The sequence below is a fragment of the Oryctolagus cuniculus genome, chromosome 3, assembly GCF_964237555.1.
Source record: "Oryctolagus cuniculus chromosome 3, mOryCun1.1, whole genome shotgun sequence".
NCBI lineage: Eukaryota > Metazoa > Chordata > Mammalia > Lagomorpha > Leporidae > Oryctolagus > Oryctolagus cuniculus.
In genome coordinates, this window is record NC_091434.1 from 50,881,919 (window position 1) to 50,954,007 (window position 72,089).

The 72,089-nt window shown below is 39.6% G+C and overlaps 1 protein-coding gene across 2 annotated transcripts; it reads right to left on the bottom strand.

Moving 5' to 3' along the window:
- Window positions 1–13,001: 13,001 nt before the first annotated feature.
- WDR75 (WD repeat domain 75) lies at window positions 13,002–48,719 on the bottom strand. 2 transcript variants are annotated; one of them, XM_002712248.5, is made up of 22 exons: window positions 48,522–48,719; window positions 48,019–48,275; window positions 41,419–41,548; window positions 40,290–40,355; window positions 39,353–39,443; window positions 34,363–34,487; window positions 32,948–33,018; window positions 31,028–31,147; window positions 29,893–29,981; window positions 27,257–27,415; window positions 26,017–26,076; window positions 25,811–25,926; window positions 24,456–24,631; window positions 22,863–23,020; window positions 22,221–22,401; window positions 21,338–21,432; window positions 20,116–20,211; window positions 19,502–19,671; window positions 18,894–18,953; window positions 14,215–14,361; window positions 13,735–13,826; window positions 13,002–13,345 (listed from the first exon to the last, which is right to left on the bottom strand). In XM_002712248.5, the coding sequence occupies exons 2-22, from the start codon at window positions 48,102–48,104 to the stop codon at window positions 13,141–13,143; spliced, it is 2,493 nt and encodes an 830-aa protein (XP_002712294.2). In that variant the 5' UTR covers window positions 48,105–48,275; window positions 48,522–48,719; the 3' UTR covers window positions 13,002–13,140. The 2 variants fall into 2 exon arrangements, with proteins under 2 accessions (XP_002712294.2, XP_051704324.2); XM_051848364.2 differs by lacking the exon at window positions 48,522–48,719 and having other exon boundaries at window positions 48,019–48,427.
- Window positions 48,720–72,089: the final 23,370 nt, after the last annotated feature.

Genomic DNA, 72,089 nt, shown 5'->3' on the forward strand with positions numbered 1-72,089 from the left:
AAATTTGTTGGCAGTAGTTTATTGTGGTGAACTGGTACTAGGCATCCACTGAAGTTCCTTCCACTTTTCCTCCCTATAGTACACAGACAGGAAAGCTGAAAATTGTATATCCTGAACTTTCTTGCAGGAATATTCTATATGTAAATTAGCTTTGGCCAAGCAGCTGCTTAAGATGTGAAATTTGGAACATGAAACAAGAGAGAGGTCATCATCCTGTTGCTTCAACTATTGCTGCTTGCCAACATGCTTATTGACCAGGAATTGTTTTTTCAATTACATTAGTCTCTCAATGTTCAGATGCAGTTTTACCAATGAGTTATTTTATGAGACTTGGTAAGGAAAAGATTGGCAGTGTGGCAGTATTATTTACTGAAATAAAAACTAAGCAAAATAAGAGAGCAAGCAGAATGATCATACCACTAAAAGTTAGGGTCCAGAGAGAGCTAGAAACAGGGGCTTTTGTACTGGACATATAGCTATATCCTAAACGAAACATTAAAGAACTCTGGGGGCCAGTGCTGTGATGTACTGGGTAAAGACGCCGTCTGCAGTGCCTGCATCCCATATGGGCACTGGTTCGAGACCCGGCTGCTCTACTTCCAATCCAGCTCTCTGCTATGGCCTGGGAAAGCAGTAGAAGATGGCCCAAGTTCTTGGGCCCCTGTACCCACATAGGAGACCTGGAAGAAGCTCCTGGCTCCTGGCTTCGGATTGGCGCAGCTCCGGCCATTGTGGCCAACTGGGGAGTGAACCAGCAGATGGAAGATATCTCTCTCTCTCTCTCTGCCTCTCCTTCTCTCTCTGTGTAACTCACTTTCAAATAAATAAATAAAATCTTTAAAAAAGAAAAAAGAAGTGACCTGCTGTCACTTATTCCGTTTGTTATTAGTCATACAGACTAACTCCGACACAATATGAGAGGGGATTATGTAATGATGTGAATACCAGGAAGAAAAGATCATTGTTGGTTATTTTGGAGGCTGGATATCACCATTACTAACACTGTTTTTCCACATTTAAATTATGTTCCAATTCTAGAGGGATTTACATTTGTATTATTTACCTCTTAGGTTGATATTTCTTATCTCTAAGGTACTGACTCTGATTAATTTTTTAAAGTGAGATGGGAGAATTAGAAACTGTGAAGTTCGGATTTTAAAAATTTTATGGAAATGTTTACAGAATTCAATAAATCGATGAAAATATTATGTTTGAGGCTTATGTTTTTTACGCTTTAGGTTCAACACAAAGAGCATACAATAGAAGATACAGGGCCTCTGAATGCTCGGATTCTGAGGTAGACCCAGCGTTAGCTGCCCTGCTGAAATCAGCATCGATGCTTGCTGAGTTAGGCTATGTTTGAGCGTCCCCCAAGTGTCCACGTGTTAGACGTTTGGTGCCCAGGGTGGTGGTATTGGGAAATGCTTTGATTTGGATATCAGTTTTGATGTCCTAAAGGACCATGTTCTAAAGGCTTTGTCCTCAAAGTCTTATGTTAGTGTTACTAACAGAGTAGAATCTTAGTCCAGTTATGATGTCTGAAGATGAGACCATTGGGAAGTGACTGGATTGGATTGGGTCACTACAGTGGAGTCCCCATAATTAGATCCTACTGGCTTTATAAGAGACACCACATAGACATCCTCAGAAACAAGTGTGAAACTCTAGAACTGTGAGCCAAATTAAACCTCTTTCCTTCATAATATTATTTATTATAACAATGCAAAGATGATTAATACAGGAGGTAGTTGAACCTTTATGAGGTCTGTGGTCATTGGGGGCACTTCCTCAGGAGGGATTAAGGTAACTCCTGTTAGAGGGATGTTACAAAAGGAGCAAGACTGACCCTCATGCTCTTCCTGGGCTGAGATGCGATTGCTTGCTCTTACCAACTGTCATTTTCCACAAGGCACTCACCATAGCCTGTATTATGCTAGTTGGACTTTCAGCCTCCAAAATCATGGGCTCAATAAACATGTTTTTTAAAATAAAGTTAGCCTGAGTCAGTTACTTGATAAAGGTGAGAAAAATCTGACTATTACAATGTTAGCCCAGGAAAGACATTTGCAACTCTACAATTTGTTATGTAATGCTCTTCTTCCTTTTGTCAATTAAATTTGAAAGAGAAGTTTTTAATGCTTCTCTCAGCTCAACGGATGTGGAAGATAGTATTATGGCTACCCAACAATCATTCCTTTCTATCTTGTTGTCGGCCCCTCAGTTTTATCTGCTTTGGGATAATAGATTAAATTTTATTCCACATTTTCAATTCCTTTCTGTAATTGAATGATAAGTAAATACCTTTGGGCATATTACTTGGCAGTACTTTCCACTGGAGAAGGCAGAGTACATATCCCTGTCCCATTTGTGTTGGACTGGGCAGGTGATTTGTTTGGCAAATGGTATGTTACTAAACCTGACTTGAAAAGAGACTCTAACTGGATTTGTATGATTTTATCAGGCTTCTTGCCCATCGCCTCTTTGCCATGAAAAGAGCATGCCATGCATAACCTGTAGTTCCAGAATAAGTATATACGTGGGGTAGACACAAAAACATACACAGCCTTGATCCAAGCCCAGCTGATCATGACCAAATCCAACACAGTTACAAATGATTTACAAACCCATAGGTAAGGAACAACTACTTGCTCACACAAACCACTAGGATTTGAGGATTGCCGGTTATGGAGCACAGTAATACAGACAGCAATCTGCCCATCACCAGAGGATGAATCAGAATCAGGCTAAGCAAGTCTGTTGTTCCTTTACAAACACTTATTACCTGATTCTCTTGAGGCTAGCAGTGGCCAAATTACTTAGTCTTGGCCAATGGATCCATATGAATATATCTACTGGGGATTTGTGGAAATGCTTTTGCTTCCCTGATAAAAAATATTGTAGGGACTCTTTTTCCTTGCTTGAAAATTCATTGTCCATCTTGAGACTATAAGTTAAAGGGCATGATGATTAAAATCTATTAAAGATGATGGAGCAAACACAGTTTGAGTTCCTGATAATAGTTTAGTGGTTGACCAACATCAACAACCACCTATATCTAGACTTCTTAGTCAAGTTTTCTGTTTTGTGTTTCTGAGGCATTCCTAACCTAATAAACTTAATATAATACAATGTCAGTTTAGTCATCCTGGTCACTGCTTCTCTGAAGTGCAAATGATACAAGAGAAAAGGAGGCCATGTGATTGTATCTCTTCCAATAGTCCCTTTGACTATTCTTTGACTATCTTCTTTTTTTTTTAAAGAATTATTTATTTACTTGAAAGTCAGAGTTACACAAAGAGAGGAGATATAGGGAGAGAGAGAAATAGAGAGAGAGAGAGAGAGAGAGAGAGCGAGAGAGTCTTCCATCCGCTGGTTCACTCCCCAGTTGGCCGCAATGGCTGGAGCTGTGCCAATCCAAAGCCAGGAACCAGGAGCTTCTTCCAGGTCTTCCATGTGGGTTCAGGGGCCCAAGGACTTGGGCCATCTTCTACTGCTTTCCCAGGCCATAACAGAAGCTGGATTGGAAGTGGAGCAGCTGGGACTTGAACCTGAGTCCATATGGGATGCCGGTGCTGCATGTGCAGCTTTACCCATTACACCACAGTGCTGGCCCCGACTCATATCTTCTTATTTATTATGTTGTAAAAGCCTGATAGTTTTTTGGGATACTGTTTATTTGTCAAAATAAGTGTAAAAACAATTAGCAGTTGACTTACGGTTGCCTTCAAAATTAAAAATATGGTGGAGACTGATTTGGATACAGCCTGGCAAGCATTAGAGGCTATTCTATTAAAGGATAATTTCTGTAAAAGAAATTGTGTCCACTGTGAAGTCATATGGTAAGAACACTTCTTTGAGCATTGCTATGGAGCGGGCAAAGGTGTTCAAGAATCATGTGATGTGTAATGTTACCATCTTCACCTTGCACTAGTGATATTCTCAGCATGAACTTGCAGTGTGTGGATTGCTATCAGACAAAGGGGAAAAATAACAACAGGGTATTGCCCAAAGGACTTTTATTGGAGATGCATGAAAAGTTGGGTGCATGAACCAAAGAACTTGATGCCTACACAGAATATTTCTGGAAAAAGTTTCTATGTTTTTGGAGACTATTCATTTAAGAACTAAGTGTGGAATGAAGGCAAACAGGCAATTCAAATATTCTCAATGCCAGCCATAAAGGAAAACAGAAGACAGTCTTCCTTATTTGGAGAAAAATCTATTCTTGGTACTAGGCTCTGGCAGACTCCCCAGTGCTGCCGACAGCAGCCACGGGCGGGAGTGCAGTCTACAAAGCAGCCAGCAGCATGCTATCTGCCTGTTCTGATAGCACATCTCCACTGAACTGGCTGACAGACCTACCAGCAGGAATGTCAACAAGGAAAACAAAGAAAACATCCTAAATCCTTGATGTCATCTTTGTGTTTTTGGTCGAAAATAAGATGACTTGTGATTTATCTCAGAAGGCTCAAGGACTAATGACAAGTCCAGCATTCTGAAACTCCTCACATCTGGCTGTGTGATAATCACTTGCTATGCTTGCAAGATCTCAACAACAGGAGCAACTGGAATGTGTTTAGAGGGGGCTGGAAACAAGGGCAGTCAGTGTTGGAACTCTGGTAGCCTGACTCCTTTAGCAAAGTGTTTTATTGGAAGACCAATGAAACGATAATAGAAACCTCAGTAGGAAACTTCTGGAATGAACTTAAAAGTTGTTCCAAATTACTTGAAAATGAACACACACATAAAAACATTAATGATGTTGAAGCTTAAGCACTAGCCGCCAAGAGAAGACTTTAGATATAATGCCTTCTAGGTTTGATGAGCTGATGGCAACATTCCATTGCCTGAGTGCACCAAGAAGGCAAAATGAGTTTGGTTTCTAGACTGCTCAACTGCGTGGTGTAGCTTGATCTGGGCTTCCCCCACCCTCCGCACCCCCCAAAATCCATCATACTTATGGGTTAATCACTTCAGAAAGTTTGGAACTACAGAGTGAATTCTTTATTTAGATGTGTCTGGTTCAGCTAGTATTATGGTCTATGTTGAAAAATTTTAAAGGACAGTTTGACCAAAAGAAGATGACTTTAAAACTCTCCCAAATGAATATACAATAAAGCAATTAATTGAGGAAAAAGAAAAGCCAGGAATCTTTTGGCATATGTGTGTGACTAAATATTCAAAAAAGAATTCATTGAAAAGATAGCAGAAGAGTGAGCTCAAGAAAATCCAGTAGACCATGATCATGTTTGTAGTAAGAAGCGGTATTTAGACTGAGCTCTAAAAAAGCACCTTCCTCAAGAATATGCAGTTCATTTTACCCCAGCAGGAACTCCACACAGACTCACAAGGGCTGAACATTTTGTTTTCGTAGAGTATTTTAAATAATACTTCTTTATTTAATTATTCCTTACAGGAATTCTGTTATCTGCCATAGATTCATTGCAATCGTGAAGATGTAAGGATAGGTAAAGAATGTTATCTAACAGTGGTGAAAGATGCTGATGCACTATTGAAATCCAGTGGATCCAGTTTTGTCAAACCCTAAGGGTCTCAGAGATGACTTAATACCTGCCTAATGGAAGCGACTTAATAGCTGTTGTTCAAACTTCTGCAGGCAGGATTCCTGTGGAGTTTGAGAATCACATTACTCATCTCTTAACAAGAACAACAAAACAGTGCTTTCCTTGTGTGGGTACTCTAATGTATATTCCTAATGTTTTTACACACTAAATGTGTATATGCGGTAACTATTTACAGAATATGTGTCCTTAAATGGCCAACAGACACATGCAAAAGTACTTAGGATCATTGGCCATCAGGAAAATGCAAATAAAAACACAATGAGGTTTCACCTCTGTGGGGAGCAACTGAGACTAGGCTAAGTTACTGGAATTAAGACTTATTCTATGCATCTGCTCTCCCACAATATGGCGCTGGGGAGGAGTAACTTCTACGCAGCTGCCTCTCGCCAATTTGACTGATAAGCTGCAGGAGCTGATCCTGCTCCTGATTGGAGGAGAGCAGCGTGCTTGGCATGTGGGTAGCAGAGTTGGGATTGGTGGAAGAGGACTATAAAGGAGGAGAGAGACAACATGCACCGGGAACATCTGAAGGAACCCCTGAGCAGCCCCCGAGAGAGCCGGCCGGCGGTGTGCCGCTTCTCCGCGGAAGCGGGGAAAGTGGCAGGGGGAGCCGCCCCTCCATGGAGGTGGAGGGGTCGGCAGCCAACCCGGGAAGGACCAGCAGCAAACCCGGGAAGGGCTGAGCAGACGAAAGAACAGCGCAGGGTCCTGTGTCGTTCCTCCGCGAATGGGGGAGCGACAACCTCAAATAAGTGAGAATGGCCACCATCCAAAAAACAAAAAATAACAAATGTTGGAGAGGATGTAGGGAAAAAGTGCCCTAATCCACTGTTGGTGCTAATGTCAACTAGTACAATCATTATGGAAGACAATATGGTGATTGCTCAGAAATCTGAAAACAGATCTACCATATTGTCCAGCCATCTCACTCCTGAGAATTTACCCAAAGGAAATGAAATCAGCATATGAAAGAGTTATTTATACCCTTGTGTTTATTGCAAATCAAGTCACAATAGTTAAGATATGGAATCAACCCATATGTCCATCAGTTGATGACTGGGTAAAGAAAATGTTCTACATATACACCATGGAATACTATTCAGCTATACAAAAGAATGAAATCCTGTTGTTTGCAACAAAATGAATGAAATTTGAAATGATTATGCTTAGTGAAATAAGCCAGTCCCAAAAGGACAGATATGTTTTCTCTGATACATTGTATTTAATATAGAAATACACAAAAATGTATAGGGATGAAATATACATCTAGTGATCTGGTAGTTGTTTTTGGCCCTTGTTTGTACTCTTGTGAAAATGTGGTGCTTCTACTTTTTACTTGTTGAATATTATGGTTAGTGGTGCATTATTTAAACCTGTGATTATGGAGTGAATTAAAATAAATTTTTGTAAAAATTGAGGAATAAAAGGAAGGAAGGAGGGGTACTGAAGAAAAGAGAATGGGAGGAAGGGGACTGTGATTATCTTCTTAGAATTGTACCTATAAAATATATGAAGTTGTCCTCTTAATATTAATAAAAAAAGACAGCTGGCCCTTCTTATCCATGGGTTTCACAACCATGGATTCAAGTATCTATAACTCTGGAAAAAATTACTGCATACATACTGAACATGTACAGCCTTTTTCCCTCACTACTATTTTCTGAAAAATATAACATCTCTATATATGTAATCTAAACCATATTATGTATTGTAAATAATTTAAAGGTGATTACAATATAATAAGGAACGTGCTTGGTTTATGTTTATACAACATCATTTCATATAAGGAACATGAACATTTCAGATGCAGTATCCACCCATTGGGAGGCCTTGAACCAAACCCTAGGGAAACTGAGGGCTGATTGTATTTCTCAAATTTTTAAATTTCTTTGACAAAAATGCAATTTCATTTCTTTTTAAAACCTTATTTATTAATAGAGAACAGATTTCATAGATATGAATCCAAGAATATGGTGGTACTTTCTTCCCTCCTTCCTCCTTCTTTACAAAAAAAAAAAAAAAAAAACAAAAAAAAAACACCTTTTGATAACATACTTTCAATTTACTTCTCTAAACAAAATGCTCTACAAGATAGACCACTGTTCTACAGGGGTATAGAAAAGGGTTATAGACACATGGAGAGACTCAGGAATTTCCCGGCTCCTGGTTTTGGCCTTGCTTAGCTCTCGTCATTTTGGCCACCTTGTGAGAGGATTAGTGGATGGAAGATCTCTCTCTCTGGAACTCTGATTTTAGAATAAATAAATATTTAAAACAAAAGGGTTATAGACAACAATCAAATCATGTCAGTTTTTAATAGCAAAAAAAATCAGAGAAAACATATTTGTCTTTTTGGGTCTGGCTTATTTCCTAAGCATAATGGTCTCCAGTTGCATCCATTTTGTTGCAAAAGACAGGATTTCATTGTTAATGACTGAGTAGTAATCCATTGTGTATACATAACCCATTTTTTCATTGATTCATCAGTTGATGGACATCTGGGTTGATTCCATATCTTAGCTATTGTGAACTGAACTGTTAGCAACATGGGGGTATAGGTAATTCTTTCAAATGGTGATTTCATTTCTTTGGGGTATATTTCCAAGAGTGGAATGGCTGGACCATATGTGGGTCTTTTTTCATATTTCTGAGGATTCTCTATAGTCTTCCACAATGACTGTACTAGTTTAAATTCCTACCAACAGCACATTAAGGTACATTTTTATCCACATCCTCACCAGAGGTTGTTATTTTTTTGATTTTCGGTGATAGCCATTCTAACTCATTTGAGGTGAAACTTCATTGTGGTTTTTATTTGCATTTTCCTTATGGCTACTGAGGATTTTTTTTTCCAAGTGTTTATTGGCCATTTGAATTTCCATACGTTGAAAGATGCATGTCCATTGCCCATTTCTGACTGGTCAAAGATTAGTAGGTTGTTGATACATGGATTAATTTCTGAGGTTTCTATTACATTTCATTGGTCCACGTCTATTTTTTTGTGTCAATATTGGGCTGTTTTAACTGCTTTGTAATATGTTGTGAAATCTAGTACTGTGATGCCTCCAGCTTTATTGTTTAAGTATCCTTTAGCTATTTGGGGCCTCTTGTGTTTCCATGCGAATTTTTGGATCATTTTTTTTTTTCCTAAATCTGAGAACATCCTTGGTTTTTGGACTGGCATCACATTGAATTTGTACATTGCTTTAGGTAGTATGCATATTTTGATACTAATTTTTCCAATCCACAAATATAGAAGATTTTTCCTATGTGTGTGTGGGGGGGTGTCTGCCTGTGTCTTCTTCTCTTTCTTTCCTTAATGTTTTATAATTTTCATTGCAGAGAAATTCATATATTTGGTTACATTTATCTCAGGGTATTTAAATTCTTTTAGGTATTGTGAATGGGGCTAATCTGCAAATTCTTTCTCAGCAATGACTTGTCTGTGTATACAAAGGCTATTGAATTTTGTGTTGACATTATATTTTTTACACTTCACCAAATTCTTAGGAATTCCAATAGTTTCTTAGTGGAGTCTTTTGGTTTCCCTATATAAAGGATCATGTCATCTTCAAATAAAGATAATATGATTTCCTAATTTGCAATTTGTTGTCCCCCCCCATCCCATTTTCTTCCCCTTGCATAATGGCTGTAGGTAATACTTTCAGAATTAGATTAAAAAGTAACGGTGAAAGTTTGCATCCTTGTCTGCTTCAAGATTTTCATGGAAACACTACCATTTTTTGCAATTCAATGTGATACTGGTTGTGGATTTGACATATATTGCCTTGATTGTGTTGAGGAATGTTTCTTCGACACCCAATTGCTTAAAAATTTTTTTAATCATGAAAAGATGTAGTATTTTCTCAAATGTATTCTCTGCCATCTACTGAGATAATCGATATTATGGTTTCATTTTTCAGTGTGTTAATGCAATTTATGTTTATTGATTTGCATATATTGACCCATACCAGAACCTCTCGGATAAATCCCACTTGGTTTGGGTTGACAATCTTTTTGATGTTTGATTCAATTAGCTAGAATTATGTGAGGATTTTTCTATTTTCATCAAAGATATTGGTCTATAGTTCTCCTTGCTCTTTCTCTGCTTTTGGAATTAAGGTGATGTTGGTCTCATAGAGGGCTCTGAATAGTTGGGAGGATTGGGATTAGTTCTTTAAGTTTGGTGGAATTCAGAAAAGTCATCTATTCTTTGGGTTTTTTGTTGGGTGGGTCTGTGTTACTCTCTCAATCTCCATTTGGGTTATTGATCTACTTAGGTTTTATCTTTGTGCCTCAATTTTGGAAAATTATGTTTCCAGAAATCTATCCATTTCTAGATTTGTAAATTTGTTGGCATATGCCTGTTTGTAATTCATGATTATCATTTTAATTTCTGTGTTATCAGCTTTGACATCTTTTTCACCCCTGATTTTATTTATTTACTTATTTTTTTGGACAGGCAGAGTTAGACAGTGAGAGAGAGAGAAAGGTCTTCCGTTGGTTCACCCCCAAAGTGGCTGCCACGGCCGGCATGCTGCGCCGATCCGAAGCCAGGAGCCAGGTGCTTCCTCCTGGTCTCCCATGTGGGTGCAGGGCCCAAGGACTTGGGCCATCCTCCACTGCCTTCCCGGGCCACAGAAGAGAGCTGGACTGGAAGAGGAGCAACTGGGACAGAATGCAGCACCCCAACCGGGACTAGAACCCAGGGTGCCAGCACTGCAGGCAGAGGAATAGACTAGTAAGCTGTGGTGCTGGCCTAACCCCGATTTTATTAAATGGGGTCTTTTTGTTTTCTTTTGGTTAGTTGGGCCAATGGTGTTATCAATTTTGTTTTTTCAAAAAACCAGCTCTTCATTCCACTGATCTTCGATGTTTTTATTTCACTTTTATTTCTTTCCTTCTATTAATTTTAGGCTTGTTCTTGTTTTTCTAGGTCCTTGAGATCCACTGTTAGATCATTTGACACCTTTCCAATTTGTTGATGTATGCACTAATTGCTGTAAATTTTACTGTAACACCACTTTTGCTGTATTCCTTGGGTTTTGGTATGTTGTATTTTCATTTTGTTTCAAGGGATTTTTTGATTTCTCTTTTGTTTTCTTCTATGACTCACTGTTTATGCAGGAGTCTGTTCAGTTTCCATGGGTTTGTATAGTTTTTAGAGCTTCTTATGTTTTTAATTTTTAGCTTCATTCCATTTTGGTTAGAAAAGATACAAGGTAAGTTTTCATTTTTTTTTTTAATTTGTTGATCCCTGTTTTATGCTCTAGCATATAGTCTTCCATAGAGAATGTTCTGTGCATTGATGAAAACATGTACTCTGAGGCTATGGGATGAAATGTTCCTTAGATATTGATTAGAGCCATTTGCTCAATAGTGTAGGTTAGCTCTTGTTTCTTTGTTGATTTTTTTATGTAGTTGACCTGTTCATTGATACAAAGTGAAACACTGAATTCTGCCATTATTATAGTATTGGAACATATGTTTTGCTTTAGAATCATTAATATTTGTTTTAAATAGATGGGCGTTGGTGCTGGCATTGTGGAGCAATAGGTGAAGTTGCTGCCTGCAATGCCAGTTTCCCACATGGGCACCAGCTCATGTCTGCCCACTTCTCTTCTGAGACAGCACCCTGCTAATAGCCTGGGAAAAGCAGCAGAATATGGCCCAATTGTGTGGAACCCTGCAACCTTATGGGAGACCCAGAAGAAGCTCCTGGCTCCTGGCTTCCGCCTAGCTCATCTCTGGCCATTGTAGTCACTTGGGGATTTAACCTGTGGATGAATGACCCCTCTCTCTGTCTTTCCCTTTCTCTGTTAACTCTTGACTTCCTTAAAGAAATAGATGGATGTCCCAGCACTGGGTACATACACATTTACTACAGTCATATATTCCTGTTGATTTATCCATTAATCACTACATAATGACCTTTTTTGTCTCTTTTAACAGTTTTTGTCTTAAAGCCCATTTGTGATTCTATGTACTTCCTGTACTGGGAAGCATAAATAGACATGATCATAGATCTTCACCATGACACCTTATATTCACACTTTCAAAAGTAAAACAGAAAGACCCTAAGATGTTCAAGAGAGAAATGCCAGAAAGGTCATCAATCAGACTGACAGCAGATTTCACATCAGAAATCCTATAGGTTAGAAAAAAATGGAGCTATAGTCTAAGTTCTTAAAGAAAAAAACTGTCAACCCAGGATATTAGCAAAGCTCTCATTTATAAATGAAGGTGAAACAAAGACCTTCGAAGAGAAATAAAAACTGAAAGCAATTTGGCATCACCCAGCCAGCCTTCAAATAATACTTGAAGATTCACTACACATAGAAACAGAGAAAGATAATCAGCATTGCAAAAGAATAGAAAGGCACAAAACCTCCTCCTAGTAAATTACAAAGGAGATACAAAACAAACAAAAAGATATTTATGGAAAAATGGCAGGGTCAAGTAATTACTTATTAATAATATCCTTGAATGTAAATGGGCTAAATTCTCCAATTAAAAGATACAGACTACCTAAATGGATCAAAATACAAGACCCATTTATATGCTGCCAAGAAACACATTTTACCAACAAAGACAAAGACTGAAAGTAAAAGGATGAAAAGACAGTCTATGCAAATGAAAATAAAAAATGAGTAGGAGTAGCTATCTTAATATCAGACATAATACTTTAAGACAAAAGGTTTTTTAAAAAAATATTTATTTGAAAAGCAGAGTGACACAGAGAAAAGGAGACAGGGATCTTTGTATTTACTAGTTCACTCTCTAAAAGGATGTTATAGCCAGGGTAAAGTCAGGAGCCAGGAACTCCATATGGTTCACACCCATGGGTAACAGGGGCCCAGACACTTAGGACACCTTCTGCTGCAGCTTAATAGGAAGCTGGACTGGAAGTGGAGTAGTGGTATTGAACTGACACTGAAACCTGGATGCCAGTGTCTTAAGTGGCAGTTTAATCCCTGCTGGGCCATGATGCTGACTCCTACTTTCCTGTTTTTGTGTTCTTTCTAATGCAATTTTTAAAGAAGTATTATCAAGGAACTAGAAAATTCAAAATGCTAACTGTTTGGATGTAGAAATTTCAATACTTTAACGTAAAACAGAGGGTATTTGTTTTCTACTAGCAATGGGTCTTTGGGCCAGATGATTTGAATTTAAAATCTTTCAAATTTTAGGCATCTCATGTTATTATGCAACATCCTCAGTAGGGTCTGTAGAATACAGTATAATCAATTCATCTCTAAATTCCATCAAGAGAAGTAAGTTCAAATTTCAGCTCTGCTGTATCACCAATGAAGAAAATACCTATTTCATAGGGTCAGCGTGTGATTCAAAATAAAGTGATTGTATGACCTATGAATATCCCTGCAACAGCGAAACTCAATGCAAATGTGGTTTCACATGATCAGTTTTTAAAAGTCTGTTAAGTATTAACATTTTATTTTAGGAACAGAAATAACTTTAAAATAAATGTTTTTTTGAATGTCAGTATACATTAAAAAAACCACAAAGTTTAAGAACTCTCCTCCATCTCCAGGAACTAAAAGGTAGCAATCCAGCTATAGTCTACCTTCCTGAGTTTTCTCAGTTCTTTTTCTTCAGATTTTGACAACTGATGGAAAATGTCTTCTCCCAAATCTGTGTGCTTTGCGTCTTGGACCTTTTCAGTAAAAGCATTTTCTTCATCAGAGTTGTCACTTTCTTTTTCTTCTTGCATATCTACATCATCTGGAATTTCTTCAGCACTTTAACAAACAGAATAAATATCAAATCACTATTAATAATTATTTCTAAATAACTTTCTAATTTAAGACATCTATATTAAAATATGACCTTTAAATCTTGCTATCAGTGTCCTTTAAAAATTACAAATTCTCATAAAAAGTTACAAGTTAATTTAATTAAAAAACTACAAGTTATTATAAAGTATAATTTTTAATTAGATACCAAATCTTTAAAACACACACATAAGTTCTCTTTTCTGAAACTGACTTTTAATGCATTTGACTTAATACTCATATTTTTTCACTACAATTAGAACCTTGGATAAAGAGAACTAATCTAATCAAAAGTATCATGAAGTATTCTGTTACCTTGAATAGAATATCTAAACGCACTTAAAGATCTGCTTTACCTCTTTGTCTCTTTAGACAGCAACAAGGAATTTATGAACAGGGAGCACAGGAAAGAAGCAGATGGCAACACATGGGCTGGCGTGTGAAGAAGCTGGAGTGAAAACAGAAACACAGGGTTTCATTTATGAAGTTTATCTTTGGGCATACTCGGTTCCTTCAACATCCTAAGTACTTATTATTGTAAATACCATGAGTCAAACACAAAAGTCTTCCACTACTCCCAGAAAAAAGAAGCCAAAGAAAAAGGACTTTCATCCTCTTATATTTATGCAAACCATCCCATTCGCTTCCCACAAATTAATTCCAAATTAATCCTAAATCATAGCAAATTAATGCCAAATTATCAAGTCATGTTAACTTTGGCTTAGGTATTCATGTGATACAGCAAAATGGTATTCAAAAACAATCTTACAGATTGAATGTATAAAACCCCCCAACTTAGCAATCTGTTTTACATGAGTTATTTTAATACTACTTACCTCGTTAACTGCGGGTATGTTTTCTGTTAAGGGTAGTTGCACCAGTTCATTCTCTGAATTTTCATGGAATTTTTCATCCTGTTGTTGCCTGTGCTTTCCCAGTATGAAATAAAATGGGGTTGTTGGAAGACTTTCTTCTGCTAGCAGCTATAAAGATTTGAGACCAAAGGAAAATCATTTCAGTGAAAAGGAGGAATTGTCTCTGATGTAAAACAAGTATTGTAAAATAATAAAATATCTGGAATGGAAGGAACTTTAAAGCCCAGTATTGCACTTCTGTAGGAGAAGCTAACAGTGGACACTTCCATGAAAGAAAACAATATGCATTTACCAGTTTTTTCACCAAATCCTATACATCTGTCAGCAAAGGGTTTTATGCAAAAGGTCATAAATCCACATGTTGAAAAGCTGGGGAGATGGCCACAGTATCAACATGCTGGAAACTGTAAAGCAGCTTGCAGGATGTGAACTGACAGGAGATCTGAAAAAGCAGAATTCTAAGCTGGCTGTTCATATTTGAGAATCCCACAAAGATCAGGAGTCAGTAATTACAGGACCTCAGCAAGTGTGGAAGGGGGCTAAGAAATACAGATGGGCTGGTTGAAGGTCTGCTTAGAAAGCACTCAGATTCCTGCATCTCCTCCTCAGTGCTAGCAGGGGGCTCTCAGCCTATTCCTGGAGTACAGAATCAAAGTTTTAGACTTGGGGTGGTGGTGTCCTTTTCATGACTAAAGGTAGTTACATTTCATATAGGGGGTTAATCAGCATCCAAATCCTTGAGGCAAGAACTTTGAAATATTTCATCTGGGCAGTTTGAGCAGATTGACAGTGGACCTAAACATAATGACAATGAAGATTTTTGTAATAAAACAGAGCCCAATTGTGGAAGCCAAAAGATAGGCTCCACTTTTAAATAAGAGCAGAGAATCAAAAGTCACTGGACTGATGAAAACTTACACAACGAAAGAGAATGACCAGAGCAGACTGAAAATAAACACAAACTTGGGGCTGGTATCATGGCACGGTGGGTTAAGCCTCTGCCTAAGGTGCTAACATCCCATATGAGCACTGGTTCGAGTCCTGGCTGCTCTACCTCCAATCCAGTTGCCTACTCATGCATCAGAGAAAGAAGCAATCATTTGGGGAGTGAACCAGCAGATGGGGAGACCTCTCTGTCTCTACCTTTTAAAAAACTAGTCAAAATAAAGTAAAAAAAAAAAAAAAAAAAAAGTGAAAATGAACAACAGACCATGCAAGAGGGAGGGGGTAAAAAAAGAGCTGATAATAAAAATCTCATAGAAAACAGAAAAGGGAAACAGACACACAGTCACACAGACAAACACACACAGTATCAGAGCAGTACTCTGGAAGGTCTACCACAAAACAGAAGTTCCAGAAACACAATGGAGAAAAGTAATTTTATTGTTATTCAGCACATTCCAGTGGGCTCTATAATTCAAAGGGAAAAAAAAAAATCAAAGTCTTCAGCAAGGCCTACCTTGACTTTGCTATTTAAAACTGCAAGCTGCACCCCACTGACCAACTCCCACCCCTTCCTTTATTTTTCCTTCCCACCAATAAATCTTGTCATCTTCTGACATTTTATTTACTTAATGATTCTTGTTCACTCCATCTTCTGGTAGACTGTGAATACTACAGATTTAGAGACTTCACTATTTTCCTTGCCTCCCAAGTGCCTACACTAGTCACTAGCATTTAACATAATCAATAAAAATTGGTGAGTAAATTTAGTGAGTGTTTTTTAGGAAAAAAGAAAAAAGCCAATTTATAGAAAAAGGATGGGCTTGGGGTGGGGAGTGTTGTGGTGTACCAGGTTAAGCAATTACTTGGAATACCCAATTCCCCTAGACTGGTTCAAGTCCTGGCTGCTTCAGTTTGGATTTAGCCACCTGCTAATGTACCTAGGAAGGTAACAGATGATGACCTCCATGGCTGGGTTCCAGCAACCTACACAGGAAGCCAGGGTACAGCTCCTGGATTCTGGTTTGGCCTGACCTATCTCCAGCTGTTGCTGCTGTTTGGGGAGTGGCCAGAAGATCTCTCTCTGTGTCACTCTGCCTTTCAAACAAATAAACAAACAGAAAAATCTTAAAAAGAAAATAAAGAATGGGCTTAGATATTAGCAACACTGAAAGCTATAAAAAAGACACCATCTGAGAAAATGAGGTTCAATTTACAACTTTATAACCAACCAGGCAACCAAGAAGGAGAGAATAAAAACATTTCCAAACATGCATCAGAATGCACATCACCAAAGGAAGAGAATGACAAAAAAAAAAAAAAAAAAAAAAAAAAAAAAAGGCAGCTGTGGATCTAACAAAAGAAAGAAACAATTTCCCAGACTGATGGTGGATGTGGATCCTAAGATGACTACTGCATGATAGATACAGGTACAGGAGCAGCTGTTCCAGAATGAAGCAAGTCAGAAGGGTTCTTGGGAACATTTCTTTACAACCTGAATAAATAGCTAATATGTCTGAAAATACTTTCAGAACGCTTACATAATACGGGTAAGGGGTGGGTATTTAGCACAATGGTTAAGATGCCAATGTGGGAGATCTGGATTTAGTTCTCTGCTCCCAGCTTTGGCCTGGCCTAGCCCTGCCTGCTGCAGGCATTTGTGAATGAGCAAGGGGAGGTCTCTCTCTCTCTGTCCTTAAAAAAAAGAAAGAAAAAAAAAAAAAAAGACAAGACAGACAACTTGGTAGAGGTTGAATTGAGTGAGAAGTAAACAGAAAACTAAGCAAATGGAAAAATGCAGGGGGCTGGCGCTTTGGCATAGTGTGTAAGGCTGCTGCCTGCAGCACAGGCATCCCATACGGGCACTGGTTTGAGCCCCAGTTGATCCACTTCCTATCCAGCTCCCTGCTAATGTGCCTGGGCAATCAACAGAAAATGTCCCAAGTCCTAGGGCTCCCACACCCACATGGGAGACCTGAAAGAAGCTCCTGGCTTCAGATCGGCCTCGCTCAGGCTATTGTGGTCAATTGGGGAGTGAACTAGCAGATGGAAGCTCTCTTTCTTTCTGCTTCTGCCTCTCTGCAACTCTGCCTTTCAAATAAATAAATCTTAAAAAAAAAAAAAAATAAAATAAAGAAAGAAACAAGCAGCAACCGTTAATTCTAGAGAAAACAAGATAGGTCAAAATAGAAAAACAATCTGTTTATGACTACATGGCTGGGGTATGAACAGTGTTTACATGGTCTGGTAAGCACTGATTGATAAATTTATGATTTATTTTTATTGAGAAAACTAGGAGAAACATGAGACAGTGTGTGTTAAATAAAAATTCCAGCTGAAAGAATTGAGAGTATCTGTCTTTGTGGGTAGTGGCAGTGGTGTTAGGTAAGTTTTTCCTCAATAGCTTTGTAGTATCAGTTGTCCTTCACTGGGAACTGCTTACAGAACCAACAGTACCCACCTCACACTACCAATGTGTCCTCTGCACACACCAAAATACATAGATACTTATGTGTGAAATGGTGTGCCATTTGCATACAGCCAATGTACATACTCTTGATCTCTAGCTTACTTACAATGCTTAATATAGTGTACATGTCATGTGAGTAGTTGTCATGCTGGGGCGGATGCTGTGGCCCAGGGGGTTAAAGCCCTGGCATGAAGCACCAGCATCCCATATGGGTGCTGGTTCTAGTCCCTGCTGCTCTACTTCTGCTCCAGCTCTCTGCTATTGCCTGGGAAAGTACTAGAGGATGGTCCAAGTCTTTGGGCCCCTGCACCCACGTGGGAGACCCAGAAGAAGCTCCTGGCTCCTGGCTTCGGATCGGCACAGCTCCGGTTGTTGCAGCCAATTGGGGAGTGAACCAGCGGATGGAAGATCTCTCTGTCTCTGTCTCTCTCTCTGCCTCTCTTCTCTCTGTGTAACTCTAGCTTTCAAGATTTATTTAAAGATTTATTTATTTTACTTGAAAGTCAGAATTACATAGAGAGAAGGAGAGGCAGAGAGAGAGAGCGCGAGAAAAAAAGAGAAAGAGAGAGAGTGATCTTCCATCCGCTGGTTCACTCCCCAACTGGCTGCAATGGCCTGAGCTGCACTGATCCGAAGCCTGGAGCTAGGAGTTTCTTCCGGGTCTCCCACAAGGGTGCAGGGGCCCAAAGACTTGGGCTATCTTCTGCTGCTTTCCCAGGCCATAGCAGAGAGCTGGATCAGAAGTAGCACAGCTGGGACTTGAACTGGCGTCCATATGGGATGCCAGCACTACAGATGGCTTTACCTGCTATGCCACAGTGCTGGCCCCATAAATAAAACTTTAAAAAAAAAAAAAAAAAAAAAAAAAAAGGTAGTAGTTGTCATGGTATATTATTTAGGAAAGAATGAAAAGTAGTCTTTAAATGTTTAGTACAGACACATTCCCCACCCCCCCAGAATATTTTCTATCCGTGGCTGGTTAAACTGCAGAGTGGACTCCTTGGAAACAGAGTACCAACTGCATTAGACTCTTGAAATAATAAGCTTATGTTATTGATAGAAATTTTTAAAAAATTCCAAAGAGCTCTCTACCTTCACAAGGGATACATTGGTTTAAAAAAATCTATGTTTCAAAATGTCATTTAGGGCCAGCTGAAATATCTTTCTCACAGTTGCGTTCTAAAAAATAAGCTCTTTTTAGGCAGCCCTATGAATGGCTGAAACATACCTGTTTGCTTGTTGGTGTGAGTTTCTCTTCTGGAGACTTTGTACTAAATGTCAATAAACTCTGAAAAGAGAGATCAGTTGATAATGCAAAAGATGAACTGAAGAGTGCAAAAGCTAAATAAGGTGAAACAAAGAGTTAAACAAAATGGGAAAGTGAGTTGCTTGTGTGGATACCTATAGCTGTCCACTGAAAAGTAATAAAAGATCAAAAATTACATAAAAACTATTGTGAGAGTTAAGTGATTATGTTCTGAGATACATTTAAGAACTGGTAATGAAATTAAATTTGGCTGATAGATCAAATTCAAGCCACTATTTTTTTTTAATAGCAAATTGAATGCTAAAAGTTGAAAGAACCCTGCTAATAAAAGAAGTATTTAAAGTACTTTAGTTGTTCTGCATTTTTGCTGTCAGGAAGTTAATACAGGCAACACTTACACAGCTTTAAAGCTAAAGTGGTTCTAACAAACTCACACTAGTAATACTGCTGTAGTGAGGCCATAAGACTATTTCTGTTGGGAAATAATCCTCTAATAAAACTATTCCACCCAGAAATAAACACTAAAACTACAAGTACTCAGTGATTGTCTCTTGAGAGGGGGCAGTTACCTGTGATTTTGTCAGGAAATAGAACTGGGATCTGTTGAGCCACTGGTAAGCTTCCGAGGTGAACGACTCAGGGATATCTCGTGGAACAAACACCCCCCACTGGACTTCCTCTCTGGAGATATCCTTTTGAATATACAATGGCCTTGGCTCACTAGGTTTAAATACAAACACTAGAGGAAAAAAACAGACAATGAGATGTTGACTGCAAAACTTATTGCAGGACTTACTCCATTTAGCAAATGGCCTACCTCCTGAATGTTTTAGGCTGTACCTCAACAAGTATCTATTTGGTGCCTACTATGTGCCGAAACATTTAGCAATGAGGGCTATGATAATGAAAAAACAGAAAAGGGATCCTGGCTTCAGAGACCAGAATTTACCACAGTAGACAGACACCAAAATATTGCAGCAGAATCTTAGGTGCTAAAACAGAGAAATGTATGACTATTTACCTAACAAGGTACTGGAGCAAGAAAGGAAGGGCAGTGCCTGAGCACAATGTTTTCAAAAGGATGTCTGGTTTGAAGGAAAGTTGGACTGAAATTGTATTAAAGGCATCAGACTGAAAAAATTAGGCAATAAATCTTTACTATCAAAGCATGGTTTGTACTTACAATCTGAACCCACTGAAGACTGAGAGACTGCAGCAATATTCTCTGACTCAGGATCAGGTTCCATAATGCTAACATTTAATTTTGCACTCCACTCCACTGGGGAAAACCAAAAGTGATTCAATTCTAAGAATAAATTGACCAAAAGCTTCATGAAGCTTATTTAACAGTTTATTTTCATCTACTTGAAATGCAGACACACACACACACACATACACAGACACACACAGATACACACACACAGCCTTCCATCTGCTCGTTCACTCTCCAAATGGATACAATAGCCAGCGTTGGGTAAAGTTGAAGCCAGGAGCCTGGAACTCCACCCTGGTCTTCTACATGGCAGGGGTCCAAACACTTGGCCATCATCTGACGTTTCCCTGGATGTAGTAGGAAGTTGGGTCTGAAGTGGAGCAGAGCAGCTAGAACTGGAAGTGGCACTCCAATATGGGATGAGGGCATCTGAGGTGGCAGCTTAATCCACCCCTTCAAAGCTTATTTATAGTGGCCAATCTTCATATTTTTAGGAAGAATTTTATTTTTCCAAATGACACATATAGACATGTTAAAATTATCAGTGCAAGGCTGACAAACAAAGTGGAAATGAAAGAAAAAAAGCAAGAAGCAGAAAAACAAAGTGGAAATTCAGTGTTCCTTTCATTCATTATGAAAAAATTATTTCATTGAATCTTATGTCTGATGCTTTTCTGCTGCTTGTAAATGGGGGCAAAACTATTGACCAGAGTCACTACGAAAAATAAAACAAAGTTACCACACACAGTCCTCATGAAGCAACCCCCACGCCTTTCAAACATACTCCATGAGCAAAATGCCACTGGTTTACACTTGTTAGGACCCTTGTGGTAGACTACATTCAAAGGTTAAGCTGCCAGGGACACTGCAGGTTAGGATTCATTACAGAAATGTTCCTCTGACTGTCACAAGGACGGAGGGTGGGGAGGGCAGCAGAGTCAGACAAACTGAATGTAGTGCAAAAGCCGAGGATGACGGAAGCTGTTCTACCAGCGATGGGGCTATCTGTAAGGAATCTACTTCAGGTCTAGCACTCTCCAAGTTTTGGAGGTATAATGTGTCCTGTGGAAAATTACACAATCTCCAGATACAGCTATGAAGACAGGATCACCAAGTCCTAAAATGCCAAAGTTGGATGGCAACTTCCCATGTGCATTACCAAGTTACACTTTAAAGTAAAAAAAAGTCTCACATGCACAACTGAGCAGATTCCAACAGCAAAGAACGCCACTTTCAGTGGTACCGAGAAGGTACTTGGAACATGTCAGTCTCCCAAAGCAAAGGTGCCTAGGACAAAACCACAGAGAAGTTAGTGATGCTCGGTTCCGGCTTGTTTAGGTACAAAGAACTGCAGACTTCCAGACACTGAACCCAGTGCAGATTTTTAGATAGACAAGCGTTGTTTGTTTACAATTATCCTGATGAAAAAGGGGCTAAGGTATACAAAAGGGAAAGCTTATCTATTCTGTTTTTATATTTGGTTTGATGACTAACTCTGTAATATGAAGAAGCAATGTATTCTCTAATACACAGCAATGAATATACAACAGAGAAAAGACATAAAATGTGCAAAGTCACTTAAGAAAAACTATTTTATGCTCTTTGCCTACTAGAAGAAAACTTGCAATTTTACAAAGTAAACTCAGAGTCACATGTAGGGAATTAGAACAATCTCATCAGTATGCCATTCTGTCCTTTCCCAGTTATCAGAAGTAAAAATGGGAGATACACTGTTATTTTCCCCTGTCCTTCTCACAAACAGTGGGGTTTGAACATAATGTAGTTGTTACAGAAAAACGCAGAAGATAAGTACAGTTTGGATCCATTGAGGCTTATGTACAGCCTCTATTATTACACGCCACACATATAAAGTATTTATTACAAAGGAAAACCTGTCGGCCAAGAATTAATGTTAATCCCAACAATGGAAATGTTGGCAGTTTGTGTCATCATCATTTTTAGTTTCTTGCTCCACTGACCTACAGGCTACCTTTGGAGAAAAGCGTAAACTCTTACCAAAGTTTAAACAGATAAAATTTAAAACATACTACATATTCCCCAATACTTTTACATACCTTATCTTTCCAGCTCGTTGGCAAAACGTACATTTAAGTTCCCATGTTTCTGAATCCCATATTGTGACAATTTCTTCAAAACTAACTGCTAGTAAAGAACCATCTTCACAGAAACAACAGTTAGTTGCCTGATATTTGTGATAACTACCCACAAAGTCACAGGTCCAGCCAACAGCTTTCTCTGCGGAAACAGAAGCCATGTTTAGAAATAGTATCAATGTGGAAACTTGACAGAGATGTATTAAGCAGTAAGGATAAAGAAACAAAGGCACACACACACACAAACAACCCTGCTCTCACAACCGTAAGCTCAAGTGGTATGAAATATGGACTAATCTGAAATTTACGCCCCTTTTCAAAGACTTTGACCTCCCTACAATGGAGCAGTCAAAGAGCTAGCAGCAAAAGTCCTTTCTGTAGTACCCTTACAAGCTAGAATAATCACAAGATTCATCAGGAAGACCATTTAAAAACATTGGGGGAAAAGACATGTAAAATGTTATCTCCCAAATCTACTAATATCAAGCAATATCCTACAGAATTCAACAAGTTAGAAATGTCCTAACAGAATGGATACAAGTTTGAGGTAAGTACATCAATTCTTTGTTTGCTTTTAAAATATACCGCATTTAATTAACTTACTGTATATGTCAGAATCATCTGTTAATATCCATACTTTGAAGTGACCATCCTTACTAGCTGTAACCAAAGTGGGGTTGTCTGACTTCTCTGTATTACAGAAACAGAGAGCTGTGATGTGGTCTTCATGCGGCATATTAATCTTTGTGTTAAGGACAAACCTAGTGGGAAGGAAATCACAAAATTTACTCTTACATCAGAAGAATATGGTAATCTGTTACCTAAGAGTTTCTTACACATTGGACATTCTAAAATAATATCTATCAGAATAGGCTATGGTTAGATTATCACTCAGAATGACAAACAACTAAGTACTCTAATATCACAATATGCAGAGTTGTATGACTTGTGTCCTTATGCCACTTACACTGTTCACAGATCACTATGTATAGTGGTCAGCTAACTGGCATAAAATGAGTATAAGTCAGCAGGCCACAATCCTTGAAGGCTTACAGGAAAACTGTATCCAATATCATTCACTGTCTACTTCTAAAAATGAAAACTGGATGTTCCCATGTGCAAGGAAATGTGGAAAGAAAATGTTTTCAAATTGCCTTGATCATTGTTTACTATCTTCAGTCACCCAACTATCTCTCAAAGCTTGTCTTCCAGCTTACGAGAGGAGTGCTGTGAATGACCTACATTGACATTGGGTCTTAAAAGAACACCAGGGCAGCACGGTCTTTTGATTTTTAAAACGTTCAGGTAACAAGGGGAGTGCCTAAAGACAGCTGCTAAATCTGTCTGGGACTGTTTCCCCAAACGTAAAATGTTGACAACAGGCTTACTTATAGTATTCTTCTGAAAATTACTAACACAAAGGGTATGAGAGCACTAAGCCCAGTTTGTGCCACATAGCAGGGACTTGATAAAGGCTTATTATAACTACTGGTCAAGAAATCAGTGAGCATCTTGTCTAATCACAACACACATACTACCACACTACACTATACCTTCACCTACACTATTGAATCACACTAATGAAGAGCAAGGGAACATCTTGATTCTAATTCTGGATTTGTTTAGAAGAATAAGATACTGTCTTTGGGGTGTCATTTCTGTTTTTTCATTTATGCAATGAGGTGACAACACATCACAACCTACAGGACACTAATGCCTTCTCAGAGCAGAAAGTTTAAGTAACGGCTTTATTAGAATAATTCCCTCTTATCTCTAAGTCTAAAACCTACTAAAGTGAAACACCTTGAAGACTGACAACTGAACCCAGAAACAGAAGTCAAGTATTTTATACTCTGAAATTAAGAAATGACTTTAGGGGCTGACACTGTGTGGTACAGAGAGTTATGCTGCCACTTGAAGTGCCAGCATCTCACATGGGCACCAGTTAAAGTCCCAGCTACTCTTCTTTTGATCTAGCTCCCTCTAATGGCCCAAGAAAGCAACAGAAGATGGCTGAAGTGCTTGGGCCCCTGTACCCACATGGGAGACCCAGAGAAAGCTCTTGACTCTGGCCTGGCCCAGCTCCAGCAGTTGCAGCCATTTGGGGAGTGAAACAGCAGATGGAAGACCACCCTCTCTGTAACTCTGACTTTCAAATACATAATCTTAAAAAAGCCACTGTATAGGTAGCATTACCCTTGTGTTTTCTTATTATATGTCCACAGTTTCATTTGTAATTCAAGTTCTGCTTCCTTTTCTTGCCGTTGTTCCACAGTTGCAAGCCAGTTACCAGAGTAGTCAAATGCAGCTTTTGTTAGTTCGATTTGGATCAGACCATAATCATTGATATATTCTTGTTGTATAATATCTAACTGACAGATTAAAAAAATACAAAGTGCTTATTAATGTAAATGCTTAAATGTTAAAACATTCAAGGAATGAATAATTAACTATATCCAAGATAACTTCTAGAATCTACAGTAATAGTGTATTAGATAAAGGTGAAAAGTGAACTGTTACTACGGACATCAAAACTGCCATTAAGAAAGGCAGCGCATTATACAGCATCAATTTGGTGGTTATTATTTTTCAATGACCTCAAATATTAGTGTTGACTAAGACCTATTACACGATACAACAGAACCTTTCACTTATAAGCAGTACTCTTCCCTTGTTTCTAAGGTCAGGCAAGATAGCTTTACGTAACATGGAAGGTTAAATCCTACATCACTAGATAGTGTGGAGAGCAGAAATTACCCTATTGTTTTTAAGAAAGTCAAGAGAGATAAGCAATGTTCTGGGTAGGATTTTTCAAAATCCCATTTCAGGCATTGTGGTGCAGAAAGTTAAGCCCTTCTTGGGATGCCCACATGCCACATCTGAGTGCCTGGGATCAAGTCCTGCCTCCACTTCTGATCCAAGATTCTGCTAATGATATGCCTGGGAGGCAGCAGATGATGTCTCAAGTACTTGGGCCCTGCCACCTACAGGGGAGACTAGGATGGAGTTCTTGGTTACTGGCTGCCACTGGTCATGTGAGGAGTGAACTGGCAGGTGGATGATATCTAATAAACTGTTCAGCTGCTATGACAGAAATCTGGCAAATGTGCTATGGAGCACAAGAAAAAAATAATGATTCTATTTATCAGGATTATAAGAAACATTCCTCTCTAATCTAAACTGGAAATTCTCTCTTCAGTATGTGAATGTGACACTGTTTCACAAGAAGATAGATTTATATGTCAATTCATATATTCTCATTTCCTCATCTTTGTGGCTCAAAGGCACAGATGTGTGGTACAGCTAAGTGGAGTGCATTCTGAAACAAGATAAAATAGAAAAAGACAATTAAGTGTAAGAACGTCGATTGACTTATATGTAATCTGCAACTGTGGCCTCTAAATAATTAAACTAAGCATCCACAGATATGATAGATTAAGTCCAAGTAAACACAAGCACAGTTCATTTTAGAAGACACCAAATGAATTATTTGATTCTAGTTGTAAAGAGTTCTTTTAATTTTAAGGCTAGTTAATAGATAAAAGTCTTACATTGTATAACTGCTTATCACTCTGGAGAGAATAAAACTGCAGGTGGCCAGGTTTTCCATTCAAAACCAAGGCTTTAGTCCTTGGATCAATCATCAAACCAGTAAAGATATTCCTATCTGCAAAAGAAGTGACAAATAATAGTCAAAACCTGAGAAATATTCCTCTTAAAATGTACCAAACTCCAAAAACAATGGGCTCTACAATACCTTTCACGAGGCCTTGAATTACTGCAGATACCTCAAGGTTTCGGTGAATAATCATCATCTCTGTGAGTTAACAACAAAAAAAAGTTTTAAAACAAATAAATCAAAACTTGAAGGTGAAAAAGGCACCTGAGTTTGTATCATTCTGAAATATGCCAGAATTTAAAACCTAGGAAGCTGAAATAACTCAAGAGTTTTACTAAAAAAAAATCAGGAAAATATTTTGTGATTTAGTTGAAAAATTAGTAGTAGGGGTTTTTCTGAAGAGTCTTTAAGTTGTATCAATTGGGCTTAGGAATACATTTTAAGTGTTAATTCAGAAATTACATACAAATGATAGCTTAACTTTGAAACAAGTCATGACATGAATGGATTGTACAGTGATGTTCATTTTGAAAGGAAAGGATGCAATGGGCTCTGGGATTTGCAATGAGGCCTGTCTAGGCTGAATAGTCAAAGGATGAGCAAATCCTGGGGGAAGACCAAGACTGCCTCCATTTCTATCAGAATCCAGAGGACTCCCACACTGAGAAAAGAGCTGTGTCAAAGGAGAATCTTACAGCAACCTTTTGAAAATGCATTATCAAAACATCAAATGTCACTTTAAAATCCTCCCTTTCATTGGAAACATTAAGTGGCACAACAAAAGCAAATACACTTAGTCCCTCCATTTTCATACAAAGAATTCTAAAAATGTTGGATTCTGATGGTATCCAAAAGAACACAGATGTAAGGAAAGAGGAATGAAGAAAAAATGCTCATTAAGTCTTACACAACTCTTTTTTTTTTTTTTTTTTTTTTGACAGGCAGAGTGGACAGTGAGAGAGAGAGACAGAGAGAAAGGTCTTCCTTTTGCCGTTGGTTCACCCTCCAATGGCCACCGCGGCTGGTGCGCTGCGGCTGGCGCACCACGCTGATCCGATGGCAGGAGCCAGGTACTTATCCTGGTCTCCCATGGGGTGCAGGGCCCAAGGACTTGGGCCATCCTCCACTGCACTCCCTGGCCACAGCAGAGAGCTAGCCTGGAAGAGGGGCAACCGGGATGGAATCCGGCGCCCAGACTGGGACTAGAACCCAGTGTGCCGGCACCACAAGGCGGAGGATTAGCCTAGTGAGCTGTGGTGCCGGCCTTACACAACTCTTGATTAACTTCAGATCTATTTCCCACACTTTCCAGATGCCAGGTGATATATGGCATTATACTACTTTTTACCATCTTCACAATAAAACAATGTAGACTTACTATTATCAGAGTGAGAGGTACAAAACAAATCCCCCGCAGGTGAGACTGAGATGTGCTCAATGGTAGCTCCTAGACGAGGGAGAAACTCTTTATTCTTCTCTGTTGCATCACGCCACTCCACAAGCACAGACTCACGGCCGCCACTCAGCAGACTGGTGCCTTCATGTCCAGCCAAAGGAGTGAAAAAGACAGCATTTTAGGGAAAAAACACAGAATAAGAAAAATAAAATCAACACTTGTGTGCTTCCTATCATATCAGGGAATAAGCTCTTTTAAAACATAAAAACAAGTGTCTTCATACTTTTTAATATGCAAGACAAATGATTTAATGATCGCTGGTTCGAGAATCTTCCCTCCCAGTGCTATCTATTTTGTTCCTAAGCAATTCTTTTTCTTTTTTTTGACAGGCAGAGTGGACAGTGAGAGAGAGAGAGACAGAGAGAAAGGTCTTCCTTTTGCCGTTGGTTCACCCACCAATGGCTGCCGCGGCCGGCACGCTGTGGCCAGCGCACCGCGCTGATCCGAGGGCAGGAGCCAGGTGCCTCTCCTGGTCTCCCATGGGGTGCAGGGCCCAAGGACTTGGGCCATCCTCCACTGCACTCCCAGGCCACAGCAGAGAGCTGGCCTGGAAGAGGGGCAACTGGGACAGAATCCGGCGCCCAGACTGGGACTAGAACCTGGTGTGCCGGCGCCGCAAGGCCGAGAATTAGCCTAGTGAGCCGCGGCGCCGGCCCCTAAGCAATTCTTTTGCCAACAACTAGAAAAGTCAGTTTGGACAAAACAAACATCTTACTCCAGATAGTTTTAAAGATACATTTTTCCAAAAAAATTATAAGGAAGAAATAAACCATCTTACATGCATTCAAAAAAGAAATACTTTCCAATGTCATCCATAATACCATAACACAATCAGATTTTCCTAAAAAACAATTTATTAACCAATTTCACAATAGATGAAAATTCCCAAGCAACATATTGGCAAACTGAATTCATTAGTATATTAAAAAGGATAGATGTCACTATAGAGTTTGTTATAAGAATGAGAGATTTAAAATCTATTTATTTAAAGTAAATAAATATAATTAACTTCATTTACAGAATAAAGAGAAAAATCACATTTATCTGAATAGGTGCAGAATAGGTAAACAGCAGAATTCTACACCCACTTCTGGTCAAACATTTCAGCAACCCAAGATTCGACAGAACATTTCTACTCTCATTAAGGATATCCCGAGAATTCCTCATGTGTAAAGGTCAGACCTGAAGGTCTCAGAGCTTAAGCTACAGCCATTAAAGAAAACTTCAACTGCTTCCTACTATAGAGAAGGTGGACACGATGGATAAGCACAACAAAACAGAAGTCAGTGATGATAAGTATCAATCAATCTTTGCCCTTATTTGGGGAGGGACCAGAGTTGAGAGAAAGAACTTGATGGAGAAAGGCAGAAGAAATGCGCTTAGGATAGGAGAGAATCAAGATGCTGTCTGGAACTTACACATTCATGTGTACAGGTGCAGACCACACAAACACTCATTAATATTTTAAGAAGGCTGAGTGGGGTGGGTGGAGAATATAAGCTAGTTTACATTTTTACCAGTAGGGTTAATTCCTATTCATTCCTTTCCTAACCTCAATACACATCACAACTGTGCTTCTGTTGTATGACTCTGTGTTAGGTTGGGTCACACCCTAATACACTAGTCATTATTCCCTAAACCCAAGACACGCAAGCTGAAGATGCCTCCTATTTCCTGCGGCTCCAGTGAATGAAAGCCAAGTCACCTTCTTAGGGTCCGGAGCACATGCTGCCATCTAAGACTTGTCCTATTGGTCTCCAGGAAGACCATAAATAGAAAAATCACTTTTCCTGCCTTCTCATTTTTCAGGCACATAATCTTCTCTAGCATCTATCAACATTTTTACAAGACCAACAACAATGTACCCAATACACTGACACAGTTTGCACAAGCATCTGAGGGTGCTAAAAGTGACCACCAACAAAATCCACTTCTTTGAATTTCTATTGAAGACCATCTTATTTATTTTCAAAGAGGTGTTTTTATTTCCCATAGACACATTCTCATGCAACTTAAATGGATCAAAGGTCTGACTTAATTTAAAATCATGAACGTCCAATGAGGTGATATGAAAGTTAAAAACATGAGCTCTTAAGTCAGACCTAGTTCCAAATCCACTTACCAGCCATTGACCTCAGGCAAGTTAGCTATCAACTCTAAAGCTAACCCCTTAAACTGTAAAATAAGAATGATATGCATCTTAAAACGTCAAGACTTATGCTGGATAAGGCACTAGCATAGTTAATTAGCACCTGATACACTGTGTCTACAATTATGAAACAGGACTTAGCGATGTAGGCATAATTTTCAAAAAGTAAGATAATTTAAATAGGTTATGTTAGTAATACAGATGTCATCACAAATGTACATTCTGGAACTCTGAAAAGCTTTGAAACCTAAAATGTACAGTACTGGGCTGAGCACAGCCCAGAATATTGGGATGACATATGAATGTTTACAATTCATTTGGCCCACATAATTTTAAACTTTTCAAACTATAAATTCAGTAGGTTAAAAACACTTCAAAAGTTCATTTCAGTTATTAAGATTCCACTTACCCATCACTGAAAAAGCCAAATCCATAACGATATCATGGTGCCAATGTAAACATGTGTATGTGTATTTCTTATCATCATTAAAATTCCTCCTATTGGAGAAAAACAAAATTAATTGGACCATTAGAAAAATAATACAGCAAATACAATAACTGTAATATATGCTAATCAAAATAAATCTTAATATCAAGCTTACTAGTCTCTCTTTTTTTTTGGATAGATCAAGTTAGACAGAGAGAGAGACAGAGAGGAAGGTCTTCCATCCGATGGTTCATCCCCCAAATGGCCACTATGGCCGGAACTATGCCGATCTGAGGCCAGGAGCTAGGTGCTTCCTCCCGGTCTCCCAAGCGGGTGCAGGGCCCAAGGACTTGGGCCATCCACCACTGCCTTCCTGGGCCACAGTAGATAGCTGGACTGGAAGAGGAGCAACTGGGACTAGAACCCGGTGCCACATGGGATGCCGGCACCGGAGGCGGAGTATTAACCTAGTGAGCCACAGCGCCAGCCAAGCTTACTAGTCTTAATGTGAAAAATGAACATCACCTATTTCTTTTCTTTCTTTTTTTTTTTTTTGACATGCAGAGTGGATAGTGAGAAAGACAGAGAGAAAGGTCTTCCTTTTTGCCATTGGTTCACCCTCCAATGGCCGCCGCGGCCGGCACACCGCGCTGATCTGATGGCAGGAGTCAGGTTCTTATCCTGGTCTCCCATGGGGTGCAGGGCCCAAGTACTTGGACCATCCTCCACTGCACTCCCTGGCCACAGCAGAGAGCTGGCCTGGAAGAGGGGCAACCGGGAATCACCTATTTCTAAGAAGAGTCATTTCTACAAACAGTATGCCACTTAGACTGCCCTACCACAGAGTCACTTTCGTCACTCTTACTTTCTTGGTTAAGGGCTGACAAAAAACATGAATGGGATTTTTCACTCCTCTTCAAAGCCCAGGGTTAGAAATCCTAAGATAGGAAGTATCAAATGGAGAGCACAATAATGAAAGAATGGGAGGATGACAGCAAAGCCAAGTTACAACAGTGGCTTTCAGTGCATTTTTCCTAGACCCGGGGAGAGCCTCTCTGCAAGACTAACATGAAACAGTTATGTCAACGATCACCATGCTCCTCTTGAGTTCACTAACCAAAGACGGATTTTGCCATCTAGGTGCCCGGATGCTATGCAGTCTTCTGTTGGGTGACACGCTACACATGTAAAATTGTTCTTAGCGTTCTTCTTATTTCTTGATGAGGATAATGTAAACCTAGGAGAAACAAAAATTCATTTGATTACTAAAGTCTCTTAGTAAGTGGTGATGTATTTAAGAAAAAGGAAGATCTTGGGTGGGAGGGAGGTTATGGAGGGGAAAAGCCATTATAATCCAAAAGTTGTACTTTGGAAATTTATATTTATTAAATAAAAGTTAAAAAAAAAAGAAAAAGGGAGGTCTCAGACATAGCAACCAGAATTGGAAAGTTCTCAGAAGTCAGTGAATATAAATGCAGGAATTTTATTTTTGAAAAAGTTTTGATATCAAGAATCAAGGATTCATTTTGCAAGCATATATTAATATACAATAATATAAACTTCACAAGACTAATATTCTACCATAACAATATCATCTATGAAAGTCATTAACATTTAAGTAAAGAAAAATCCTTCTTCAGTGGCTTTTTTCTTTTTTTTAAAGATTTATTTATTTGAAAGGAAGAGTCACAGAGAGGCAGAGGCAGAGAGAGAAGGGTCTTCCATCTGCTGGTTCACTCCCCAGATGGCTGGCAATGGTCGGTGCTGCGCCGATCTGAAGCCAGGAGCCAGGAGCTTCCTCCAGGTCTTCCACGTGGGTGCAGGGGCCCAAAAACTTGGGCCATCTTCTCCTGCTTTCCTAGGCCATAGCAGAGAGCTGGGTCGGAAGTGGAGCAGCTGGAACTTGAACCGGCTCCCATATGGGATGCTGGCACTGCAGGTGGCAGCTTTACCTGCTATGCCATAGCACCGGCCCTGGGGGCCTTTTTTTGACTTGGGAAAAGCTTATTCAAATTTCTAACTAAAACATAGGTATGGACAAGCCAAAAAAAAGTATATTTCAGGCTAACGTGTCTAAGGAGATAAATCCAAAGGGACAAACCCATTTGTTATAATAGTTGGGCTATTTCCTATCCATATTAAAAAGAGCAGAGAAGCCTACGTGAAGGGTGGGTATTTCGTGCAGAGGTTAAGCTGCCACTTAGCAGGCCTGCCTCTTATGTTGGAGTGAGAGGGTTAGAGTTTCAGCTCCACTCCAGATTCCAGCTTTTTGCTCATGCATACCTGCCGATGAGGTAGGCTGATTGCTCAAGTACTTGGTCCCTGCCACCGACATGGGAGACCTGGATTGACTTTCAGGCTCTAGGGATAGTCTTTGCAGGCAACTGGGGAGTGAATCAATGAATCAGAGATTTCCCTCTGTTAGTTTGTATTTCTCTGCTTTCACAGAAATTATTTTAAAATAATTTAAATATTTAAAAATATTTTAAAATAATTAAAAGACAAACAAAAACAAATATTCATTTTGGGAATTTAAAAGGGAAGAAGAAATAGTGTCACAATGTTTAGCACTAGTCTCTCTGAAAATGCCATTTTGTACATCCTCACAATGCTATTGGGTAAGTATCTGCATTTTAAGTCTATGTAAATTTGAGGTGTGTCAGCGTTCAAATGGATTAAATTTGACTAATTTTCAAGTTAGTAACCAAGAGTCTAGATTTTTTTCCTATAGTGGTAAAATGGCTATGAGGGTTACCTGGTGAAGAATTTTCAAGTTACCTTCAAATGTGACACCAAGTATGCAGACCAGAAGTCAGATATATAGAGGCCTTTGGCTGGAAAACGTTCCCTAGGATTTTGTGAGTAACATTCTGCTCAACTCCACACACTGTGGTCAACTATCTCTCTCTACCCTGTGGTTTCACAAAGTCTCATGAGATGAAAGCAGAAACAGTTCTGGATCGCATATAGGAGGATGAAATGAAATTTATCAAACTTTTCGATAAATAAAATAAGGCTGACAAAAACGAACTCTTACCTTGATGTTGTTTTCTTTTTGAAAAAATAAACAGACAAGTAAAAGTCCCGTACTGCAGCAACATACTCTCCCTGTTATTTCAAAGAGAAAACAATTACTGAAACAGTCAACACTCTTTAAGAAATAGTCCCACCATGAAAGCTGACACCACAATAATCGTGTTTGGGAGACTGTGTATATTAATATAATAAAAAGACATACTTGGACTATGGAAAGTATAATCTTTAAGAGCAAGATCTGAAAACTGCTCTTCGGACACATCATTTTGTGGTCCTATTTTCATTTCTTCACCAAGGAGTAGAACTTTACCCCACATCTTGCCATTATTAGCTGTTCTGGTCGACATGAATTGGTATCTCCCTGTGGTTCTAATTGGTGTTTTTTTTTCTTTTCTCTTTTTAGGCAGAGTGGACAGTGAGAGGGAGACAGAGAGAAAGGTCTTCCTTTGCCGTTGGTTCACCCTCCAATGGCCGCCGCGGTGCCCGGCACGCCGCGGCCGGCACGTTGCGGCCGGCGCACCACGCTGATCCGACGGCAGGAGCCAGGTACTTATCCTGGTCTCTCATGGGGTGCAGGGCCCCAGCACTTGGGCCATCCTCCACTGCACTCCCGGGCCACAGCAGAGAGCTGGCCTGGAAGAGGGGCAACCGGGACAGAATCCGGCGCCCCGACCGGGACTAGAACCCGGTGTGCCGGCACTGCAAGGCGGAGGATTAGCCTAGTGAGCCGTGGCGCTGGCCCTAATTGGTGTTTAACTGACGATTAATGATACCGAAGAATGATGATATTAATAATGTTAAAAAAGTTTTCTCTACTCCGAGAAATAAATCCTTTTCAAAAGAAAGCTAAAAAAATGCTGCAAAATTTCTGGCTGAAGAAACATGTCAGTATAGTGACACCCAGTGGCTTCAGATGGTACATGACTTTAAAATAATAATTACTCATAGGGGGAAGTTAAATAAAGTTATTTCATACGTGTTAAATGGAATGTCTAGAAAGGGAATTCTCAAACATAATTCCTGGTAAGATTGCAGATTTTATTTTTTTTACTATATTTCTGTGTAATGTCTACAGATTCATAAAGAGGCATATTCATGGGTAGGGAAGACATATTTTCTAAAGACATACAGTTTAAAATGAAAACAATTAGTATGGCTGTTGCATGGGACAGGCAAAAAGATATACAAATACCAAAATACAGAATATTTTCGGGGTAATTAGAGGGATTACAAGGACAATAGAATAGAATATATAATGTAAAAATGGTCCTACAAAATCTATACCACAAATGCATGCTAAAGCTTAGTTACTAACAAAAATATAGCAATTTATGGCAAAATAAAATCACCATTATATGAAATGACCTGAAAAGGGATTTTATGTGCAAAACAGAAAACCAACAAAGCCAAATATACCTCATTTCCAAAGGCAACACACTTGGGTGACTGGTTTATATAATCCAAAACAAAGGAAAGCTCGGTGGCCTCTACTTCTTGGCTCGATGATTTTGGCAATTTCACTGAAACCAGCTGAAAGACATCTAGCAAAAGGCAACTATACTGATATAGAGCTTCTTTAAAGACAACAAACACATGCATGCATCTGTTCACAAGGGACTGTTAAGCTGTCACCTAGAATTCATTTGATGCCAAAATTATGCTAGCCTATCTTGAACTCTGCCTGAACATGTAAATTTTCAACAAGTCTAACTCCACAGCTCATATACATTCGTGCCCCACATATGCAGAAATAGAAAACAATTTGCATCTGATGGGTGTGTTCTACAATCCAAATTTCTAAGTTGAGCTTTAAAATGGAGACAGAATATGAATACAGGTTACCTGAGCAGCCAAACAAAAGCAACAAGCCATCTGCGAGAGCTTTCAGAAATGCTGTAGGCTTGCCACAGCATTCTTAGAATAAATCTCTGTTTCTGTAATATGAACATGCATTTTCCTTCATATTCCTTTGAAGACGTTTCCCCATAAGACTTTTTGAGTTCAGAATAAAAGCAAAACCCCTCCCACAGTTTACAAGGCAATACATAATCACATCAGGAACATTCTAAAGACTATGCCAACAGATCTACGTAGGTTACTCGTCTTTTTTCAGGGAACTTCCCTGACCACTGAGAATGTATTCCTCTAATACTGCCTATTCCCAACTCCTGCTTGATTAGAACACCTTCTGCCTTACTGGGTCATATAATTGGTATAGTTAGCTTATGCTTGGGACTTGTCTGATTTGTTCTATGCAACCAAAATATTATCTGGCACATGGTTGTCAATTAATTAGCTTTTGAATGACTATAATACATATAGCCAAGAATTGAAACTGGGGAAGATAAGATGTAAATAAAAGATTATGTTGTTTGCAAACCAGAGCAGAATGTATGAGAGCCCAGTGGTGGAGTAAGCCAGCCAGCTAGCGCAGGACATATTTTCAAGACTGATAAGTTTTTTTTTAAAGATTTATTTATTTATTCGAAATTCAGAGTTACAAAGAGAGGAGAGGCAGAGAGAGAGAGAAAGGGGTCTTCCATCCAATGGTTCACTCCCCAATTGGCTGCAATGGCCAGAGCTGTGCCGATCTGGAGTCAGGAGCCAAAAGCGTCCTCTGGGTCTCCCACGTGGGTGCAGGGGCCCAAGGACTTGGACCATCTTCTACTGCTTTCCTAGGCCATAGCAGAGAGCTGGATTGGAAGTGGAGCAGCCGGGTTCTCTAACCGGCACCCATATAGGATGCTGGTGCTTCAGGCCAGGGTGTTAACCCGCTGCACCACAACACCCACCCCTATACGTTTTTATGTAATGCAACGTACTTCAAGAAGTTTATGGCATAATGGAATTAAAAGATGTTTATTATGGCAATTTGATTGTAAGGATGGAACGTGCTACTCTGAGAATCACCTATTGCTGGGGTTGCACAGTCAGAGAGACCCCAAGTGTATGTTGCATATTACAATACACATTTTCCATGAACAACCTCAAGTACTATCCTATATATTCAGATCTGTATATGCTGAGTGCCCCATTATGGGCCAAGTACTGGAGAATAACACTAGATCCTATTGAATAGAATTTAGGTTATAGCATTTGAAGTTTCTAAGGTTAACTCCAAAAGGCTAATGGCCCAAGGTCTTTATTTTAGATCAGTAGTTCTCCACCCTGCTTTGCACATTAGTCTCAACTGAGGAATTTTTAAGTAAACAATGAAGATCCACCAGAGAAAATCTTAGTTAAGTTCCTCAGGTGATTCCCATACAGAGCCAATGTTTAGAATCAAGGATTGCAGGGATAGATACAAAGGTTTGCTATAGCTATCAATAAGTACCTTTCCCATGGAGGAACCACAGGCAAGGAGAGGAGGTGATTCCTAAATGTGGGTGATGAGTAATATCACATGGGGAAATATTAAAAATGCATATTCCTAAATTACACACCAGACCTAGTGAATCAGCTGTCTGCCAAGAAATTAGAAATCTGGATTTACGGCCAGTGCTGTGGCTCAAAAGGCTAATCCTCCGCCTGCGGTGCCTGCACACCGGGTTCTAGTTCTGGTCAGGGCGCCAGGTTCTGTCCTAGCTGCCCCTCTTCCAGGCCAGCTCTCTGCTGTGGCCCGGGAGTGCAGTGGAGGATGGCCCAGGTCCTTGGGCCCTGCACCCCATGGGAGACCAGGAGAAGCACCTGGCTCCTGCCTTTCGATTGGCGCAATGTGCCGGCCGCGGCGGCCATTGGAGGGTGAACCAACGGCAAAAAGGAAGACCTTTCTCTCTGTCTCTCTCACTATCCACTCTGCCTGTCAAAAAAAAAAAAAAAAAAAAAAAAAAAAAAGAAAAAGAAAAAGAAAAAGAAAAAAAGAAATCTGGATTTATTATAAGCATGTGGATTGACATTAAGAATTAATACATTTATATACAACATAGAATTTAAAAGTGTACTATTTTTAAGTAGTCATCTGGGAAGGCGGCATGAGTGTTTACATTTCCAGAAAAATTTTGGAATATCCTTAAGGGGTAGCTTCGAACCACACAAAAAAACTTAAATTACTGCTTTTTATTCTTCCATGATTCAATCTCCCTCCCCTGCAAATTTATTATTTCTCACTTTTACTTAGAAAGCACAAAGATATCTTTCATTTCCTAGTACAATTATCAAATGTCTGCAACACTGGGGGCCAGGCTAGTGCACTGCCCAGTAACCATTTTTAGGTTACTTTGTACTTTTAATTGTGAATATAACGATATTTTTTGAGGATACCACAGGCATAGTGGATTCTGGGGTTTGAAAATTTCATTTTTTTTAAGATTTTATTTATTTATTTGAGAGGTAGAGTTACAGACAGTGAGAGGGAGAGATAGGTCTTTCTTCCGCTGGTTCACTCCCCAAATGGCTGCAACAGCCGGAGCTGTGCCGATCTGAAGCCAGGAGCCAGAAGCTTCTTCCTGGTCTCCCAAGGACTTGGACCATCTTCTACTGCTTTCCCAGGCCACAACAGAGAGCTGGATTGGAAGAGGGGCAGCCGGGACTAGAACTGGTGCCCATATGGGATGTCGACACAGCAGGTGGAGGATTAACCTGCAGCCACGACACCGGCCCCTGAAAATTTCTTTAGCTATATCCTTCATGTCAGTATTCTACAGTGTTACATTCTCTGGTGAAGCATAATTATTTGTAATTATTGACAATATTCCAGGAATCCTAAATGCTCTGGCACGTGGCAATTTGATATAATTAAAGGTAATTTAGCCACATTTGGGATTTTTTTTTTTTTAAGATTCATTCACAGGGCTGGCGCCGTGGTGCAGCGGATTAAAGCCCTGGCCTAAAGCACAGGCATCCCATGTGGGCGCTGGTTCTAGTCCGGGCTGCTCCACTTCTGATCCAGCTCTCTGCTGTGGCCTGGGAAAGCAGTGGAGGATTGCCCAAGTCTGGGCCCCTGGCTTTGGATTGGCTCAGCTATGGCTGTTGCGGCCATCTGGGGAGTGAACCAGCGGATGGAAGACCTCTTTCTCTGTCTCTACCTCTCTCTGTAACTCTTTCAAATAAATAAACAAATAAATAAATAAAGATTCATTTATTTGAAAGTCAGAGTTACACAAGAGAGGAGAGGCAGAGAGAGAGAGGTCTTCCATCCGCTGGTTCATTCCTCAATTGGCTGCAATAGCCAGAGCCATGCCGATCTGAAGCCAGGAGCCTCTTCTGTGCCTCCCATGCAGGTGCAGGGGTCCAAGGACTTAGGCCATCCTCCAGTTTTCCCAGGCCACAGCAGAGCGCTGGATAGGAAGTGGGGCAGCCAGGTCTCAAATTGGCACCCATATGGGATGCCAGCACTGCAGGCAGCGGCTTTACCTACTATACCACAGCGCCAGCCCCTAGGGTTCTTAATATCAACCTATTTTCTATACTATTTCCTAGAATGATTAAAGACCACCAAATGGGTATTCAATGATGGGTAAAATGATAGTGATGCTTAAGAATGACAGATTTATGTTTAGTAGGAAGACAAATTCTAATCTACCTTTGTAAAGTTTTAACGTTTGAGCTCTGCAGTGTATTTTTACAAACTTATAATCAGCGGTAGGTCTTCAGAGTAGTGGTTAAGATGCTGGTTGGGACACCTGTATTGCATAGTACAGTGCTTGGATTTGAGTTCCAGTTTCACATCCAATTCCAATTCTAGCTTCCTGTGCACCTTGGAAGGCAGCAGGTAATGCTCAAGTTTGTGGCAGAGTTGAATTATTTGGGGCTCTTGGCTTCAGTGTGCCATTGCCCTTGGATACTGGAGCCATTTGGGAAATGAACTACTGGCTGAAAGATTTCTCTGCTTATCAGTTTCTTTCCTTTAAAAAAAAAAAAATTCATCCTGGGGTAGGCATTGGGTATAGCATTCAAGGTGTTGTTTAGGATGCCACCATCCCACATTGGCATGCCTGGGTATAAACTGTGGTTCCACACCTGATTCCAGCTTCCTCCTAATGTACACCTGGGGAGGCAGCAAATGATGGCTCATGAGGTTAGGTCATTGACACCCTCATGGATGATCTGGAGTTCTGGGTTCCTCTCTTTGGTCTGGCCCAGCCTTAACTGCTGGAGGTGTCTGGGGAGTGAACCAGCAGATGCAATCTCTGTCTCTGTCCTCTGCCTTTCAAGTAAATTAAAAAAAAAAAACAAAAACAAAAAAACAAAACAAAACAAAATAAAAAACCACAAAAAAATACCACGACTGCATATTTCAGGCTACAAAGTCTCCCCAAATGAATGTATGGATAACAAGAACAATTCAAACAGCAACTCTAAAAACCATTCGCTTCCTATCAAAACCAAAATGTTAAAGTATGAGAAAATGCAAAATGCCAAGTCACTCAATGTCATATAAAAACAAATTAAGTTACTTTTACTATACCTGGTTCTTCTTTACTGATTGTAACAAAGACAGAATCCTCAGCACGGGCAAGAGTAAAGAGAGCATAAAGTTTATGTCCAACAATGAAAGTCTGAAAGAGAAAAAGCACCACACTGTTTATTGTGTTTCCTCCCAAGAGAACAACAGCTGTAAAAGGGCAGGGATTTTTATCCGTTTTGCTCACTACTGTAACCCCAAAAAGACTACTTGACCTATGGTCAATACATACTGGTTGAATAACTTCTCAAGTTTGGAATGTTCAATTTACTTGATTCTTTTTAATGGTTGTACAGAACTCTACTGATTGAGTGCATTATAATCTTAACTAACATCAGGATTATACTTAATGCTGTCCCTTCCCATAAACTGTTACATATGCACTTTGTTATGTCAATGTGACTCCTAAAGGTGAGAGTGCTAGGGTAAAAGGTATGTATTTTCATTGATCGTGTACAGAAACTATATATTTCTCTACACTTTACCTGTCACTAGAGGTTTTTTTTTAAAATCTGTTTTAATTTGGCCTACAGGAGACAATGCCATGTCTTTTGCTTTAACTGATGTTCTTAATTAATGAGGTTATGCATTCTCTTCATGTTTACAGGCTACGTGTATTTCTTTTTCTGTGAATTTATATAGTTCTACCCTATCTCATTCTGCCTTCCTCCCGACCTGTCCCCAGGCTTTTAGCTTTTTCTTATTGGCTTTTGAGAATATTTTTCTATATTAGGGGATATCTTTTATAAATATCTTCTCCTAGTAAAATCTTGTTAGAAGCTTAAAATTTTTATAGAGCTAAAACCATCTTTGCTTTTTGTTTTTAAATGGAGGTATGAATTTCACACATAGGCCTTACAGAGGAAAACAATATGTATATTACTATATTATGGTGCCGTTCCTTTTCACCTTAAGGAAAACTGAAGATCAATCCACATACCTTTATTAAAATGCCATCTATGTAGTCCCACAGTTTAATTGTGCCATCAAAAGAACAAGAATACAGCTAAATGGGTAAAAACAATATGGAATTAAAAAACAGAAATATATTGATTTCAAATGAACAATTAAGTGTTTTCAGAAAAGGCATTTTCTGTTCATGTACTCATTGTTAGTCTTTAAAAGGTGGAATCATTTATTTATATTACTTTTGCAAAACAATCTTATAGCCCTCTGATGAAACAGAGCCTCAATTCTAAGTTTTAACCAAAACTGAGGGGAAAAGTGTCACCTTTTTATCTTAAAGGGGGAGATGGTAAAGCACTGATTTATGAAAAGCACTTAGGAGCATGCAAATGCCTTTTGTCTGATATATATATATATATATATTTTTTTTTACAGGCAGAATTAGACAGTGAGAGAGACAGAGACAAAGGTCTTCCTTCCGTTGGTTCACTCCCCAAATGGCCACTATGGCTGGCGTTGCATCGATCCGAAGCCAGGAGCCAGGTGCTTCCTCCTGGTCTCCCATGGGGGTGCAGGGCCCAAGCACCTGGGCCATCCTCCACTGCACTCCCGGGCCACAGCAGAGAGCTGGACTGAAAGAGGAGCAACCGGGACAGAACCGGCGCCCCGACTGGGACTAGAACCCGGTGTGCCGGAGCCGCAGGCAGAGGATTAGCCTAGTGAGCCACGGTGCCGGCCCTGATATCTTCTAAAATGTGTTCTAGAAACCAAAGGGTTAAGGGTCAAGTAAGTTTGAGAAACCACAAACAGCACATAGCACTTTTGGATATTCATAGTGCATATAACAGGACCCAAGAAACCTACAATTAAGAAATCCATTTAACTGTGCCCAACTTTAAAACTGATATACTCCTAGAGCCTAAAACATCCTTTTCAAGTAACACCTATTAGCATCCTGTAGATCAAATGGTTCACAGAACATTCCATGGGCAATGCAGTTCTGGGCTATGATCCTAATTTAGTAACTAAAAATAAAGGAAAAATAACCTCAACACAACAATCAGTAGATATTTCTCTGATCATAACCTAAGAAGTTTCCCAGTCAAATTAAAAGTTTTCTGTCAACACAGCCAGTGTTAACAGATTTAATGACAAACTGTCACCTGCAGATGGTTGTTGGGGTTGAGCTGGACTCCAGTAACCAGATTTCTATGGCCATGCAAAATGTGGACACACTCTTCTGTGGCTGTGCTGTAAACTTTAACGAAGTCTCCAGAGACACAGAAGATATACCTGGGGGAAAAAAAAGAAAAACACCATTTATGTGCTCCTTAAGTAGTTTAATCTTTTAATTACCTATGATGAAAATAACATGTGGGGTCAGCCCTATGGCATAGTAGGCAAAGTCCCTGCCTGTGGTACCAGCATCCCAAATGGGCTCCAGTTCGAGTCCCGGCTGCTTCTCTTCCAATCCAACTCTCTGCTGCGGCCTGGGAAAGCCGAAGATGCCCCAAGTGCTTGGGTTCCTGCACTGCATCTGCATGGGAGACCTGGAGAAGCTCCTGGTTCCTGGCTCCAGCTTAGGATAGGCTCAGCTCCAGCTGTTGCAGTCATTTGGGGAGTGAATCATCGGAGGGAAGACCTCTCTCTCTCTCTTCCTCTGCCTCTCTGTAATTCTGCCTTTCAAATAAATTTATAAATATTTTAAAAAATGTAACAAAGGCATTTTTCAAAATAGTTATTTTTTGATAAGATTTATTTATTTGAAAGGCAGAGACAGAGAGGCAGAGGCAGACAGAGAGAGAGGTCCTCCATCCGCTGGTTCACTCTCCAAGCGAACACAATGGCTGGAGCTGGGCCGATCCAAAGTCAGGAGCCAGCAGCCTTCTCCAGGTCTCCCATGTGGGTGCAGGGGCTCAAGGACCTGGGCCATCCTCCACTGCCTTTCCAGGCCATAGCAGAGAGCTGGATCGGAAGTGGAGCAGCCGGGACTTGAACTGGTGCCCATATGGGATGCTGGCACTGCAGGTGCCGGCTTTATCCATTAAGCCACAGTGCCAGCCCCTCAAAGTAGTTTTAAGAACTTAATATCCAAATGTGTGTGCTGTTTTTAAGTCTACGGGAATATCTAAGACCTATTTTCATTAATTCAGAGATTAATAAGGCCAATGTAATTTTTGTCTATTCAAAGGTAAGGGCCATTTGGAACAATCCTGCAAAAACAACTGACTTAACCACGCTGCTTGCTCCCTCATTAGTTGCAGACACCGTGCTATTCCACCGTCAACTACTACTGCTCAGTGGTTCTTCTAACAGCAGTTATCATGACGCACTGCGGGGACACCAGCTTACAACAGCTAAGTCAAGGGCTCTGCTCCAGTTAGTGAGGTCCAGGCCTTCCTTACATAGCAAAGTACTAAGACTTGATGTCAAAATTTTTTTCTTGTTGAAAAACTGATTTTGCTTTCACCTCCTTGGATTTGTGGCTTTTCTTCCTAGAGCAGAGGCTAATTTACTAAAAAGCAGGTAAGTTGAGGTCATACTTGACTATTTTCATAACAGATATTATCAGAAAACAAAGCAAGAAACATAAGCCTTCTCAGACCTTCCACATAAAAAAGGTTTGCTCTGTGCCTACTCTAACACTCCCCATGCCGATGAAAGCACAAACCACAGCATCCTCAGGTTGGGTCTCCTCGTGCGTCCAAAGCACCCTGTGCATGCCTTTACCTAGTGCTTTCTCACATTGTGTTGAAATTACTTTTGGCAACTATGTCTACCTCTCTTATCTGGCAGTAAGTTCTGAGATGGCAGAGGCAATATTACTCTTTAATTCCCAATGTCCAATCCAGTTTGTGGCACAGAACTTGCCTCATCCTCAAAAGTTTTATAAGGTAATTGCATAAAATGAATCAATTAAAAAAACTAGTCTAAAATATTAAGCAGAAGTCTGAAGTGCCTGGGATCACTACTATCCTATCTGATCAATTAAGATACTTGATCTTGATTTTTTTTTTTTACATGTCCACCTCTTTGCAACAAGGATGCAGTTTAGAGTCAAAGGTATCCTTTAAATATGTAGGAAAGAGAGAAATTATTTTTTTAAGATTTTTTATTTATTTACTTGACAGGTAAAGTTACAGACAGTGAGAGAGAGAGAGAGACAGAGAGAAAGGTCTTCCATCCGATGGTTCACCCCCCAATGGCCGCAATGGCTGGAGCTACACTGATCCAAAGCCAGGAGCCAGGTGCCTCTTCCTGGTCTCCCATGTAGGTGCAGGGCCCAGGCACCTGGGCCATCCTCCACTGCCCTCCTGGGCTACAGCAGAGAGCTGCATTGGAAGAGGAGCAACCGGGACTAGAACCCGGTGCCCATATGGGATGCCAGTGCCGCAGGCGGAGGATTAACCAAGTGAGTCATGGCGCTAGCCCTGAGAAATTATCTTAATATGAAGAAAGTATGAGCAATAAAGCTTCTGGAATATACAATAATGTTTCCTCTCCATTCCCATAAGGACCTTAGTTCAGAGGTTTACTATATCCACCCAAGATCGTTCTTTTTATTTATTTACTTATTTGATAAAGATAGACACAGACAAATCTCCCATCCATTAGTTTACTACCCAAATGTCTACAACAGCCAGGCCTGGGTTAGGAACTCAATCCAGGTATCCCTCCCTACCACTTGGGTCACCATTTGATGTCTCCCAGGTATACATTAAGAGGCTGGAATCAGAAGCAGCACAAACTCAGGCACTCTGATAAGAGATGTGGGCATCCCAACTGTTGTCTTCAGTGCTAGGCCAAACATTTGCCACCAGCATGGATCCTTCAATTCAGTTCTTATACTCCTACTGGACTAATTCTGAAAGTTTGAATGTCTGGCACCATGGCTCACTTGGTTAATCAGCTGCAGCTGTCATCCCATATGGGTGCCGGGTTCTAGTCCCGGTTGCTCCTCTTCCACTCCAGCTCTTTGCTGTGGCCCGGGAAGGCAGTGGAGGATGGCCCAGGTACTTGGGCCCTGCACCCACATGGGAGACCAGGAGGAGGCACCTGGCTTCGGATTGGCACAGCTCCGGCTGTTGCAGCCATTTGGGGAGTGAACCAACGGAAGGAAGACCTTTCTCTGTCTTTCTCTCTCACTGTAACTCTAACTCTCAAATAAAATAAAAAGAAAAAAAATTCTTCAAGTTTGATCATATCACTTTCTCACATAAGGATAAAATAAAAATACTTCAGTTTTTTTCACACTGTCTTCAGGATATGATCCAAACTTCTAAGGTCTTTGGTCATTTGTCTCGTCTTACTGGAACTACATTTTTCAGTTGAACACTTAGGCAGTTTACTATTCCAACAATCCCCCACCCTCCACACACCCCAACAGTACCAAGAAGCCCCTTAGGCATGTCTTCTTGAGATGGTAGGGGTAAGTGGCATCCTGTTGGCCAACAAAGCTCCTCTGAATCCATTCAGACACACTTCCCCATACAGCTTCCCTCTCTCCTCACTTCTTGGCTTTCATTACCTGAACGCAAGCCCCCAAAGGCAAATCCCCCTGCTCCTTTTTATTTCTTGGGAGTTAAATTTTTATTTTGAAATAATTTCAGATTTATAGTAGAATACAAAGTTCCTGTATGCCTTCCAATTCGTATCCACTAATGTCAGCACTTTACACAGGCACAATACATTTGTCAAGACTAAGAAATCAACACTGGGACACAACTACCAGCTTTGGATTTCTTGTTTCTCTTTATGTTGCAGAACACAGTCCAGCATACCATGTTAGTTATTCCCTCAGAATCTCTTAGTTTTTCAGGATTCTGACCACTCCTTTAAGATTCAGCTCAGGGTCTTTCTCCTGGAGGTTGTCCCTCACCTCAGTCTGGATCCACACCAGCCTCAATGTGCTTCCACACTCGTGGGCTCAGCTGCAGCACAGCACTGACTACAGGGCACTGTCATCGTCCCTGTCTTGTCCTTCTCCCCTATCACACTCTCAATTCTGGAGGGGAGGAGTTTTGTATTTATTCATTGTAAGCAATAACAGAACTATCGTATGGTAGAAAAGGATGTTTTCCAAATTTGGTTTTTATATGAGGGAGGGAGGGAGGGAGGGAGGGAGGGAGAGGGAGGGGCTGGTTCACTCCTAACGGACTGCAGCAGTCAGGTGTGGGCCAGGCTGAAGCCAGGAACCAGAAGCTCTAGTCTCCCGCATGGGTGGCAGGGACCCAAGCACTGGGGCCATCTTTGCTGTCTTCGCAGGTGCATTAACAGGAAGACTGGAAGCAGAGCAGCCAGACTTGACCTGGCACTCTGATACAGGACGTCAGCATCACAACCGGCAGCTTATCCCACTGCACCACAATGCTTGACAAACGATGCAGTTTTAGGAAGCCAAATGCAAATGAGTTCAAATGCCAGTCCTGTCATGTACTGCCTGAATGACACTGGAGAACTTACTTAACCTCTATAAACTCCACTGTTTTTCACCCCAAACTGTATGTAATACTTTAAGAGCTTAAAGAAAACAGTGCATGTAAATGAAGCTTAAGATATGTAGTAAGCACTCAATAAATGACAATAGGGGTTGGTGCTGTGATGCAGCAAGCTGAGTTACGGCCTATAGAGCCAACATCCCATGTGGGTGCTGGTTCAAGTCCTAGAGGCTCCACTTGCAATCCAGCTCACTGCTAATGTGCCTGGGAAGGGAGTGGAGGATGGTCCAAGTTCTTTGACCCCTGCATCTGCCTGGGAGACTCGGAAGAAGCTGCTGGCTCCTGGCTTTGGCCTGGCCCAGCCCTGGTTGTTGCAGCCATTTGGGGAGTGACCAGCGGATGGAGGCTCTCTCTCTCTCTCTCTCTTAACTGTCTTTAAAAAAAAATAATAATACCTAAACCTTGGGGACAGCAAGGCATGTAAAGTACCCACAAGTTCTGCCACTTAGGATTCATCTTTGTTAATAATGGAGAAGAGAAATTACAGATGGCTTCAAGCAGGAACCCATATTAAACTAGACCCTGAAGGATGTATGCTTTAAGTGCTGGGAAGGAAAAAGAATTAATAGTGTAAACTAAAGCAGGGAAATAAAGAACAAAGTACGTACAAGAAAAATGGGATATAGCTATCTGACAAACAAAGTGTGAACGATGAATAATATCAGGAAACACATTTGGAAAAGTAGAGTTGAGTTAGAATAAGGCAGGCGCTGACAGCCAGACAGAAGACCTGTCGTTAAGAAATTAGGCAACAATCACAAAATATATTAGAGGGTTCTGAGCTGGACTAGGGATAAGGGTTAGGGTGGCAAAGTTATGAAAGTACCACTGCAGAGAAATTTCTACACCAATAGCATCTACAATGATCTGCAAGGGAAAATTATTTTAGAGCCAGGGATATTAGTATTACAGTGATTTCGGAATGTAAAAGCAATGCAAGCTGCAATGTAAAAGACTAAGAATCACCCACTGTTTCAGTTTCCTACAGCTTAGCAACTCTAAAGTTATAAAGCACAGGACCACAAAATTGTGGAGGCAACAGGATGTGATCTAAATTGGACTGGACTGAGAAAGAGTAATGTCTGATCTGGGGACACCAAGAACTTCCAGATGTACCCACCTCCCCATTTGCCTCTTCCAGCAACCCAGGCAGAACTGAATTTTTGTTCTTTTTTTTTTTTTTTTTTGACAGACAGAGTGGACAGGGAGAGAGAGAGACAGAGAGAAAGGTCTTCCTTTGCCGTTGGTTCACCCTCCAATGGCCGCCACGGCCGGCGCGCTGCGCCCATCGGAAGCCAGGAGCTAGGTGCTTCTCCTGGTCTCCCATGGGGTGCAGGGCCCAAGCACTTGGGCCATCCTCCACTGCACTCCCTGGCCACAGCAGAGAGCTGGCCTGGAAGAGGGGCAACCGGGACAGAATCCGGCGCCCCGACCGGGACTAGAACCCGGTGTGCCGGCGCCGCAAGGTGGAGGATTAGCCTAGTGAGCCGCGGCGCCGGCCCTGAATTTTTGTTCTAACACAGTTCTAACAAAGAACACGAATGCCACTCTATTCTTAAGTAATCTGGAAACTTTTTCTTACTACAGTGTGACAATTTTACATGATGTTGACAATAGAGCAATAATGATCACAGATGAAATACACTAAGTCAGGCACAGATGTGTCTGCCTTATCTGTATGGAGGCATTAATTCTTCCCCAAAGTCCTATGTGATGGACCACTAAACATCACGTCCACTCTACAGATAAGGCAACAGAGGGTGACTTAAGAAACCAGATCTTAGCATGGTTTCATCTCAGTCACGATCTAACGTGTTTTCAAGCACAGCTCCAAAGAAGGTTACCAATACACTTTTTTTTAGCTATGGAGAAAGCAGAATCGTTAAAGCCTTAGTAAATCCAAAACATGATTCCGTCTGAAAGAGTAGGGACACTGTGGGTGTACCGCAAAGACAGCGGCGTTGTCATCGTGCCTGGACCATTTTCCAGGCGTCCCAGCGCCGAGCCGATTCTAGACACGTGGACCCGCCCCCGGGCCAACCTACGGGCTGGTAGAGTCCCGGAACAGGGACACCCCAGCCAGCATTACTACAGGCAGAAGGGAGTCCTTACTCCTCTTACAGAACACCGGCACCGGCTCTCTCCCGCGCGCCCCGCAGTCTCCCGCACTCGTGCCCCTCCACAGAGTTACGTTCACGCCTGACAGTCCTTCCCCCGCTACCCTCCTGCTCTCAACCCGGCCAACAAGGCTAGGTGCCCCCATACTTAGAATCCGCAGAAAACACAGCTCTCCTGAAGTTCAACTCGCTGCCGCCGCAACGAACCACGCGGGGACTCTCCTGCTCCACCATCTTGGCGCAGACGCAGGACCTCCTGGTCCGGCCCGCCCTAGACTTCCTTTACAGAGCTCGGCAGCGGAGCGTGTTTCCAGCGCGCAGAACCCGGCACCGGTTCGTCTAGGCGTGAGACTCTATGGTACGTCGCAGCGCCTCGGCCGCCATCTTTGTTTGGGTAACGTCAAACTGCAAAGTAAAACAGGTTAAAAAAGAAAAAGTGAAATGAAAATACGGACACAGAGACAGGGAATTTATATTACACACAACTACAGAATTTTATAGAACAGAACTCTCTCTGGCCTTGTCAATCGGCCTGGATGGCGGCTTCCGCCAGAAGCAGAAAGTGGCTCAAAACGTATCACGTGACCTCCAGCCATCCCACAGAACCGTGATTCGGGCGCACGCCGCATGACGTAAGCAGCTCGCGCCTACCGGCTTCTTGGTAGCGCGACTGAGTTCTTGGGTGGAAAGGTAGCGTTCTCCTTGCTAGGGACCCCGTTTCTGAGGTCGTCGCATGCGCCCCTACAGAAGCTCCGTAGCTCCGAGGGCCTTGCTTTTTCCATTAGAAACCCGGTTACTCCGAGATTCCGGCGCATCTGGCTACTCCGCCCTCAGTGCAGCTGCTCCAGCAATCTGACGTTTTGCTCCACTCTGGCCAAGTTCCTGGAAGGCTGTTTTCTGATTTGCTAAGCCTTGTTTTGGGCGTGTTGCCTTGGTTTCAGCTTCCCCAGTTAGTCAGCCATGCCTTTGGGTAGAAAGCACTGAACTCCAAGGATGCTTATTTTATACGTGTATCTCCAGTTCCTTTCTCTAAAGTTGCGCGAATCATTTCCGGGCTCCCTGTACGTTAAGGGATGCGGCTCTATTCTCAGTCGTTCATTCTGTTAATATTTACCTCCGTGCTGGCTCTGAGTCACTCCTAAGGATAAGTAACCGCCGTTACTTTAACAGCAACAGAGGACCTCTACGTTTCACTACCTTTATTAAAATTTACCAGAAAATTAACAGGTATCACAAATTATATATATATATATAAAATATGTGTATATATATATATATGTATGTTTCTTTATTGTAGGAAAATAATGCAGTAATTGCAAGGGAAGAGACATATCTTCAGATGTCACCATTACAAAAAAAAAAAAACAACACAAAAACAGGGATAAATTTAGCTTTTGCTAAGTCCAGCTTTTTGAGAAATGCTGAAGGCTTTAGTATTTTGGGAGCCGGAACTATGGGGACACACTGGTTATTTTCATTTACTACACGCTGCAAGAGCTGTCCCTGATGATTGTGATGTGCTGTGCCATAGTGCAAGAAGGATACATTGTTAGTTTTTGAGTCGACAAACTTAACCTTTTTCCTCTCCGGTTTCTGGATGCCTACATAATTACTGTTTTAAACTTTCTTGGATATTTTGAAATCTGACTTACGCTTACTCTCATGACCTGAGCCAAAGAACAGAGCAAAAATTTCAGTCAAATCAGTTTGGACTTCCGTGGTTTTCTGTGTGGTAAATTTTGTTGTTTAAAACAGAATCAAAGCCTTCCTGATACAGACTAAGCTAGCTGGATTGAAACCTAAGGGAGGCTTTTCACACAGAGCGAATCTTTCATTTAGTGTTGTTGTTGTTGTTGTTGTTGTTGTTTTTTTTTTTTTTTTTTTTTTTTTTTTTTTTTTTTTTTTTTTTTGCCAGAGTGTCTTGGCTTTCCATGCCTGAAATACTCTCATGGGCTCTTTAGCCAGACCCAAATGCCTTAAGAGCTGATTCTGAGGCCAGAGTGCTGTTTAGGACATCTGCCATTCTATGAGTCTGCTGTGTATCCTGCTTCCCATGTTGGATCATTCTCTCCCTTTTTAACTCTATCAGTTAGTATTAGCAGACACTAGTCTTGTTTATGTGATCCCTTTGACTCTTAGACCTATCAGTGTGATCAATTGTGAACTGAAATTGATCACTTGGATTAGTGAGATGGCACTGCTACATGCCACCTTGATAGGATTGAATTGGAATCCCTTGGCATGTTTCTAACTCTACCATTTGGGGCAAGTCCGATTGAGCATGTCCCAAATTGTGCATCTCCTCACTCTCTTATTCCTACTCTTCTATTTAACAGGGATCACTTTTCAGTTAAGTTTAAACACCTAAGAATAATTGTGTGTTAATCACAGAGTTCAACCAATAGTATTAAGTAGAACAACAACAACAAAAATACTAAAAGGGATAATACATTAAGTTGTGCATCAACAGTCAGGACAAGGGCTGATCAAGTCACTGTTTCTCATAGTGTCCATTTCACTTCAACAGGTTTCCTTTTTGGTGCTCGGTTAATTGTCACCGATCAGGGAGAACATATAATATTTGTCCCTTTGGGACTGGCTTATTTCACTCACATGATGTTTTCCAGATTCCTCCATTTTGTTGTAAATGACCAGATTTCATTGTTTTTCTACTGCTATATAGTATTTTATACAGTACACGTCCCGTAACTTCTTTATCCAGTCTACCGTGATGGGCATTTAGGTTGATTCCATGTCTTAGCTATTGTGACTTGAGCTGCAATAAACATTAAGGTGCAGACAGCTTTTTTGTTTGCCAATTTAATTTCCTTGGGGTAAATTCCAAGGAGTGGGATGGCTGGGTTGTATGGTAGGTATATATTCAGGTTTCTGAGAAATCTCCAGACTGACTTCCTTAGTGGCTTTACTAGTTTGCATTCCCACCAACAGTGGATTAGTGTCCCTTTTTCCCCGCATCCTCGCCAGCATCTATTGTTGGTAGATTTCTGTATGTAAGCCATTCTAACTGGGATGAGGTGAAACCTCATTGTGGTTTTGATTTGCATTTCCCTGATTGCTAGTGATCCTGAACTTTTTTTTTTTCATGTGTCTGTTGGCCATTTGTATTTCTTCTTTTGAAAAATGTCTATTGAGGTCCTTGGCCCACCTCTTAAATGGGTTGTTTGTTTTGTTGTTATGGAAGAACTTCTTTTCTATTCCCAGTTTACTGAGTATTTTAGTTGTGAAAAGATGTTGAATTTTGTCAAATGATTTTTCTATTTCAATTGAGATGATAATGTGGGATTTTTCCTTTATTATATTAATGAGGGATATTATTGATTTCCATATATCTACCTGTTTTTGCATTTCTGAAATAAATCAATTAAGTTCTTTAAAAGAAATAGCTTTAACAATTTTTTTTTGGTTCAGAAATTTTAGGTAAACTTTTAAAGAGTATACCTAAGGAATACTCTTTCTGTCTTTGGAGCGGCATGATCAGGCCCTGCTTCTACTGAGGATCTGATTTCATTTGTCTCTCATTTGTGGCTTCTCTGATGCTATTCTTTTTTCATTTTTTACTTTTTAAATGTTTATATCAATGCAGAGCTCTCTAATCTATGAATACATAGATATTCTCATATTTTGGGAGTGTATACTAAAATTCTTTTTTAAACTATTGAGGTGCACACTGAAACAATATTGGAGACTAGTTGCCCAAAAATGAGTGTAGGTATAGAGAAAATTGTTGGCTTCTCTAGTACAGTATTAGTTTCAGACTGCATGCTGTAGAAAATTAGCTTTCCACATATTGTAGGACTTAAAAATACTCCTTTTTATTACATGTATGCTCTGTTTTGATTTCTTACTTTTCAATCAAATTATTGTTTACTAGAGTAATTAATAATTCCTAAGGCCTGATTTAAAGTAGCTCTCCATTATCTACTAATACATGGAGTCTTGGTTCAATTCAATATGTGGGATGATGTGTTGTTTGAAAATGAATCACATGACAGCAGTAGTTAAAGTGATGGATTTCTAATGACTGATTTTTAACGTATTAATAGTTTTTCCATATTTTATAATGAACATGCAACCTTTGGTGCATTAATTTTTATTTGTCAGTCTTAAAATGAAATCTAAGGCAAACTTATGCACCTGCTCTTGTACTTGTTTTGTTGAATTTTAAAAACTTGTTTCTGTTTCAAAAGTGGGTTGTCTAAAAAAATTGTTTGAAAAATGATTCCATTCTTTATATGTTAATGACTTGTGCAATTTAGGGTACTTTTTAAAACAGTAAAATATTACAAATACCAATTTACAGAGCTAGAGTCAAGACTTTGTACATAGGTAATTTGTTTAGGAGATGAATCCCAGAGAGCAGTGGGGAGGGACCAGAAAGATAGAGAATAGAAGAAAAATCAATGTAACCACCATTAATGAGAAAATCCCATGAGCAGGCTCTCTCAGTCCTCCTCAGGACAATAAGAAACTTGAAGATGCCTCTCAGAATTAGCTGAAATATGAAAAAAAGATGAAAAAAAAAAAGGATTTTACTTACCAGTTCCATATCCTTGTTGTGGGGTGTTTCAGGGGGCTTAGGTTCTTCAGTGTGATGCTTGATGGGTTCCCATAGCTATTACATTGTTTCTGTAGCCACTGCATCTGACTTGATCTGCAAAAGCAAGAAATCTATGGATCTTATGAACAGGGGCCTAACTTGATCTACCCAATCCACAAACTTGGGTATGGCTCCTCTCTCAATTTTCTTATTTAACAATATTCACTATTTGAATGAGAGAGAGACTGGGTCTTGCTTGGGGCATATTTAATTATACCATCACATGACCTGCTAAAGATCTTCTTCCTACTCGTACGGTGTTGGGTTCCCATTTATGCTGTAGGTAGGGGAAGTATAGACTTTACTGGGAATACTGAAACTGGCTTTGATTTATTGTTATTCTTTAGAGACCCAAAAAGCTATTTTCCACATGGACTTCTGGTCTAATCCCACCTTGTAAGAACCCAATGGGTCCACAAACTTACCCTGTGGTTATTTTCTTAGTTCTTGAACCCATGGTTGGAATATTGTATTCACCAAATAGGAAACCCATATTTTAGGCTCATTTTTCCCATATAGTGATGATTATTCTGAGGAATACTAAGTGAAAACTTTTAGAGTTTATTTTCTGTTCCAAAATAATAAACCAAAGCAAAACTTAATCTTCAGTGATAGTCACAAATACTGGTTTCACAGTTCTATTTCTTATCCTATGTCGTTAACTCATGTAGATGATAAAAGCATTTCAAAGAATGCCAGTGACCATGATGATTTATATGGGAAAACACAAATTTTCAGTAAAATATTGAAGTCTGAATGAATGACAAGACATTTTATGTTCTTGAGTGGAAGATTTTATATCAAAAATATTAATCTCCCACCAAATTAATATATAGATCAAATGCAATTTCTTTTTTTAAATTTTTTATTTTTATTTTTATTTTTGACAGGCAGAGTGGACAGTGAGAGAGAAAGAGAGACAGAGAGAAAGGTCTTCCTTTTTGCCGTTGGTTCACCCTCCAATGGCCGCATCACGCTGATCCGAAGCCAGGAGCCAGGTGCTTCTCCTGGTCTCCCATGGGGTGCAGGGCCCAAGGACTTGGGCCATCCTCCACTGCACTCCCGGGCCATAGCAGAGAGCTGGCCTGGAAGAGGGGCAACTGGGACAGAATTCAGCGCCCCGACCGGGACTAGAATCCAGTGTGCTGGCGCCGCAAGGCGGGGGATTAGCCTATTGAGCCACGGTGCCGGCCAAATGCAATTTCAATTAGAATTCGAACATGAATTTAATTTGGATTAGACCAAACAATCTGAAAATTTTTGTAGGACTATAAATGCCATCGAAGAATCAGTCAAAAATTAAGAAAAACAAGGATACCTTACTTTATCAGAAATCAAAATATATCATAGTAGCTGTTATCCCACAAAGAGATGACTTGTTATTGAAATAGAATAATTAATTCAGAAAGAGGTTTCAGATAATTTTGTTTATAAGCATAACAAATTTATAGATCAATTCAATGATAATTTGTTTTTATTCAGTAATACATTATGCTATCTCCCTTGACTAATCATTGGAAAAAATTAAAAACAGACTTACATGTTAAATCATAATCAAATGGAACAATTAACTGCAAAATTAAAACAATGAAAAATTTGCAGAGATGGGAGATCTTATTAACCAAGAATGATAATTTTTAAGCATAAAGAATATATATTTAACTTTACACAAATAAAAATATCATATATATTAAAGTCATAAACATTAGTAGGTACACTTATGAAATGGCCTAAAACTAGTTTTCAAAATGCATTGTCAAGGATGAAGCAAGATATTTTGGAAATAAAAGCCAGAACAATATAGCAGAAAAAAATGTATAAAAGTAATGTAGGGTTAGTAATTTTTAAATCAGAATAATTCTTGGAAAATGTCTTTTTTCAAATAAAGATCTATTTATTTATTTGAAAGGCAGAGTTACATAAATAGGGAGAGATGGAGAGAGATCTTCCATCCTCTGGTTCATTCTCCAAATGGCTGCAATGGCCAGTGTTGGGCCAGGCTGAAGCCAGGAGCCAGGAACTTATTCTGGGTCTCCCATGTGGGTGCAGGGCCCAAGTACTTGGGCCATTTTCTACTGCTTTCCTAAGCACATTTTCAGGGAGCTGGATTGGAAGTGGGATAGCTGGGACTCAAACCAGTGACTATATGGGATATCAGTGTTTCAGGCTGTGGCTTTACCCACTACACCACAGCACCAGCTCCTTGGAAAAGGTCTTTTAAGGAACAAAGGGTTACCTTAGGTTGTTAAGAGGTCACATGTTTCATTACAACAATATGTGTCATAAACAACATAGCTTTAAACTACATGGAAAAGGAGGAAGGTGGAATTGGCAATTGCAAATCAATTGATCAAGTAGACAAAAATCTCATAGAATGTAGTCATACTTATCCAATTTACAGCCAGTCAGACCTCCAAATTCTCCATTTCTGCCTTCACAGGTTTAACCAATCACAGATATGAAAATACTTGGCATCCTAAAAGTCCTTCTAGTTACTGAGTTCTTTAAGGTTAAACTTTTACTAACTTTTTTCCCATTAAACTTAATTTTGTGATGTTTGTAGATTCACATGCAGTTATAAGAAGGAATATAGAGGGGCTGGCACTGTGGCATAGCAGCTTAAGTTGCTGCCTATGGTACTGGCATCCTGTATGGGTTCTGGTTTGAGCCCTGCCCACTGCTGCACTTCTGATCCAGCCCTCTGCTATGGCTTGGGAAAGCAGTAGAATATGGCACAGGTGTTTGGGTCCCTGCACCCACGTGAGAGACCTGGAAGAAGCTCATAGCCCCTGGCTTTGAATTGGGACATCTCTGGCCATTGCAGCCACCTGCGGAGTGAACCAGCAGATAGAAGACCTCTCTCTCTGCCTCTCTGCGACTCTGCCTTTCAAATAAATAAATCAATCTTTTTTTTTTTTTTAAAAAAAGAAGGAATATATATTTCCCATGTAGCCTGTCTTCCACATGGGTAGCAGGGGCCTAAGGGCTTGAGCCATCTTCCATTGCTTTCCCAAGGACATCAGCAGGGAGCTGGATAAGAAGTGGAGCAGCAGGACTTGAACTGGCACACATATGGGATGCAAGCATCATAGGCGGCAGCTTAACCTATGATGCCACAATGCTGGCCCCTCTGTGTATTTTTTCTTGATTCCATACACTTCACTATATGAGTTATTCCTTGCACATTCCATGATGACTCTTGATCTAGACCTTTGTTTAATGTTACTTCCATCTGAAATACTCTCAGTTTTATTCTGTGAATAATAGTCCTTTCCAACAGCCATAAACCTCAAATATCTTGTATCAATGTTCTCATGTATCTTTTTGCTTTCTACTCAGATCACTTAAAATTTTCTTTACCATTCATTCATTGACACTCAATGATACAGTAAATCTTAAATTGTCAGATATTAATACTTGATTTGTCTGGTTTGATCTTAATGAATATTGCTTTGAAGGCAAGGCAATTTATTGTTCTTCTAAGTAGCATAATACAGTACTTGTAGATTTCTGATTAGTATTAATTGATTAATGCTGGAGGTTAGATATTAATTTGCATGTTCCCTGAAGGCCCAGGAGTTAAAGGTTTGGTCCTCAAAGTCTTTTTTTTAAAAGATTTATTTTATTTTTTATTCGAATGTCAGAGTTACAGAGAGAGGGAGAGGGAAAAGGAGATTGAGGGGCAAGGGGAGAGGGAGAGGCAGACAGAGATCTTCCACCTGCTGGTTCACCCCCTAGGTGGCTGTAATGGCCAGGAGTCAGGAGCTTCATCTGGTCTCCCACGTGGGTAGCAAGGGCCCAAACACTTGGGCCGTCCTCTGCTACTTTTCTTAGGTCATTAGTAGGGAGCTGAATTGGAAGTGGAGCAGTCTGGACGTGAACTGGTGCTTATATGGGATACCAACATTCCAGGTGGCAGCTTTACCTGCTGTGCCACATTGCTGGTCCAAAAGTCCTCACAGTCTTATGTTAATGGTGCTAAGAATGTAGAAACTTAAATCTAATGATAATGTTTAGAGATGGGGCTTTTGGGAAGTCTTCATGTTGGATTGTTATCGTGGAGACCCCATGATCAAATTGTAGTGGCTTTTAAAAGGAGACACATGCTTCCTCTTGCCGTGTTATCCCTATGCCACATTTGGACTCTGCCAGCAAGAATACTTTCAACAGTTACCCTACAGATGGGGTCACCCAATCTAGTTTTGTGAATCTCTACCCCTGTGAGTCTCTTCCTTCATAAGTAGGTTGCCTAAGATATTTTGTTATATCGAGAAAAAGCTGAATAAAGTGATTCATTTGTATGTAAATTATCTGTGAACAGATCCCATGTTCTTCAAATCTTTGATAGTATTTTTATACTAGAGGTATAAACTGGTGATAATGGCATCAGAACAAAGTATGAGGTTTTTACTTAAAAACTGCATTTGAGGGGCCAGTGCTGTGGCATAGCAGGTAAAGCTGCTGCCTGCAGTGCCAGCATGCCGTATGGGTGCTGTTTTGAGTACTGGCTGTTCCACTTAATCCAGCTCTCTGCTATGGCCTGGGAAAGCAGTAGAAGATGGCCCAAGTCCTTGGGCCCCTATACCTGCGTGTGAGATCTGGAAGAAGCTTCTGGCTCCTGGCTTTGAATCGGCCCTGCTCTGGCCATTGTAGGCATTTGGAGAGTGAACCAGTGGGTTAAAGACCTTTCTCTTTCTCTGTACCTCTGCCACTCTGTAACTCTGCCTTTCTAATAAATAAATAAATAAATCTTTTAAAAAAACCACTGCCTTTGATAAAGTACAACATCTTTTCATGATGAAAACCTTAAGCAAATTGGGAATAAAAGGAACATTCCTCAATACTATCAAGGCAATTTATGACAAACCCACAGTCAGCATCTTACTGAATGGGGAAAATTTGGAAGCATTCCCACCAAGATCCCAAACCAGACAAGGATGTCTACTTTCACCATTGCTATTCAATCTATTCCTGGAAGTTTTAGCCAGAGCCATTAGGCAAGTAAAAGAAATCAAATGGATACAAATTGGAAACAAAGAAGTCAAATTATATCTATTTGCAGATGACATGTTTCTATAGAGAGAGGGACCAAAAGACTCCACTAAGAGACTACTGGAACTCATAAAAGAGTTTGGTGAAGTGCCAAGATACAATATTAACACACAAAAATCAATAGCCTTTGTATACATAGGCAATTTCATGACTGAGAAAGAACTTCTAATATCCCATTTACAGTAGCTACAGAAAAAAATAAATACCTTGTAATACATTTAATTAAGGTGGTAAAGATCTCTATGATGATAATTACAAAACATTAAAGAAATAAATAGAAGGAGACACAAAAATGATAAAATCTTCCATGTTCATGGTTTGGAAGAATTATTATACACAAAAAAATATATTACTGAAAATGATTTACAGATTGAATGCTTTTCTCAGATGGAGAAAAAAATGGTGCTAAAATTAATTTGCAAATATAAGAGACCCTGAGTAGCTAAAACAATATTATACAACCAAAGCAAAGCTAGAGGCATAACAATACTAGACTTCAAGACACACTACATGGCCGGTGCCCATGGCTCGATAGATTAATCCTCCGCCTGCGGCGCCGGCACACCGGGTTCTAGTCCCAGTCTGGGTGTCGGATTCTGTCCCGGTTGCCTCTCTTCCAGGCCAGCTTTCTGCTATGACCCAGGAGTGCAGTGGAGGATGGCCCAAGTGCTTGGGCCCTGCACCCCATGGGAGACCAGGAGAAGCACCTGGCTCCTGCCTTTGGATCAGTGCGGTGCGCCAGCCGCAGCGTGCCGGCCGCGGCAGCCATTGGAGGGTGAACCAATGGCAAAGGAAGACCTTTCTCTCTGTCTCTCTCTCTGTCTCTGTCTCTCTCTCTCTTTGACTCTGCCTGTCAAAAAATAAATAAGTAAATTAAAAAAAAAAGACATACTACAGGACAGTGACAATCTAATCAACTGGCTCAGGCCCTAAAACAGACGTGTAGACCAATGGAACAGAATAGACACCCCAGAAATCAATTCACACATCTACAACCAACTAATCTTTGACAAAGGAGCTAAAATCAATTCCTGGAGAAAGGACAATATCTAACACAAATGGTGCTGGGAATATTGGATCTCCACATGCAAAAATATGAAACAAGATGACTATCCTACACTTCATATAAAAATCAACTCAAAGTGGATCAGTGATCCAAATCTGTGACCTGATACCGTCAAGTTACTATAGGAGAACATTGAGGACACTCTGCAAGACATTGGCATAGGCAAAGACTTCTTGGAAAAAAAATCACAAAAGTATAGGCTATCAAAGCCCAATTAGACAACTGGGATTACATCAAGCTGAGAAGCTTCTGTACTGCAAAGGAAACACTCAACAAACTGAAGAGCTAGCCAACAGAATGGGAAAAATTATTTGCAAACTAAGAAACTGATAAAGGATTAATATCCAGAACTGGGGGTAGGCGCCATGGCTCACTTGGTTAATCCTCTGCCTGCGGCGCTGGCATCTCATATGGGCACCGAGTTCTAGTCCTGGTTGCTCCTCTTCCAGTCCAGCTCTCTGCTATGGCTTGGGAAAGCAGTGGAGGATGGCCCAAGCGCTTGGGCCCCTGCACCTGCCTGGGAGACCAGGAGGAGGCACCTGGTTCCTGGCTTTGGATCGGCATAGCTCTGGCTGTTGCAGCCATTTAGGGAGTGAACCAACGGAAAGAAGATCTTTCTCTCTCTCTCTCTGTCTCACTTTCTAACTCTATCTGTCAAAAAGAAAAAAAAAATCCAGAATCTATAAAGAGCAAGAAACTCAATAACAATGAAACAGACAAAGCAATTAAGAAATGGGCAAATCTCTTCAAGAGGCATTTTTCAAAAGAGGAAATTCAAATGGCTAACAGACGCATGAAAAATTCTCTGGATCTCTAGCTATCAGGAAAATGCAAATCAAAACCACAATGAGGTTTTACCCGACTCCAGTTAGAATGGATGTCATATAGAAATCAACAAACAACAAATGCTGGTGAGGATCTGGTGAAAAAGGTACCCTAATCCACTGTATACTAGTACAGCCATTGTGGAAGACAGTATGGTGATACCTCAGAAAGCTGAAAACAGATCTACCATATGACCTAGAAATCCCACTCCTGGGAATTTATCCAAAGAGAAATCAACAGATGAAATTATATGTACCCCCATGTTTCTTATAGCTCAATTCAGGATAGGCAAGATATGGAATCAACCCAGATGTCCAACTGATGATTGGATAAAGAAACTCTGATGTATATATACTATGTAATACTACTCAGCCATAAAATAGAATGAAATCCTGTCTTTTGCGACAAAATGGATGCAACTGGAAACCATTATACTTAATGAAATAAGCCAGTGCTGAAAAGAAAAATACCATGTTTTCCTTGATCTGTAGTAACTAATAGAGTACCAAAAAATATAATGTATGAAAGTGACATTTTGAGCTTTGATGATTATTTACATCCCTTGTCTCTACTGTGTGAGGAACACTTCCTTCTTACTATTTGTTGAACTCTGTACTTAGTGTAGTATATATAATCCTAAGGGTATAAAAGAAACTAAAAATAGATCATTGTAAAAATTAAGAGAAGGAATAGGAGAGGGAAGGAGGAGGAAGGTTGGGAGCACATGTGGGATGGAGGGTATGGTGGGAAGTATCACTACGTTCCTAAATTTATACATGAAATACATGAAATTTGCATACCTTAAATAAATTTTTTTTAAAAAAACCGCAACTACAGAAATACAGATATACCACATGGTGGCAGCAAAGTTACATCATTATTTTTGCAAGTTTTTTTTTTTTTTATACTTCACTGTACTAGAAATTACAGTGATCCTGTTAGAAAATTGAAAAATTCTGTAGATGTTTAATTAATGAAGAAGCTTAGTAGAATGTTATAGAATGAGTATTTATCAACATGAAGAAATGCAAAAAGATTTTGGGAACGTTAATCATCCTTATGTGCAAAAATATCTCTTGAATCTTAAATTCTGAAACTTCAAGTTGTTTTTGTAATCAGATTCCTCTGCTTCATTGTTTTTTCTCTGTCTACTATAAAAGTTTCATGAACTTTATTCTGTAACATTTAGGTTTTGAGAATGGGGTCATTCATGGCTCACAGGATATTATGCTGTGCTGAATGTGAACCTCTACAAATTCCAGCTGTTAATAGGACACGCAGTTCTTTTTCAGACAGCCTTCTTAGGCATGATGCCTAAGTTTAATTTCCATGTGTAAAGTCATACTTAAAGTATGTAAACTGAAACAGATGTTAGTACTCTGAGAGTACATTTGGTGCACGAAGGAATAGTTCCCCAGTCTATTCTTCCACTCCTACTTGATTTTAAAAGCTCCTTTGAATAGAAAAGGGTCTCAGGAGAACTATCTAGAATCTTTGACCCCATTAGTGTGTAGCAATTTACTCCTGGGAAACAGTTGCACCACATAAATGTTAGATTCTGCTTGAAACTCCCTTCCTTAATAGAATTTTCTTTTCTTCCATATAAACTCTAAGCTTTGTTTATTCTTCAATTAGGAAGATGTCCACCCTAATATTACCAATCTAATTCTTACTTATATTGTCATTCAAGTAATAATTCTAAACTTCTGTTTTCCCAAAGTTTACCAGTAATAGCCAGATGTTTTTATATAATTTCTCACCGATAATAGTTCAGATTTTAAAATACTATATTAATATGTCAAATATTTTGAAAGGCTTCCAGTATGTGAATTTTATTGGCAACAGATCATAGATTTCTAACCATGCTATGATTTGTGCTTCAAATAATTTGAGATAGAATTATTAGAACTAATTAACTACTTCTTTTTCTTTCTTCTTTACTTTTCTTCCACCTTTATTTGAAAAGAGAGTGACAGAGAAAAGGGAATATATGGAGAAAGACAGATCTTTTATCAGCTGATCTACTCCCTAAATTGCTGCAACAGCTAGGTCTAGGCCAGGCTGACTCCAGAAGTCAGGAACTCCGTCCTGGTCTCCCACATGTGTGGCAGAGGCCCAACCACTAGGGCTATCTTCTGTTACCTACTCAGTTGTGTTAGCATGAAGCTGGATCTGAAGCAGTGCAGCTGGGACTTGAACTGGCACTTACATATGGGATACTGGTGTCACAAATGGCAATTTATTCCACTGTGCTACAATGTCAGCTGCTCCATTCTGTTTTTGAAATTATTTGTTGACTATGCTAGGATAAAAAGGCTAATTAAAACAGATAGACCCTAGTCTTAAGGAACATTCAGAAACTTAGTCATGGAATACATAGCCATCAAACCATAATTTATTGTTATATTGGCAAAGAGAAAAGTTTTGACAGCAAAGAAGAGGCAGTCTATGATTCTAAGGATGGAAGAAGAATTTACAGATAAAAATATTGGAATTAAATATTGAAAGATAGAGGATAATTGCTGCAGGCAGGGAAGTGGAAGTATTTTCTATGTTGCAGAGTAGAATGTACAGTGGAATGATGAATTTATGGAACATAAAGAACTTGGATATGGTTTACCCACAGACACATGGAGGGAGTAATAAGGTGATGTGAATGGAAAGAAGGATGAAAATAGATTTAGTCATGGTTAAAGATTTGAAAATATGAATGCAAAATTTTATTTAACAAAAATACAGTCTTCAGACTTAAATTTGTATCAAGATAGAAATATATTACCATTTGGTATACTAAAAATTTAAAGATTTATTTATTTGAAAGGCAGAGAGAAAGAGAAAGAGAAAGAGAGAATCTTCCATCTGCTGCTTCACTCTCTAAATGGCCACAATGGCTGGAGCTGGGCCAAGCTGAAGCCAGGAACCAGGAGCTTCTTCCAAGTTTCCCATGAGGGTACAGAGTCCCAAGCACTTAGGCCGTCTTCTGCTGCTTTCCTAGGTGCATTAGTAAGGATCTAGATTAGAGGTCGAGCAGTTGGGACTTGAACCATCTCCCATATGGAATGCCAGTACTGAAGGCAGAGGCTTAACCTTCTATGCCACAGCGCTGGCCCCTGTATAGTAAAAATTTAAATAGATAATCTTTAAAACTTTTTTTTTTTTTAATTTGAGAAAGACACGGAAAGAGATGGAAAGAGAGGAAGTACTGTTCTGCTGATTCACTCCTCAGATATCCTCAGTGAATCCAGGAGCCAGAAACTCAATCCAGGTCACCCCACAGGGTGGCAGGGACAGAATCACTCGTGCTCTCATTACTGACTCCTAGGTCTGAGTTAGCAAGAAGCTGGAATCAGGGGCCAGGACTTGAACTCAGGCATTCCAGTATGGAATGTGAGTGTACCTACTGACATCTTAACTGCTAGATCAACAGTCCACCTCACAGATTGATAATGTTAATGAGTTATATTCCAATTTTATGCATATAGTACATCAACTGACTAAAAATTTCAGGAGTTCCATGAAAATAAAATGTCTCCCTGAATTTTACTTTAAATATAAAGTCACTGATTATTCAGGTCTGTATTTATTTAGCTTCTAGATTAGGAAGCTGAGCTTTGGTGAAAAATGCAATTGGTATATGCTTTTAAGGCTATATTTATGACTAATAACCTTGTCTTTCCTAATGGCCAAGTTTTCTGGCTAAATGATAGCTCTAATACACGTTAAATATAACAGAAATAATTTAATTATCTGGACCACATTTTACAAAGTAAAACTTAGTTCAAAGTACATATGGAGGAATTTATGTTTAATAAATTTTTTTGTGTGTGTGATTTTCCTAGATTTTAGAACTGCTGACAGAAATGTATCAGTATTTCTGTTTTTCATATACATAATACTATTTTTTATTTTATAAAAATAAGTTAAATTTTCCAACTTCTGGTTTTGATATATGATTTATTTCTGAATCATATATTGTTTGGTCTTGACATTAAAGTCTTGGCTATGTGGAAGTAAAAGGATACATTATTTTTTGGGACATATGTGGATGTCTTTAAAAATGTTAGAAGTTTGGCCTGAAGTATTTTATATATTTTTTCAGAATACAACATGCTTCTAAGTTAAGGGAAAACATTCATGTTACTCCCTTCCATTTAATGTCTGACATTGAATCCCTCTTTGTTTTTATAGCCTGAATTATAATTACAAACCAAACAGATTCTAAGTGCTCTACTTTCCATTTTAATGTTTCTATCAAATTGTGGTTTGGGAGTGGATAGAAAACTATTACAACATTTTTTAAGTTTTCTAGTCTGCCTGAGCATTTTCATAAACAGTAAAATTTAAGTGATTTCATTTATGAAAGACACTTGAAAAAAATAATTGGTTAATAATGTTGTCACAAATAAATCTAGTCTTAGAAAGGAGTATTATAAAGCTTGCATTTTTATTTTCCAATTAAAGTAGTGTACTTTGAGAATGAAGTGACTAGCTTTTAAATTATTGAGTGATAGTTTATTCTCAATTTTTTTAACTATTATTTAATGAATATAAATTTCCAAAGTACAGAATATGGATTACAATGGCTTCCCCCCATAACGTCCCTCCCACTCGCAACCCTCCCCTTTCCCACTCCCTCTCCCCTTCCATTCACATCAAGATTCATTTTCTATTCTCCTTATATACAGAAGATCAGTTTAGCATACATTAAGTAAAGATTTCAACAGTTTGCTCCCACACAGAAACATAAAGTGAAAAGTACTGTTTGAGTACTAGTTAGAGCATTAAATCTCAATGTACAGCACACTCAGGACAAAGATCCTACATGAGGAGTAAGTGCACAGTGACTCCTGTTGTTGATTTAACAATTGACACTCTTGTTTATGACATCAGTAATCACCCTAGGCTCTTGTCATGAGCTGCCAAGGCTCTGGAAGCCCCCTGAGTTCACTGACTCTGATCATATTTAGACAAGGCCATGGTCAAAGTGGAAGTTCTCTCCTCCCTTCAGAGAAAGGTACCTCCTTCTTTGATGACCCATTCTATCCTCTGGGATCTCACTCGCGGAGATCTTTCATTTAGGTTTGTTTTTTTTTTCCCCAGAGTGTCTTGGCTTTCCATGCCTGAAATACTCTCATGGGCATTTCAGCCAGATCCACATGCCTTAAGGGCTGATTATGAGGCCAGAGTGCTGTTAGGACATTTGCCATTCTATGGGTCTGCTGTGTATCTCGCTTCCCATGTTGGATCATTCTCTCCCTTTTTGATTCTATCAGCTAGTATTTGCAGACACTATTCTTGTTTATGTGATCCCTTTGGTTGTTAGTCCTATCATTACGATCAATTGTGAGCAGAAATTGATCACTGGGACTAGTGAGATGTCATTGGTACATGCCACCTTGATAGGATTGAATTGGAATCCCCTGGTATGTTTCTAACTCCACCATTTGAGGCAAGTCAGCTTGAGCATGTCCCGAAGTGCACATCTCTTCCCTCTCTTATTCGCACTCTTACATTTAACAGTGATCACTTTTCAGTTAAGTTTCAGCACTTAAGAAGAATTGTGTATTGATTACAGTATTCAACCAAAAGTATTAAGTAGAACAAACAAAAAAAATACTAAGAGGGATAACATATTGAGCTGCTCATCAACAGTCAGGGTGAGGGCTGATCAAGTCACCGTTTCTCCTAGTGTTCATTTCACTTTAACAGGTTTCCTTTTTGGTGCTCAGTTAGTTGTCACCTATCAAGGAGAACAAGTGGTATTTGTCCCTTTGGGATTGGCTTATTTCACTCAACATAATGTTTTCCAAATTCCTAACAGGGATCACTTTTCAGTTAAAATTTGAACACCTAAGAACAATTGTGGTTAATCTCAATTTTTATAATTATTGAAGGATTTCCACCTTACCTCCCAATTAGAAGTAGAAATCGATTATTTATAAAACTTCTCATGGTAAATATTAATAAGAAACTGCAGATAATTTCCTTATTTCATTAATCCCTTACAAATATTGTAGAACAGTTTTAATTGAACAATTAGATTTACATTTCTAATGGGTTAGGGCACACATCCTGGGTTAAGAGTAAATTTATAAAAAATAAAATGGAGCTTGTGTTGTGGCACAAGGGATAAACTACTGCCTGTCAGCATCCTCTATGGGTGCAGTTTTGGTCTAGGTTACTACACTTCTGGTCCAGCTCCCTACTAATGTCTTGGGAATGCAGTAGATGGCCCAAGTGCTTGGGTTCCCAGGTGGAAGACCTGGAAGAAGCTCCTGGCTCCTGGCTTCAGATCAGCCCAGCTCTGGCCATTGTAGCTATCTGGGGAGCGAACCGGTGGATGGAAGATCTCTCTCTTTGGCCCTCCCTCTCTTTATCTGTAATTCTGCCTTTCAAATAGGTAAAATAAATCTTTTTCAAAAAGTCAATAATATATGTAGGTTTAGCTTAATCTGTGCTCTTTTGTGACTATAATTTTCTGTTAAAACAAAAGCACACCATTGGCTTTCAGAAAAAAAGACAAAGAATGTCTCTAAATAAGAATGAATGCCAAGAATTGAAAATTTGATAAATAAAAAAAAATACATAATGGAAGGGGTTAGTGCTGATGTTCAGGTAAATGACCATAATGATAAAAATTAAATTTGTGAAAAGCTCAGATTATGGACACCCTCAGTTATTACATTTTGCTTTGATGGTTTACAGGCTAGATTTTTGCAACCAAAGTCAAGAAGACCCATTGATTAAATAATCCAGTTCATTATATCAGAACCGACTGACAGATGTAACTGAATAACTCAGGATAATGTGGTTAGTTGGCTGTGTTGAGATTTACATGAAGTGCTTTTTGTCACACCATTGCTGTGGTTCTATTCTACTTGGGGTCAATGGACTATGAGCAGTAAAGATGGTGGTTGTATCCTGAATGACTTCTGACCAGTGTTTAGGAAGATAAATCATGTTATTTTAATTTGTATTATATTCCATTTCAAAGTATAATTATTGGGTGCCAACATGATCTTTGAGTTTTATTCTGGGCACTGTAGTTTATACACAATGGGAAGTAAATTAATTCTTCAGATTCAGTTAGAACCTCTCTTTCAGATAACTTATTTTTATTCAAGTTTGTATTTATTCACCAATGTCTTTCATTAGAAAAATGGCTTTCTGACTTTAAATGGGTCAAGTGCTAAATTATTGGCTAAATAATAGAACAGAATTTCTTTATAACCATATATCAGAGTAGTTTTATTTTGATTTATCAAGATTTTATCTTGATCTGTTAATCCAGCACATGAATCTGGGTCAAGCTTGGCCAGGTAAATAAAATCAATCAACCACATCTTGGTTGAACAGCTTTAATAATGTGCTCTACTTTCACCAAAAAAAAAATTGCATCCTAGGTAAAAGATACTCATCTACTATAACAAGATATGAAATTGCAGTCGCTATTACTGGAAAGGCAACCTTAATATTTTTCTTTTCCAAGAAAATGAAAAACAGAGAAACTCCCATTTCCTATTTGTCAACTATTACAAATGTCTTAAAGCAAAGAAAATGGAGCCTGCATTTTTTCAGTACCATAGTGCTACTAAAGATGTGTTGTCTTACAGCAGTATCCTGCAAGTTAATAAAGAAATTCTGTTTCCATTAGAATGTGTCTCTCTGGGTAAGTGACTCATAAACAAGACCTGGACATGGAATCAGTCTCTTGAGCCTATTTACATTCTTAATCATACACAGCTGCCCAGTGGACAGTGGATTTTGGATAGTGTTATCTTTTGTGATTAAAACAGTACATCATGGTCACATTAAAACCTGCCAAGTAACCTAATAGCTATAGAAAACTAAATTTTGAAGAAAGTATATGTCCCTTTTACTGTATGGGGAATCTCTTTTTTTGGTATTCTGAACTCAGCTTTTAGCACATTTTAAAAACTGGATTTCCTTTGATGCAAAACAGCTGTATCTACATTCTGAGTGATATAAACATTCCCCTCCACTCACCCATATTCTTACACTTTCCAGGCTCAAGGAAAAGGATTTAAAAACTGCAGTTTCTTCTTATAATGTGCTTTCTACAACCATTATTTTTCTTTTATAGCAAAATAGTACTTTATAAGAAGACTTTCAGAGAGATGGAATCTGAACTCTTAGTTGAAAAAAGTAACCTAAAATAGCTAAAAAAACCATTTTCTTGAAAATTTAGTATTAAGATTAAAACATAGTACAACCTTTAACAAGTCGGCAAATGCATTTCCTGCTTGGGATGAACCTGACCAATACAGAATATATGAATTGGTAAATGATAGATATTTGAGTTGAAACCAGCAAGTCAATTACAATTGTTTTCCTTTTTTTGTTTTTAGGAAGTGATGATTTCAGTTTCTTCAATACTTATACATTATGGCTGCATCTTTTTTCAGGGCTTTGTGATGATTTGTCTATGGGCTGTCTTAGTGATGTTAAGATGAGATCATTTTGCAACATCATTTGTACCATGATGAATTTCCCACAACTTAGTAACTATATTCAGTTAATAACTACTTCTTAGAATTTTGTATTTGAACAACATCATGCTAAGTTAATTTTACTATGTAGTTAGAATAGTTCAAACCAATTTTTTTAGTTTCTATAATTTTTAATTAAAAATTACTTAAGGTATACAGATCTCATACATACAGATTTAGGGGCAAACTGATACTTCCCATCCCACCCACCCTCTTGCCCACACTCCCATCTTTCTTCCTCTTTCCTTTCCTATTCTCATTCTTCATTTAAACAAAAAAATCTATTTTCAGTTTATTTTATACTCATAAGATTAACCTTACACTAAGTAAAGAGTTCAACAAAGATTATAAAGAAAAAATACTGCTCTTCAACAGTAGAGACAAAGGCTGTAAATGATCATTGAATCTCAAAATGTCAATTTTACTCCAATATATTACATTTTTGGCACTTTGTTAGTTATCACAGATCAGGGAAAACATATGGTATCTGTCTACTGGGGACTGGCTTATTTCACTAAGTATAATGTTTTCCAGTTGCATTCATTTTGTAGCAAAAAAATTATTTCATTTTTTTAATGCTGAGTAGTATCCATAGTGTATATAGACACCATAATTTCTTTATCCAGTCATCAGTTGATGGACATCTGGGCTGATTCTATATGTTAGCTCTTGTGAATTGAGCTGCAGTGAACATGGTGGGTACAGATAACTCTTTCATCTGCTGATTTCATTTCCCTTGGGTAAATTCCTAGGAGTAGAATTCCTGGGCCATATGATATATCTATTTTCAGATTTCTGAGGTATCTCCATACTGTCTTCCACAATGGCTGCACCAGTCAGTTTCTATTCTCACCCACAGTGGATTAGGGTGTTTTTTCCCCCACATCCACGCCAGAATTTATTGTTGATTTCTGTCTGATAACCATTCTAACTGGGCTGAGGTGAGGTGATACTTCATTGTGTTCTTGATTTGCATTTCCCAGATAGCTAGTGATCCTGAACATTTTTTCATGTGTCTGTTGGCCAATTTAATTTACTCTTTTGAAAAATGCCTCGGCTCAATAGGCTAATCCTCTGCCTGCGGTGCTGGCACACGGGGTTCCAGTCCCGGTCAGGGCGCCGGATCCTGTCCCGGTTGCCCTCTTTCAGTCCAGCTCTCTGCTATGGCCCGGGAGTGCAGTGGAGGATGGCCCAAGTCCTTGGGCCCTGCACCCGCATGGGAGACCAGGAGGAAGTACCTAGCTCCTGGCTTCAGATCAGAGCGGTGCGCAGGCCACAGTCAGGGTGAGGGCTGATCAAGTCACCGTTTCTCCTAGTGTTCATTTCACTTTAACAGGTTTCCTTTTTGGTACTCAGTTAGTTGTCACCTATCAGGGAGAACAAGTGGTATTTGTCCCTTTGGGATTGGCTTATTTCCTCAGCATAATGTTTTCCAAATTCCTAGCAGGGATCACTTTTCAGTTAAAATTTAAACACCTAAGAATAATATTGTGTTAATTGCAGAGTTCAACCAATGGTACTAGAACAAAAAAAAATACTAAAATGGATAAAGTATTACTTTGTTCATCAACCGTCAGGACAAGAGCTGATCAAGTCACTGTTTCTCATAGTGTCCATTTCACTTCAACAAGTTTCCCCTTTGGTGCTCAGTTAGTTGTCGCTGATCAGGGAGAACATATGATATTTATCCCTTTGGGACTGGCTCAATTCACTCAGCATGATGTTTTCCAAATTCCTCCATCTTGTTGCAAATGACCGGGTTTCATTGTTTTTGACTGCTGTATAGTATTCTATAGAGTACATGTCCCATAATTTCTTTATCCAGTCTACTGTTGATGGGCATTTGGGTTGGTTCCAGGTCTTAGCTATTGTGAATTGAGCTGAGATAAACATTAATGTGCAGACAGCTTTTTTGCTTGCCAATTTCGTTTCCTTTGGGTAAATTCCAAGGAGTGGGATGGCTGGGTTGAATGGTAGGGTTATCTTCAGGTTTCTGAGGAATCTCCAGACTGACTTCCATAGTGGCTTAACCAATTTGCATTCCCACCAACAGTGGGTTAGTGTCCCTTTTTCCTCACATCCTCTCCAGCATCTATTATTGGTAGATTTCTGAATGTGAGCCATTCTAACCGGGACGAGGTGAAACCTCATTGTGGTTTTGATTTGCATTTCCCTGATTGCTAGTGATCTTGAACATTTTTTCATGTGTCTGTTGGCCATTTGGATTTCCTCTTTTGAAAAATGTCTATTGAGGTCCTTGGCCCATCTCCTATGTGGGTTGTTTGTTTTGATCTTGTGGAGTTTCTTGATTTCTTTGTAGATTCTGGTTATCAACCCTTTATCTGTTGCATAGTTTGCAAATATATTTTCCCATTCTGTCGGTTGTCTCTTCACTTTCCTGACTGTTTCTTTTGCAGTACAGAAACTTCTCAATTTGATGAAATCCCGAATGTTAATTTTGGCTTTGACTGCCTGTGGTTCTGGGGTGTTTTCCAAGAAGTCATTGCCAGTACCTATATCTTGCAGGGTTTTTCCAATGCTCTCTAATAATTTGATGGTGTCAGGTCGTAGATGACTTGATCAGCCCTCACCCTGACTGTTGATGAGCAACTTGATATGTTATCCCTCTTAGTATTTTTTTTTGTGTGTTCTACTTAATACTTTTGGTTGAATACTGTAATCAATACACAATTCTTCTTAAGTGCTGAAACTTAACTGAAAAGTGATCAATGTTAAATATAAGAGTGGAATAAGAGAGGGAAGAGATGTGCAATTCGGGGCATGCTCATGCTGACTTACCTCAAACGGTAGAGTTAGAAACATACCAGGGGATTCCAATTCAATCCCATCAAGGTGGCATGTACCAATGACATCTCACTAGTCCCAGTGATCAATTTCTGTTCACAATTGATCGTAATGATAGGACTAACAACCAAAGGGATCACATAAACAAGAATAGTGTCTGCAAATACTAGCTGATAGAATCAAAAAGGGAGAGAATGATCCAACATGGGAAGTGAGATACACGGAAGACCCATAGAATGGCAGATGTCCTAAACAGCATTCTGGCCTCATAATCAGCCCTTAAGGCATGCGGATCTGGCTGAAATGCCCATGATAGTTTTTTCAGGCATGGAAAGCCAAGACACTCTGGGGAAAAAAAACCAAACCTAAATGAAAGATCTCCGCGAGTGAGATCCCAGTGGAAAGAACGGGTCATCAAAGAAGGAGGTACCTTTCTCTGAAGGGAGGAGAGAACTTCCACTTTGACCATGGCCTTGTCTAAATATGATCAGAGTCAGTGAACTCAGGGGGCTTCCAGAGCCTTGGCAGCTCATGACAAGAGCCTAGGGTGATTACTGATGTCATAAACAAGAGTGTCAATTGTTAAATCAACAACAGGAGTCACTGTGCACTTACTCCTCATGTAGGATCTTTGTCCTGAGTGTGCTGTACATTGAGATTTAATGCTCTAACTAGTACTCAAACAGTACTTTTCACTTTATGTTTCTGTGTGGGAGCAAACTGTTGAAATCTTTACTTAATGTATGCTAAACTGATCTTCTGTATATAAGGAGAATAGAAAATGAATCTTGATGTGAATGGAAGGGGAGAGGGAGTGGGAAAGGGGAGGGTTGCGAGTGGGAGGGACGTTATGGGGGGAAGCCATTGTAATCCATATTCTGTACTTTGGAAATTTATATTCATTAAATAAAAGTTTAAAAAAAAGTCTTTAATCCATGTTGAGTGAATTTTTGTGTAAGGTGAAAGATAGGCGTCTTGCTTCATGATTTTGCACGTGGAAATCCAATTTTCCCAGCACCATTTATTGAATAGACTGTCCTTACTCCAGGGATTGGTTTTGGATCCTTGATCAAATATGAGTTGGCTGTAGATGTTTGGATTGATTTCTGGTGTTTCAATTTTGTTCCATTGGTCTATCCATCTGTTTCTGTACCAGTACCATGCTCTTTTGATTACAACTGCCCTGCAGTATGTCCTGAAATCTGGTATTGTGATGCCTCCAGCTTTGTTTTTGTTGTACAAGATTTCTTTAGCTATTAGAGTTCTCCTGTGCCTCCATATGAATTTCAGCATCATTTTTTCCAGATCTGAGAAGAAGGTCTTTGGTATCTTGATTGGTATTG

Excerpts from the sequence above, each read along its gene's own strand:
- WDR75 (XM_002712248.5), bottom strand. The coding sequence starts at position 48,104 with ATGGTGGAGCAGGAGAGTCCCCGCGTGGTTCGTTGCGGCGGCAGCGAG. Across the intron at positions 31,148-32,947 it reads AAAAAGAAAACAACATCAAG|GTTTACATTATCCTCATCAA; the intron begins GTAAGAGTTCGT and ends TGTTTCTCCTAG. Across the intron at positions 21,433-22,220 it reads CAACGAGCTGGAAAGATAAG|GCACCTTTGCTTTGGGAGAC; the intron begins GTATGTAAAAGT and ends GTTTTGTCCTAG.